The sequence below is a fragment of the Schistocerca gregaria genome, chromosome 8, assembly GCF_023897955.1.
Source record: "Schistocerca gregaria isolate iqSchGreg1 chromosome 8, iqSchGreg1.2, whole genome shotgun sequence".
In the NCBI taxonomy this organism is placed as follows: Eukaryota; Metazoa; Arthropoda; class Insecta; order Orthoptera; family Acrididae; genus Schistocerca; species Schistocerca gregaria.
In genome coordinates, this window is record NC_064927.1 from 246,539,121 (window position 1) to 246,611,209 (window position 72,089).

A 72,089-nucleotide genomic window follows, 5' to 3' on the forward strand; every position below is an offset into this window, starting at 1 on the left:
AGTGATTTGTGAAAGGTATAGATTAATGTTAGTCAGGGCCATTTTTTCGTAGGTATTTTTCAAAGTCAGATTGCGTTGCGCTAAAAAATATTGTGTGTCAGTTTAAGCACAATCTTGTATAATTGTTCAAAGGGGACGTTTCAACTTTCAGTTCCAAATGTGGTTTATAGTTCTTAGCGCAACCGAGGCCCGGTGCAAAAATGTCTGCAAATTCTTCACATAGACGAGAAACACTGAAGGCACCGTCTGGTTCACTGATAGGACTTCATTTACTATAAACAAGTTAAACCACTGAAATAAATCGAAAGGAAACAAGTTCACTGCAGAAGAAAAACGAAGGACGTAAAATGACAAGTTTTGTTTGTCCTTTGTATGTTCCAAGAAGGCTGCGCTGTCCTAACACAGGTATCTTTTGTCCTGAATAGCTAGTTAACATTTGCGGCACGCAACGAAAGTGTTCCCAGTTGTTTGTAAGTGTCTTGATTGATCAGTGAAACTGCAGCTCCTGTATCGAGCTGGAATGGTATCAAATAGCTCTGAGCACTATGGGACTTAACTGCTGAGGTCATCAGTCCCCTAGAACTTAGAATTACTTAAACCCAACTAACCTAAGGATATCACACACATCTATGCCCGAGGCAGGATTCGAACCTGCGACCGTAGCGGTCGCACGGTTCCAGACTGTAGCGCCTAGAACCGCTCGGCCACTCTGGCCGGCTGGAATGGTATCACTTTGCCGTTAATGTCTAAGTCCACAGAAAGTTTATTGTCCTGCTGACGACAAGAGCGCATGTCTCGTGCAACGTGAACTGACACTGGTACATAATCACTTGCGACTTGACGGGAGTTCCGGCGATGTCGACGCACACTATGTTTGGGACGAACACAGTCACTGTTAGAGAGAGTGGCACTACGCGGAGTGGAATGAACTACATGAATTTCCATGGGCGAGGTTTCGCGTGCCTGAGTATCCTTGCTTCGATTCCGATTCCGGCGCGAAGCAAAGGGCCTGGAACGGTTTTGAGCTTCCGATCTGAGCTTTTTCAGGCAAACACTCTGAACATGTCCTTTTTTATTACAATAAAAGCAAATAGCTTGGCGTGACGGGCAATTCTCACGCGAATGTTTATTAGCACACCGCGGGCATGATTTGATCACTGAAATTACGTGCCGGCGCGGCACACGTGGCTGAGAGCCCGGCGCAGCGGCGCGGCCGGGCGCGAGAGCTGTTTACTGCTCCGTGTAGCTCGCCCGGCGGGCCGGTTAACCTGACACACTGCTGGCGAAGTTTCAAATGATTCCTGAGCAAAGTCAAGCGTTACTGCCTATCCAATATGTCCATCACTTGTTGAAGGGAGGGATTTACTAGTTTCAAAATCTGTTTCCTTATACGAACATCAAACGTTCTGTGCAATTGCATCACTTACCATAGTATCTGAATAAGGGAGTCCACATTGACACTCAAAAGCATCGCCCAGTGTTTAGCTCCGTTAGTTTAATTACCTCAAAGAAATCTGAAGTGCTGGGCATTCGTTTTATCAGATTTATACTGTCTCCTTGTAAATGTAGGTTAACCATATTAAATTTAGTGATTAAAAGTGTTAAACAAGCACAGATTGGTTTCTACCTGATTAAATCTTATTTCGAAATTGGATGTTTAACATCCATAACCTCTAAAGCACTCTCTAAAATGGGAAAAAATATTGTCAGAATAAACCTTTTGAGGCCAGCTTTCTTCAGTGAGAAGAAGCAATCGATCAAAGTTCTTGTTATTTTCTTCACATAACTGCGCAAACAACCCAGGATTGGACACACTGCTTCCAATTTTGTTTACGGTGCTAATGAAAAACTGAAGAGATTTGTGTAATCTGTGAATCAGATCTTTAGCAACTAAATGTTTTCGATGGTTGACACATTCTATTGCACATACCCCAGGTACATTTTGTTTTAAATGCACTATAGTACCCAAATTTGAGAGGTCTTCCATCTCATGCCACCGATGTTATATAAGCGACTATCAAAAAGTTTCCGATTGACGGCGTTGCTGCAGCACATATGCAACGTAGCGCGACTCCGATGCGGGTCTACACCTACATGCAGGCAAGAGATCAGTGTGGAATTAGTTTCTTTCCGACGAGCATTCAGTAAATACGGGAACGTGGACTTCGGCGACGTTATTACCAAATGCTTCCAAAGAGGGCCATCATGCTGTGATTCGTTCCTCGTCTGCTGAAGGACTAACACCAGTACACATCCACTGGAGAACAAAGATCGTTTATGGGAGAGCATGTCTGTCGAAAACCACGATTTTTGAGCGGTGCACCAAATTCAGTTCGATACAAGACGCCGGTCGATCTGAGAGGCAGTCTCATCCATTACGTACTAATGGGAGACCCTCTCCGTGCGGTTACCACGCCTCTGATCCTTTGCAAAAAGCCTTAAAGAGTCGACAATTCCTGTCGGACGAGGATGGCAGGCACTTACGAACTCGTACGAATGCATGATGTCTGTTCTATCGGACACGTCCGAAATAACAGACACCACCCTTTCATATAACTGATTCGCGCAGATGGGCAATGGATCCATCTACTTGAGTGTGGACACTTAGTTGCATGAAAGACACATGCGTAGTTGTTTGGCCGACAATGATGGAATGAACTTCAAACAACCAAAAACCTACTGTGTACATTTCTTTCTAGATTCGGTCACATATAGTATTAGTTGTAACTGAACAAAAATTAAGTTATTGACGTAAATATCATAAGACGTACCAATCACAACCAACCTTCTTATCCTCAAGTCATGAGCGGTGCATTCCTACGCAATCGTAGCAACTACAAATAGAAAACATGATTTTTAAAAATTTACTCACTTTTCTCCGACACTCTCAAACAACACATCATCAATTCAGCGTAACTTGTATGGTACTTTACTATGTTCGCAAACTGATGAAAGAGTGTTCCCTTATTTTGGATCAGCAAAAGTGGGTAGAAGTCAGTCGATTTCTACCTATTCGTGTTTTGTCCGGCCGCTGCCAACTTCAGCTATGTAACTCAGAACCTTGCGTATGTAGCCATTGCGAAGTGATTGTTGTACCGTGTTGCTATATTTCGCAAATTAATACCTCTCTTAATCAGTGACGAAGTAGTTCTTGGCCTGTCACGGGCAATGCCAGATACTGTTTCGATTCCTCGGAGAAGGGCACGGGGTAGAATCTTACAGAGTGGACCTAGAAAAAATAATAACTAAAACGTTGCTCAATGTTGCGAGCAAGTGAGCGAAAATAGGGAGCTGTTCCACGCTCTCTCTTAGCCGAAGAGACGAATAATGAGATACACGGGAAAACGCTTCAGCTCTGCGAAAGTATTCGTAATTTTGGTTGCGGTCTGCCTAATTGGAATGGAAGTAGAATGGTGTGAAGCATTTAGTGATCAAAGCACAGTGGGGTTCCAGAAAGACAATGCAACCTTCATATGTGTGCTAATGGTGGGAGCGTAATGACAGAAATGACACGAACGTTCTTCAGTACAGGGAAGTGGTACTTCGGTAAGCCGAAATGGTATTTTAAATCTGTAGCGTAACCGTTGTACATCACAAGAAGCCGACCTGGACAGTCCCACACTTATTGGCAGTGATTACTAATGTTCGAAAGCCTCTGCACCAAACTTCCCTGCAATTATACTAACGAAAGTACCGTAAGTCAGTGCTGGCTAGGTGTGACCCCGCAATTACTGAGAACTCTAGGTCGCGTTTTCGGCAACCTGACCTTTCATAACGGACGCGACCTCTTCTCCAAATACGTAGGTCGTGGTGTGTAGAATCGTCAAGAACGAGGAACCAGTCGGCAACGGTATAGACAGCCCACGGCCGGTGCGTGTGACCTACAGGGCAGCAGACGCTTACCTAACTACGAGATAACGGACTCGTCTTCGTTTGGCATATGTGCGTGGAAAGAGCAAGGACTGCCCGTTCAAAATAACACCTAATGATATTATTCCAGGACGTAATAGGCTAATAAAGTCTGTCGAAAGAACAACTAAAGATATCGTTCCAGGATGTAATAGGCTAATAAAGTCTGCCCTGACAGCAGTCAGAAGTACCATAAGTACCATATGTCGAAGGAAAACAGGACAGATGGAGAGCAAAGGAAAGAAATAAAAGCTAGAGTTTAATGTTTCATCGACGGCAATGTCCTGTTAATGATGTCGAAATCCGGATAGGACAAAGATGAGCTAGGAAATCGACCGGGCCCGTTTCAAAGGAACCATTCCAACATTTACCACTTGCAAAAACCACGTGCTAAATCAGGTATTTATAAAAACAACGGTGGAACATACTCAAAATCTATGCAATCAGGACGGAAGGCCCTTCAATACCAGTTACACTACGTGATCAAAAGCACCTGGCTGAAAATGGCATACAAATTCGTGGCGCCTTCCATCGGTACTGCTGGAATTCAATATGGTGTTGGCCCACTCTTAGCCTTGATGACAGTTTCCACTCTCGCAGGCATACGTTCAGTCAGGTGCTGGAAGGTTTCTTGGGGAATGACAGCCCATTCTTCTCGGAGTGCTGCACTGAGGAGAGGTATCGATGTCGGTCGGTGAGACCTGGCACGAAGTCGGCGTTCAGAAACATTCCAAAGGTGTTCTGTAGGATACAGGTCAGGACTCTGTGCACGCCGGTCCTATACAGGGGTGTTATTGTAGTGTAACCACTCCGCCACAGGCCGTACATTATGAACAGGTGCTCGATCGTGTTGAAAGACGCAATCGCCATTCCCGAATTGCTCTTCAACAGTGGGAAGCAAGAAGGTGCTTAAAACATCAATGTAGGTTTGTGGTGTGATAGTGCCACACAAAACAACAAGGGATCCAAGCCCCCTCCATGAAAAGCACGACTACACCATAACACCACCGCCTCCGACTTTTACTGTTGGCGCTACACACGCTGGCAGATGACGTTCACCTGACATTCGCCATACCCACACTCTGCCATCGGATCACCACATTGTGTACCGCTATTCGTCACGCCACACAACGTTTTTCCGCTGTTCAATCATCCAATGTTTACGCTCCTTACACCAAGTAAGGTGTCGTTTGGCATTTACCGACGTGATGTGTGGCTTACGAGCAGTAGCTCGATCATGAAATCCAAGTTTTCTCACCTCCCGCCTAACTGTCAAATTACTTGCAGTTTGGAATTCCTTGTGTCATGGTCTGAATAGATGTCTGCCTATTACACATTACGACCCTCTTCAGCTTTTGGCGGGCTCTGTCAACTACGAGGTCAGCCTGTACGTTTTAGTGCTGCACGTATCCCTTCACGTTTCCACATCCCTATCACATCGGAAACAGTGCACCTAGGAATGTTTAGGAGTGTGGAAATCTCGTGTACAGACGTATGACACAAGTCACATACAGTCACGTGACCACGTTCGAAGTCCGTGAGTTCCGCGGAGCGCCCCATTGTGCTCTCTCACGATGTTTAACGACAACTGAGGTCGCTGATACGAAGTACCTGGCAGTAAGTGACTAAGTGACAGCACAATACATCTAATACGAAAAACGTATGTTTTTGGGGGTGCCAGGATAATTTTGATCACATAGTGTAGGTTCCTCACGGAGTATGCTGATGTAATAATTCATTATTTAGGAATCATATAAACTGCTAGCTGGACAAAAAGTCCATATCTAAAGAATGGAAAGCTTCGTAGGCCAGAGACGTAAACAAGAAAGGAAACAGAGGTAATCAAGTTAATTATAGTCTCATAACACTGATGTCAATTTTCAGTTGGATTTTGAAACGTGTATGGGCCGTACTGTGTTCCAACACTTTGAAATACATGGAAGAAAACGATTTGTTGACACATAGTACGTATTTAGAAAACAATGTTCTTGTTCAAAATTACTGTCTCTTCATTCACACGAAGTAATGAGTACTATTGACAGGGAACCTTCAGTACATTCCATAGTTTTAAGTTTCCAGAAGACTGAAAGTTTCTTAGGTATTTAAACTAGTGTTCGTAAGTGTTAAGTTGGTATCTGAGAAATGTGTAAAACTTATTTTTGATATCGAAATATGTAAATCTAAGAGCAGGGCAACAGCACTATGATAAAATTTATTTTTGAACCGAAATATGTGGAGCTCATGCTACACGATACGAATTCCAGACAAGCCGGAACACCAGACAATTCGTCTGAGAAAATATAAACGTTAATGAAACTCAATTTCTGATAAAACTGATATTAAACCTCTAAAATGATACTGATATTATTTTCACAAAAAGCGCTGCCAATCACTGTGCTTTACAATGGAAGTGAACTATGATGATAATTTAATTTATTGATCTACCTCTGCGCACGGAATACTCGTTGAGTTGAACCACGTACTGACACATGAGAGCCCGCCACTTTTCTTTGAACTTCCAATGCACATCTGGTGTCGGCGACGGAAGAGAAGAGAGCTAAAAACAGGAACTTGGAGAATGTTGTTGTTGTTGTTGTTGTTGTTGTTGTCTTCAGTCCTGAGACTGGTTTGATGCAGCTTTCCATGCTACTCTATCCTGTGTAAGCTTCTTCATCTCCCAGTACTTACTGCAACCTACATCCTTCTGAATCTGTTTAGTGTATTCATCTCTTGGTCTCCCTCTACGATTTTTACCCACCACGCTGCCCGCCAATGCTAAATTTGTGATCCCTTGATGCCTCACATGTCCTACCAACCGGTCCCTTCTACTAGTCAAGTTGTGCCACAAGCTCATCTTCTCCCCAATTCTAATCAATACCTCCTCATTAGCTACGTGATCTACCCCTCTAATCTTCAGCATTCTTCTGTAGCACCGTCCATAAAATTCACCATAGAGAAACAGAGGTACTGAATTAAAAATTAAATGTTCTTCGTCATATTGCAACGACGGATAAAAAGTAAAACGCGGTCGACAGCCCTCGCGTCATTCGCTAATACGGCCGGTAACTCAGAGGGTAAACACAAATGAGAACGTAAGTGATTAAGAAAAGGGCATTCCGTCAGTAAATGGCGCAGCCGTCAGAGGTTGAGGGCAATGAGCACAAAGTGGTGGGGAAGCACCACTTAATAAATGGCGATGGCTATAAAGACAGTGCCCGGTAAGCAACCTAGCTAAAATGATCTCACGGCGAGAGGGCCAAGAGGAGGTCGTCCAAGTCGCTGAGAGAGGCTTGATAACCCGGAGCTTGTTCCCGTGAAGGGAGGACCAGTGGTGAGACAAAGTGACACCACCTGCTGACAGACGGCAACCCAGAGATCGTCTGAGGGAATGGAAGAACCACCGGGCTGAGGTACGAGAACTGCAGCCTTGGCAGCAGCTTCAGCCTCCCCGCAGGGTGTGAATATATCTGATTTAGAGCACCCCGGGTAACGGGGTAACAGCCGGCTAATCCTTCCACTCCCGTGTTTCAAAATTTCCCGTATCAGGGCCAGCTTTGACTTTAGTCTCTGTCAATATAGCGAGCTTAAGCACCCAGAAGGAGGAACTTCTTAAGGAGCTGTGCCAGTGCAGTAGTTGAGACATGCTCTGCTTCCAGGAGACACATCGGGACTTTCAAGAGAGGCGATTCACGGTTCTTGGAATGACACTTGGCGCAGAGCGACCTCATAGTCAGTATGGCAGCGCCAGCTTTGCAAAATCCAGATTAGATATTAACTCTACTGGAATTACTGCAAAGAGTCATAACAGATGAGGTGCGTGGTGTCACGATAACACCAGTTTATAAACCTCCCACAGAAGCCTTCATTTTTCCAGAAACACCTAATTTCCATAGCCAGCCAGCTAAGTATGTAATAGGCGACTTCAACAGCTGTAACCAGTTGGGGTTATAGTGAAGATGACAATGGAGATGCAGTACTAAACTGGGCGGATTCTGGATCTATGACACTTACTACACGATACTAAGTTGCCACCAACCTTCAATTCTGTGCGTTGGAAGCGTGTATATAATCCTGATCTCATATTTGCTAGCTAGACCATCACACAGATGTTCAGAAAGACAGAATGCTCGCCGATCCCTAAATCTCAACAGAGACTAATCATGTGTCAGATCGTGCCTGCAATACGTTCACAGTCTGTTCCATTCCTCGCCGGTATAACTTTAAAAAAGCAAACTGGGAGAAGTTTACAACACTTCTTGATCAAGAGGTAACACATATCAACCCAAACTCTGAGCAGTACGGTCGTTTCGTAACGACTATGAACAAATCTTCTAGAATGTCCATCCCTCTTGGATGTCGAACTATATAAGTGCAAGTACTGTCCCCTGGGATACCATCAGATCTTGATCGCTACTACACAGCATTTGAGCAAGACCCTTTTGTCGAAGAAACAATATCTCGTGGATTTCAATTACTTAAATCGCTATCAGCCGCCAAGTTGGATCAGTGGATCAAGCTTATGCAGGAAAGTGACTTCAACAAGAACAGCCAGAAAGCCTGGAAAATTCTCAGACGCCTTAATAATGACCTTGCTGGAGCGACCTTCCATGCAAACATAACAGCCAATGATACTGCCAATCAACCATTATTAAATGGGAAATCAGATAACTGAAGCATCAAGCCACAGCCTAATAACATTCATACTTCTGTTACCGACTTGTCTTTCTGCTCGTAAGAGCTGCAGAGGGCGATTAGTATGTTAAAAAAGCAAAGGCTGCTAGGCTGGATGATCTTAGGAATTTTCAAGCAAAACGTTTTGGTCTTGCATCACTAAAATGGATTCTAGACCTTTTTAACAACTGCTTGTGCTCTGGTACGATCCCCAAAGTCTGGCGGAAAGCTCATGTCATCGCTATTCTTAAAGTCAGTAAAAAGAACAATGTTCTAAGAACTACCATCTCATATCTCTTCTTTGCCATTTGTGTAAAATCTCGGAAAGAATGATTGTGAACTGCCTGACAGAAGCAATTGACTTTGCGCTCATACCTCAACAGGCTGGCTTTAGACCAGGTAAAAGCTGCACATCACAGATCTTCACTCTCACCTAGCACACCGAAGACGGTCTTGAATCACGTATGGTAACCAGTGTGGCCTTTCTTGAACTGTCTGTTGCGTAAGACACTATGAACCATAAATTACCCCTGAAAAAATTTGATGACATCACTAATGACTCTACTTTAACCACCTTAATAGCCAACTTCCTTAGCAACAAGAGATTTTTCGTGGAATTTCAAGGACGGCGCAGTCGATGGATAGTACAGAGGAATGGGCAACCCCAGGGCAGTGTCCTGGCCCCTATACTCTTCAATATGTAAACGAATGGTCAATCACACCCGCTGTACACATTTTGAGTTTTCTGTATGTGGATGACCTAGTATTGGCCACCCAGGGAAAGGATTTCCATGACGTCGAAAACAGGCTGTCTGAAGCACTGCAAGAACTACGACGGTTCTACAAAAATAATAACTTAAGGCCTAACCCTACGAAAACGCAAGTCTGTGCTTTCCACCTAAAAAACAGACAGGTAAACCAACAACTAATATTGCATGGAATGGCACTGAACTTGAACATTAATTTTCCGGAAAGTATCTTTGGGTAACTTTAGATAGGACCCTAGCGTTCAAAACGCATTGTCAAAACACGAAAATGAAAGAGTGTGCAAGGAATAATACGATACGAAAACTAAGGGGATGTAAGTGCTGTGCACAGCCAGTCACTATGCGGACTTCGGCTTTGGCGCTGTGCTACTCTGCGGGCGAATACACAGCGCCTGTCTGGCACAACTCCTGCCATGCCAGGCACTTGGACTCCGCTGTGAATGAGACGGGCGCATGATCACTGGATGCCTGAGACCCACTAAAGTGGAGCAGCTGTACCATCTAGCAGGTATAGCTTCGCCCGACAACAGGCGTGAAGCAGCTGCTCAAGCAGCTTTATTTGGCCATTCATCAGCACCGTCTCACTTGAAGGCTAGAAAAAGTTTTGTATGGGTCTATGTAAACAATAACAAAACAAACCAAAGGCTAGACATGTCAGTTTTGTCCCTTAAGAACTCACACATTTGCTAGACATGTAGAGAAAAAGAGTAGAGTCTGCTCCTCTAGCCTGGAGACAACCTAAAGAAGAACTATCTCCCGGTGATAATGAGAGCTGGTGTACCTGGAAATCCCTCAACAGATTACGAACTGGTGTTGGGCGGTGAAAATAAACGCTTGAAAAATGGGGATACGCTAGAAGACCCTCAACTTGTGAGTGTGGAGAGGAGCAGACGATGTCTCACATACGTAACTGCCTTCTGTGCCCGTCATCATGCAGCGAAGAAGATTGATGCTGGCGAGTTCTAACGCCTTGGACGATGCCCGGTTCTGGGTGAAGACGGTTTATTTTAATGTCTGTTAGTCCATACTTAAGTGTATTCATGAATTTTCATTAATGTACAATTACTTCTAATTATATGCTAACTGTAATGCTTTGAACGTAGTTCACTTTTGGGCAAAATAATGTTAATTATACATTTCTTTGTCCTTTTTCATCTTTACATGTTAAAGTCCATTGTCTTCTTATATGTTTTATAACTGTTAATTTCGGTTAATTCCCTTGTAATTGAGGCCTTTGACACGAATAAATAAAAAGCAGCTTTAGTGGCCTCGGTTCCTGTCAGACCGACGAGACCAGGAACCCACATAAACACCACAGTGGCTCCGTCAAGAGTGAGCAAGTGACAGCTTTCCGGGACAGGTTACACTATTCGATGTACGGTGTACGGCACACAGAGGCTTCGAAGGACACTGAGTTAGTCGGAGCAGATGACGTAATTGAAATGCCTGTGTCGCCGGAAGTACTGCGTGGCCTGATACAGGGCGAAGAGCCCCACTCCCAGGAACTCTCACACCAGACGAGTGTAATCCCAATATTTGCGTGGTAGAGTAATTATGGTGTATGTGCACGTGAGAAAGTGGTTGCGTATCAATCGCCGACATAGTGTAACTGAGGAGGAATAAGGGGGAACCAGCCTGCATTCGTCAAGCATGATCGATAACCGCCTTAAAAACCATCCACAGACTGACTGGCACACCGGACCCCGACACTAATCCGCCCATGTGCGGGGACCGTCACTCCTTCTCGCCCGGCAAACAGTTCGTTAGACCGCACGGCTAACTGGGAGGGCCATTATAGGGTTAATGGCGATAGCAAAAAGGACGACACTCACAATAGAACCCTGAGGCACACAGTTTTTCTGGATAAAGGTGGCCAACAAGGCAAAACCCATACATTCTTTGATAACTCGGTCTTTTAGAAGTTCCCGAAGGAATCGGAGCATCATCCACGGAAGTCCCGTGTGTAGAAAATACAGAGGATACCAGTCCACCAACAGGTGTCATAGGCTTTCTCCAAATCGAAAAACACGGCCAAAGTGTAGTATTTCCACAGAAAATCATTCATGATTATATATTAATTCCTCAACTGCTGATGAGCGTTTATATATATCAACGGGGACAGGTGAAAGTATGTGCCCCGACCGGGACTCGAACCCGGGATCTCCTGCTTACATGGCAGACGCTCTATCCATCTGAGACACCGAGGACACATAGGACAGTGCGACTGCAGGGACTATCTCGCGCGCGCCTCCCGCGAGACCCACATTCTCACCTTATTATGTCCACACACTACATTCGTAGTGTTCGAAAGAACAGACACCATATCCATGTAAGTATATTCATGACATGAGTGGACAAAGTGACAAGATGATTATCTGCAGAGCAGAGCGCTCGAAATCCACACTGATCTGTGGTTAGTAAATTGCGAGACTCTAGCCACAATAGCAGCTGGGCATGAATCATATGGTCAGTTACCTTGCGTTCACAGCTGGTTAGAGAAATGGAGTGATAGCTAGAAGAAAGGTGTTTGTCCTTACCAGGGCTAGGTATGGGTATGACAGTGGCTTCACGCCATCGTCTGGGAAACGTACCCTCTGCACAGATGTGGTTGGATGTACAGAGGAGAAAGTTCTTGCCAGCAAGACAAAGTTGCTGCAGCATCTGAATGTGAACATCGTCTGGCCCTGGGGCGGAGGATCAGGATGAAGTGAGAGCATGATCTAGCTGTCCCATAGAAAAGGTGCGTTGTAGCACTCACCATTCTGAGAAGAGAAGGGTAACGCCCGAGGCTCCTCCGCTCGTTTCCGACGGAGGAAGGCAGGGTGATAGTGGGAGGACCTCACAGTCTCCGGAAAATGGCGACCCAAAATGGTGATAGATCTAGGGTCCCCTAGGACATAGTCTGCTACTATCAGGCTAGAAACTGGAGAATGTACCTTGGTCTCAGAGAGCGGTCAGAGGCTGGCCCACATGACGGAAGAGGGAATGGAACTGTTAAAGGAACTAGTAAATGAAATCCAGCTAGCTTTTTTGCTATTGCGAAGAACGCTACGAGACTGGGCACGCACCTGTTTGTAATTAATACAAAAATGGTTCAAATGGCTCTGAGCACTATGAGACTTAACTTCTGAGGTCATCTTAGAAATACTTAAACCTAACTGACCTAAGACATCACACACCTCCATGCCCGATGTAGGATTCGAACCTGTGACCGTAGCGGTCGCGCGGTTCCAAACTGTAGCGCCTACAACCGCTCGGCCACTCCGGCCGGCGTAATGAATGCAGTTTTCCATCGTAGGATGACGCTTAAAAACACGGAGAGCACTTCTCCGAGCGCAAGTGGCGTCGCGGCAAGCCTCAGTCCTCCAAGGGACCGGCACATGGCGTGGTAAATAAGAAGAGCGACGAATGCAACGTTCTGCAGCGATAATGTTTGTAAGACATTCACCTGGTCATCGCGGCTGGGGAAATGATGTTCGTTGAAGGTCGCCAGGAAGGAATAAAACCTACAGTCGGCCTTAGAAAGCTGTCGGCCGGCCGCTGTGACCGAGCGGTTCTAGGCGCTTCAGTCCAGAACCACGCTGCTGCTACGGTCGCAGGTTAGAATCCTGCCTCGGGCATGGATGTGTGTGATGTCCTTAGGTTAGTTAGGTTTAAGTAGTTCTGAGTCTAGGGGACTGATGACCTCAGAAGTCCCATAGTGCTTAGAGCCATTTGAACCATTTGAAAGATGTCGTTTGGATGTGCGCATGGATGAGGTAAGAGTCAGCAATTGGATGTCACACGGGAAATGGTCCCTCGAGTACGTGTCCGAGAGAGCGGACCAATCAAGATGATGGGCAAGTTGGGCAGTGCAGAAGGAGAGGTCCAAATGGGAATAGGTGTGTGTGGAGTCTGAAAGCATTGTGGGTGCTCGCGTGTTAAGGCAGATGAGGTTAAGGTGATCGAGAAGGTCAGGAAAAAGGGCACCTCCCTGACAGATTCTGGGCGAGGCCCAAAGGGGCTGGTGCGCATTAAAGTCACCAAGGAGTAGAAAGAGGTGAAGGAGTTGTCCAGTGAGCTGGAGGAAGTCTGTCTTGGTAACGACGAATGATGGGCGGATGAAAACGGTACAAAGGGAAAAGGCCAAGTGAGGAAGGAAAATGCAGACTGCAACAGCTTGGAGAGGATAGTCAGAGAGATCGGTTGATTATGAACATCATACTGGATGAGCAGTATGACTCCTCCATGAGATGGAATGCCGTCTTTTGGGGAGAAGGATGAAGCGGAACGAGAATAAAAACGAGAGCTCAACGCGGTCGTGATAGAGCAATTTTGTTTCCTGGAGGCAGAGTACAAGCGGATGTTACGATTCTAACAGCAGCCGTAAGTCCTCTTGGTTGGTTCGAAGGCTGCGAACGTTCCATTGGAGGAGAGACATGACGAGAAAAAAATAAAAAAATTGCCAGCCTTCAAAGCCTCACTGCTACAGGGGACACAGGCAGGAGAATTGATGTCCATGAGGTCTACAGAGGCGTCGGCATTCTCCTTCTGTTGGTCGCGGAGTCCAGGGCAGAATAACGGTTGGTGGTGCGCACCGGCGACACGGCAGAGGGTATCACGTGACGACATTGTCGAAGAGAAGACACCGTCGAAGACGATCTCCGAGTCGCGAAGTCAAAGTTGGTAAGTACAGTCTTTATTTTTTAAAATAACTCAACATTAACTTGCAACAATAATCACTTATCATCATGTATTATATGCAGCTGCCACGGCACTGCACCTTCTCCTGAGAAATATTCTGCGTATTTCATCACACACGGTAGACACTGATCTAGTGCAGCTACGACTCCATAAATTAATGTAGACGTTAGCTAAACCAGGCATTTGAATATTCTGTTTTCTCTAAGAACCTGGTATAGTGCAGCACGTATTAAGATCGTCAGTATCAAGGGAGCCTGTAGGTGTTTATGCTTCAATAGAACTCATTTTTAAGCAGTTATCTAATGCATATGCTGCCTTGACAATTCACTGAAATAATTCAAACGGCTACAGGTCGTTCGAAAACTCTGAATTCAGGAACCAAATCTCCGAATGCATTTTCAGCTACGCGACGAGCTCTTGAGAGACGGTAGTCGAAGACTTTTTGTTTTGTCGATAAATTAGTACATTTCCCGAATGGGTTTTAAATGTTTGTTCGTAAAGGAATAGTATTTTTTTGGAAAATTTAACCTGTTACTGAAATCTTATAACGCTGAGTTCAAAGACGATTTCCAGAAACGGGAGCGTCATTTGCCCGTCCATTTGTAGCTATCTCAAAATAGCGGAAAAGGTAATTTACTTCTCTGCTCCCATCAAAACACCGCTGCATGTACCTTTATAATTGAAATACTCTAATCCACCATGAGGGGAATTTCATATAACGATATGCTTTCCATTTGTAGTATTACCACAGTTGGGATAATTCCATCGGAAGTTGTATTCCTTTTGAATAGATTTCCATTCTTCTTCAGTTTGTGGCACCTATAACAAAAAAGTAACCTACTTCGCACAAATTTTTAACAATGAAATTGTTACACATGTCGTAAAGTGCGACTTGTCGCTGTCGCACACTTCCTCCTCGCAAAAACCATTTTTATGTTGAACGTTTTCACGATACAACTTTCAATGATCTTGTATCTCAACAAATTTGCTTTATCATTGGGAATTTACTGCAAGGTAAAGGAGCCGAATGCGAACTGTACGAAAATACACAAAAAACCACACCTGCATCTATTAAAACCGCAAATGCTGAAGCTCAGAAAGGAATGTGGGAAACACAGAATCTGCCAACTGGTCCATTCCAAAACAATAAACACCGAAAGATGCGTTTCGAACTCCTCAAAGTCGCAAACGGAAAATGGTTCATTATATAAGCGCCACGATTGATAAACTTGATGAATAGTGCAAAGGAGTAACCAAAATGATATTAAAAAGGAGTTTGATATACTTGCTAGATATGTTGCTGTGCAACTAAAGCAGGTGCCCCTTTACGATGCTATCATCTGCCAAGAATAAATCCAAACGGTATTGAGACAAAAACTATTGGAACTGATAACAAAACAGTGGCAGTACACAACTACATCACCAGTTTTCTCACCTTCTCCAAGTACTACTCCTTTACCAACGTGTTCAAACAGTGAGGATGGAATATATGGGTCATGCTCATTTGCAATTGATTCCGAGAACAAACAACAACGCGAAGAAGATGCGGAGCAGCCATCTGATGTTCTTGTTATTACAGTAAATAGTATTCTACAGTAAAAAATAAAATAAAATGTTATGAGGCACCTTAAATTAATGCTTCTGTAAAAACATATTGTACCTACTTCAATAAACTCTTGCGAAGTCTCATATATAACCGCACGAACTTCGTTAAAAAGTTTGAGATGGCGTTTTAAGTTGCATGGTATACGGAAGCAAGAGAAAATGGATCTCCTGTTGTTGAATGTCAACTGTTGCAGCTTTAGCGTTGGTGAAATAGCTTGTCGCATCACTGTGTCGCATTTCCATAGGCACCACGGAGTTTTCAGTAGCAGTTCCTCAAATTTTTCTTCTGACATTCTCAAATAATTTATCTATCCTTCGCTATCCTCTAAAGCTAGTTCCCTTAGCAATGTCTCCGAAGATTCCAATCGGTTTCTTCCCAAGATCTACTGTCTCGCCAGAAAACGACGCTTTCGACGATTGTTACTTCATAGAACTATTCGCAGTTCTTCTCGTAACATAGTTATTATGGTATCGACCACTTCGGGCACTGTTACTTTCAGAGCCATTTCACACTGAATTTATGTATTTCAATTGAAATGTATGAACGAAAACTGATTCATGTCTCATTCAACTTTTGCTGATCAAGTAAACTAGGACTCGTGAGAAAGAACAGATACATATATAAAATAAACTGTATTAGCTTTAAATCTGGCTTTTATCATTCTCCCATTAATATAGTATCTTTTGCTTAGTATCTTTCCTCAAAACATGTTATTACAAAATCGTTTTTAAATGATTCTGCCTCCACTACACAGCTGGCCTCTTTCCATCACTGTTAAACCAAGTACACTGCCAGACTGTCCAACACATTCTGCTACTGTTACCCTTTGGCATACTCTGACCTCTCCGACCAACATCTCTGCTCTCAAACACAGTCTTACCAAAGGATATGATTACATCGATATTACAGAGATTGTGTACATTTATCAAATTTGCTAATTCAGGCACATTTACGGCCAAAACTTCCTGAAAATCGTCATGACAAATAGGACAGCCCCCTTTCAACCTTTGACACTGTTCCTCAAAAGCGACTGCTAATGAAATTGGCTGCCTATGGAGTATTGTCTTAGCAGTGCTACTGGATTCGTGAGCTCCTGTCAGAAATGTGACAGCTGATAGTAACTTATGGAAATTCATCGAGTGAAATGAAAGTCATATGTGGCCTTCCCCATGTAAGTGTTACAGCCTTTCAGCTGTCCCTATTCTATATAAATGACTAGCAAATCCTCAAAAAACATCCAAGAAGCAAACCGCCGTGTTACCACGGCCGCCATTCAAGACCAACACAATGATAACTCCTCCCCCCCCCCCCCCCTCCCAGTGCTCCACGAACTCCTCTATCAGAAAATCCGAGCAAAGGTAACATGGCAGGGCACTCGTGACCCTAGACACCGCACAGAAACAAACCGAATAAAGCGTGAGCTAGAGAAACGAATGATGCGCTGAGGTGTGGGAGGACAAAATGGAGCTCTTCAAACTCCAAGAGAGGGACGAATGGCAGATATTAAAACGCCTCAAGGGTATTCAAACAGCAAATAGGGCTTTAGCAAGGAACCAGGACCTCTTGAAATCTTAGTGGTCAACTCCACATTACATGAGGGTGTCCCAATAGTTTCGGTCAGACAGAGTGTGTTGGAGGACGTTTTACGTCTCTCAACTCGCATTGGAACGTGGGCTCTCTGAATTTTACAAGACTATCCCGCGCTGCACGATGCATTTCTGGTGACTTTTCCCATCACTTATGTTGAACTTCAGGGTGACAATCTCTCTTTGATCAAAGGAATTAATCCCGGCGGAGGTTCGAGTCCTCCCTCGGGCATGGGTGTGTGTGTTTGTCCTTAGGGTAATTTAGGTTCAGTAGTGTGTCAGCTTAGGGACTGATGACCTTAGCAGTTAAGTCCCATAAGATTTCACACACACTTGAACATTTTTTTAACCAAAGGAATCCTTGACGAAGCTCTTTCTTTAATGCCCTGTATCTCCTGCATTAATCCTGCTGCGTAACGGTGTCAGAGAGTCAATAATTAGTCGGAAGGGTTTTTTGTAAGGGAGCTTTTTGTCTGTGATTTAAAGTTCTTTCATGTTCATCCAGTACTACTTCTACGCCGAACTAATACAACCATTCGACTTTTATTCACTCCAGGCAAATAATGCTGTACACATTCTGGTTGTGTTCGATAGTATATGAGCCGGCTGCTGCTATCGCTCCCAGAGACATCTCATGGATAGGGTTGGGATCGACAAGGAACCTCTCTGATCAACGGCTAAGTGAACAGTGCGCAGCGAGCTGGAATAAGCAGTCAGCTAAATGCCACCAAGGGATCAACAGTATGGAACGAGAAGATAGACGTTATTCCATGCTCTCCATATAGCACAGGCACTGACTAGCCTCTCTCTCTCTCTCTCTCTCTCTCTCTCTCCCTCTCTCTCTCTGTTGCGGCGTAAAGACAACGCCGGCATACCAGTCATGATCGACAGAGAAGTGATGACTATGAGGAGAGGTCAGCTAATCGCACACTGACTGACCTACCTCCAGGACGACAACGCGACGAAATAAGCAGCGCGCCCGATTGATGGAAGACTCTCCGATAGCAGCTTCAGCGTTAGCCACTTCGTTAGCCGATAAGTCATAGTCTCTCTATTATCAATCTCTAGCACAGTTAGAGATCAGCAGTAACTGCAGTTCAGTTGACAGACTGTTGTTAGTGGCGGTTACTAGAACCAGAAGTGTTACTTGTGTTTGTCTATTCTGAAGAAGGTTGATTATTCTGTATGTTGTCCTTTGCTTGCGACACATCTATATAATTGCACCTCTGGATGATAGTGTATAAAGGACTACAAGAAATCTCAGATCGAAGTTAAGTATTTGTACTTGTTGTAATAAAACTCATTAATATGAGTTGTTTGCCGGGCGGGGTGGCCGAGCGGTTCTAGGCGCTACAGTCTGGAACCGCGCGACCGCTACGATCGCAGGTTCGAATCCTGCCTCGGGAATGGATGTGCGTGATGTCCTTAGGTTAGTTAGGTTTAAGTAGTTCTAGGGGACTGATGACCTCAGAAGTTAAGTCCCATAATGCTCAGAGCCATTTGAACCATGAGTTGTTTGTTTGATTAGCGAACCAAGTATGTAGAATTCCTAGACGCAACACTCTCTCCTCTCCCACCCTCTCTCTCTCTCTCTCTCTCTCTCTCTCTCTCTCTCTTTCTCCATCCACCTATCTATCTAAATATCGACCTCTCTCTCTCCACCGCTGGAGTGTGTACTGAGGTCGGTGCGCTAGCGTGAAGTACGTCGGTGACATTCAGTATAGGGTCCACGAGAGATACGGGACCCGCATCGAAGATGCGCCGTCACAATAGGCGCCTCGTCCTTCTACTTCTACTTCTACTTCTACATGACTACTCTGCAATTCACATTTACGTGCTTGGCAAAGGGTTCATCGAACCACAATCATACTATCTCTCTACCATTCCACTCCTTAACAGCGCGCGGGAAAAACTAACACCTAAACTTTTCTGTTCGAGCTCTGATTTCTCGTATTTTATTTTGATGATCATTCCTACCTATGTAGTTTCGGCTCAACAAAATATTTTCGCATTCGGAAGACAAAGTTGGTGACTGAAATTTCGTAAAAAGATCTCGCCGCGACGAAAAACTTCTTTGCTGTAATGACTTCCATTCCAACTCGTGTATCATATCTGCCACACTCTCTCCCCTATTACGTGATAATACAAAACGAGCTGCCCTTTTTTGCACCCTTTCGATGTCCTCCGTCAATCCCACCTGGTAAGGATCCCACACCGCGCAGCGATATTCTAACAGAGGACGAACGAGTGTAGTGTAAGCTGTCTCTTTAGTGGACTTGTTGCATCTTCTAAGCGTCCTGTCAATGAAACGCAACCTTTGGCTCGCCTTCCCCACAATATTATCTATGTGGTCTTTCCAACTGAAGTTGTTCGTAATTTTAACACCCAGGTACTTAGTTGAATTGACAGCCTTGAGAATTGTACTATTTATCGAGTAATCGAATTCCAACGGATTTCTTTTGGAACCCATGTGGATCACCTCACACTTTTCGTTATTTAGCGTCAACTGCCACCTGCCACACCATACAGCAATCTTTTCTAAATCGCTTTGCAACTGATACTGGTCTTCGGATGACCTTACTGGACGGTAAATTACAGCATCATCTGCGAACAACCTAAGAGAACTGCTCAGATTGTCACCCAGGTCATTTATATAGATCAGGAACAGCAGAGGTCCCAGGACGCTTCTCTGGGGAACACCTGATATCACTTCAGTTTTACTCGATGATTTGCCGTCTATTACTACGAACTGCGACCTTCCCGACAGGAAATCAGGAATCCAGTCGCACAACTGAGACGATACCCCATAAGCCCGCAGCTTGATTAGAAGTCGCTTGTGAAGAACGGTGTCAAAAGCTTTCCGGAAATCTAGAAATACGGAATCATCTTGAGATCCCCTGTCGATAGCGGTCATTACTTCGTGCGAATAAAGAGCTAGCTGTGTTGCACAAGAGCAATGTTTTCTGAAACCATGCTGATTACGTTTCAATAGATCGTTTCCTTCGAGGTGATTCATAATGTTTGAATACAGTATATTCTCCAATACCCTACTGCAAACCGACATCAATGATATAGGTCTATAGTTCGATGGATTACTCCTACTACCCTTCTTAAACACTGGTGCGACCTGCGCAATTTTCCAATCTGTAGGTACAGATCTATCGGTGAGCGAGTGGTTGTATATGAGTGCTACGTAGGGAGCTATTGTATCAGCGTAATCTGAAAGGAACCCAATCGGTATACAATGTGGACCTGAAGACTTGCCCGTATCAAGCGATTTGAGTTGCTTCGCAACCCCTAAGGTATCTACTTCTAAGAAACTCATGCTAGCACCTGTTCGTGTTTCAAATTCTGGAATATTCCATTCGTCTTCCTTGGTGAAAGAATTTCGGAAAACTACGTTCAATAACTCCGCTTAGCGGCACAGTCGTCGGTAACAGTACCATCGGCACTGTGCAGCGAAGGTATTGACTGCGCCTTCCGCTTGTGTACTTTACATACGACCAGAATTTCTTCGGATTTTCTACCAAATTTTGAGACAATGTTTCATTGTGGAACCTATTAAAGGCATCTCGCATTGAAGTCCGTGCCAAATTTCGCGCGTCTGTAAATTTCAGCCAATCTTCGGGGTTTCGCGTTCTTCTGAACTTCGTATGCTTTTTCCGTTGCCTCTGCAACAGCGTTCGGATCTGTTTTGTGTACCACGGGGGATCCGTTCCATCTCTTACCAATTTATGAGGTATTAATCTCTCAATTGCTGTTGCTACTATATCTTTTAATTTGAGCTACATCTCGTCTACATTTGCATAGCCAGTTCGGAAGGAATGCAGATTGTCTCTTAGGAAGGCTTCTAGTGACACTTTATCCGCTTTTTTAAATAAAATTAGTTTGCGTTTGTTTCTGGTGGATTTGGAAGAAACAGTATTGAGCCTAGCTACAACGACCTTGTGATCACTAATCCCTGTATCAGTCATGATGCTCTCTATCAGCTCTGGATTGTTTGTGGCTAAGAGGTCAAGTATGTTTTCGCAACCATTTACAATTCGCGTGGGTTCGTGGACTAACTGCTCGAAATAATTTTCGGAGAAAGCATTTAGGACAATCTCGGAAGATGTTTTCTGCCTACCACCGGTTATGAACAAGTATTTTTGCCAACATATCGAGGGAAGGTTGAAGTCACCACCAACTATACAATTATTTGTTACGAGACTAAAATTTTCTCTGAACTGTTCTGCAACTATATCATCGGAGTCTGGGGGTCGGTAGGAGGAGCCAATTATTAACTTAGTTCGGTTGTTAAGTATAACCTCCACCCATGCCAATTCGCTCGGAGTATCTACTTCTACTTCACTACAAGATAAACCACTACTGACAGACACAAACACTCCACCACCAATTCTGCCTAATCTCTCTTTCCTGAACGCCGTCTGAGATTTCGTAAAAATTTCTGCAAAAATTATTTCAGGCTTTAGCCAGCTTTCTGTACCTATAACGATTTCAGCTTCTGTGCTTTCTATTAGCGCTTGAAGCTCCTCCATCCTTAGCTAACGTTTGGGTCCTTACAGGCCCCACAGAAAATCAATACGTCAATGAAAAGGTAACCACTAAAGGTCTTAACTTTGTCGGGTGCTGACGAAAGATTCCATGCATTTAAAATTGCGGTGAAGAATTATTAAACTCATCTGAAACAGTTACTTGCTCCACACCATAGACAGCTCGTAGCGTTTGTAAGACCTGCAGTGTCAAATGTGGAAGTAAAAGCCAGACACTAGCTAGAGTGTCAGTGGTTTGAAGGAGAAATAGACGCTAGTAGAGGCCAATGTGAAGTTTCTTGCAAGTGAATGGCTCTGCAGACTTTAAATCTCAGTAAAGACCGTTAAAAATGGTTTCCTTCCTGTAGTGTTGAGAGACAAGAATGTGTTGAAGCAGTATTTGAATGGTGTTGTTTTTCAGATATTTTGGTTTGGTCAAGACGTCGAGTTTATCTGCAGTTTAGACACGCGCTCCTTATTGTTTCATATGCTAATAGGTTGCATTCTAGAAAAGAATGTAGTCTTCCTGCTGTTTCAGATCATTGCATTTGTGACCAGTACAAGTTAATGGCTCCCCGATTGTCCAACAATAACGAGTTGTCCCTCCTCTGGTTGCTGACAATGCAGTGTTAACAGTAGCAGTGCTAATTCATTTTCCATACCATACATCACACATTACTAAGAGGGGAGCGGGTACATTATGCCTAACTTTTAAAAAAAGTTTTTAAAAATTCTTTGACCATTGTTGATTTACGTTAACACGATCCTTTTCAAAGAATTACTGTGTAATTAGGGTCAAGGAACTGAAAATATCTTTTACCACACACTCAGTAATACCAATTAATTTTCAAAGATGTGTACTACCAAGCTGGTAATGCTTTATAAACACCAAAAAAAATGAAAATTTTCTTCATTTTTGCTGATTTTTACTCCTAATGCAGAGAGATTTTAATGAGTAAGTAAGGTTCTGATTCTGAAAATATTGAGTGACATTCATTATGGAAAGTGGCATCTATTACTTACACTTAAATATGTGGGTTCAGTTTAACTGAAAAACTTAAAACATTTATAGGATCCGGTAAACAAATTCATTAAAAGCAATAACTGTTTTTCATTGTTTTAAAATATGAAGTAACTGACTAGATCACAATATTTTCAAAAGTTGCCACGAAGTATTCCCCACCCCCACTTGATAATGTAAGGATTAACACTTTTAATTCAATTGGTTATGTATGTTGATACCATATAAATTTTAGTATAAAATTTAATCGAGTGTATAGTTCTATTAAAGATGGTCACATATAATTGTGTCAAAGCATTCAGACCACAGTTGGCGCCCCATATTAACTGAAATTTTGACTTTTATTCGTGCTGTTTCAGAAAACAAGTTTCCTTTTTGTTTTAAAGTATGTAATTGAGGGATGTGTTATTCGGACTTAATTTCTGTGCATTGAACCCCATGTGGTTGGTGAATGTGTCTTGAACAACATGAATTGCGTTTGTCGTTCACGTATTTAATTATTCTGAATGGTTACCTTGTGCTACCTTAACTACCGTGAAGTGCGTCTTGAAGCAAGACTAAAACTCTAGATCTGGTTCTTATTAATAAATGTTTAAAGCATTATATGACAGTGCTTACTCCAGCACGTTCCAAAACCAATCCCCATGCTCACTACCATTTCAGTACAGTCGAACGATATCGAGTATTTTATTCTGCCTACGCTGAAAGTCAGAAATTAATCGTTCCATTTGGTCTTCTATGTGCTGATAATCTTCAAGTCTTTCTGCTTGTCGTAAAAACCTTCTAACGACCTCGCTTCTCTATACAGAACTGTATAGTTTGTGAAGAGCCTCAGAGTGGAACAGACGCCGTTCACCATCACTGTAGTAACTTAGTAACTTAACGTCTGAGATAATTAACAACCGATGAATTCTGTACTGCGCCATTAAAGTTTAAGTACATGTGTCATCATAAAGAAACTATCATAGCTACTTTATTCTGCATCGTTAGGCTCTCACGTCTAGAGTTGTAATTTCACACCTACCGGTACATATTTTATACGCTCGGTGAGTCTTTCCCAGAAGGTACAGGTATGAAGTTGAACGTCTACTGCAGCCATTAATAATCCCAAACACTGTCCGCATCTTATGAGTGCAATGTTTCTAATTAGGCATCTGTCTCACTGCGTACACAGCTCACAAGTTAGTGCAAATTTCCACGAGCATCGTGTATTTTTTTTATCATAACCGACTGATAAGTTTCACATAAAATCGAGAGATATCGATTACAGGCGTCTGAAAGAAAGCAGCGCTATTCTGAAAGAAGCTTTTCACATAATTCCAAGAATCATTTTTCAGTCCGAACCATAAAAAGTAATGTACCGTACATCTGAGCATAGCGACGCTGAAATTTGGATTTATTAGCGCTCGCACTGAAGGAGCTAAGCACCCAATTTTAGTCACGCTTCCTCTTCTGTGGAACTCAACGAGCAGCTGATGCACATTCAAAACCAAACTTCGTAAGACGGTTCAGAGTGAATTAGACCGCTAGTTACCAGATTCTTCATTAATTGATTAACTGGTGGCACAGCTTTTTCATTAACTGGATGTTCTATTGGTTCTTAATAGAATATTTCATACTTTTTGAGTGAAAAAACTACACGATGCTGGTGTACTCTGTAATAGTTATTATTCTACAAATTTGGTTTCACATTTTACACTATTTGAAAAAATGATCTTTTCTGATCGGGGAATAGTCAGCTGATAGAATGTGATCCTGTACAGAGAAGAAAATGAGAAGCGTTAGGGAAATGCGAAAGCATCCAATGTATGTTTCTCGATTGACTAGAGATTTATATTATACGCTGTTTAAGTGTGTATGTGCAGATGACAGTAAGTTTTTCAGTTATCTTCGAATGTTGAAATCCTCGTTTTATGGGTTTCTCGACTACTTACGCCAAGAATCAATAGAGATTTAAAGTGCTTACGTCAATCTTGGAGGATATAATTTATGTTCAGTTATTAACAGACAAACATGACACAATTGTTAGACTCTAAAGATTATCACTATCGAAATCTACAATTATTTTGGTTAATCCCTTGAGAAAGGGGCACTCAAACCATACAGTAGCCTACTGGATAGAGAACTGGTAAAACTTTCTACAGTATCGTAGCCTACCTATACTGCAGGAGCCGGCGCCTCGAAGAAACCTGCGTGCGCCATGAGCGGTGCTTTGAATGTCGCCACCAATGGAGGACCCTCAGGCGGCAACCTTCGCGCCAGTCTTCTAGTCAAGATTACTTCCATCTCGCTAGTTGGTGCCGACGTTACACCGAGTTGTTGATAGCTAGCCCTGCCGGAAAGAATTCAGTGAACATATCTTCACGCTCGTGTCGGGCCTCTGATAATAGCTAGTGACGGCTGTCACCAGTTCTCAGCAGTGTAGCAGTTTCCTTCTCAAAAGTTGAATAAACTATATTTATTTAAAGTGAACTTTTGTCAACTAATGTTTTGTCTGCATGTCTATATTCTGTTTGTCTATAAGATCCCTTTGGCCACATTCTACCCATTTATAATTAACAGCCAAGACATTAACATTCAGTTCTTCGGAGCATAACGGTCATCAACGTGCATCATAACACTTATATCAAACCGAAGGCTTGTTTAAACGCCACAGCGATGTAGTAGACACGATATTCTCAGAGTGCCGTGCTTCTTGCCTTCCTTTGAATTATCGAGCTTACTCACCCAGCCTGGGACGTAACGCCGGCTCAGAACGAGGGTACAACACGGCATCTTTCTCATTAACAAGTCGGGATACAAAGAAAGCACACAGCAGGGGGTAAATGCTCAGGACAGAGACTTCTCTGATGCACATTTGACGGTTTCTACTGGCTTTTGTAATTTAAATATTCCATTGAATGTCTCAAATTCCTTCACACAACGGCGTTCAAAACTTAAGGACGGGAGTAATTTTCACATGGCGTGTCACAGAATAACAACGTAACTTCATTAAACTTGCACTCAGTCTTCAGGCCACAAGTGGCCCGTCGCTACCATCCGACCGCCGTGTCGTGCTAAGCTGTGGATGCGGATAGAAGTGGCGTGTGGTCAGCACATCGCTCTGCCGGTCGTTATGATGGTTTTCTGTAACCGGAGCTGCTACTATTCGGTCGAGTAGCTCCTCAATTGGCCTCACGAGGTTGAGAGCACCCCGAAAAATGGCAACAGCGCATGGCGGCCCGGATGGTCACCCACCCACGTGCCGGCCACACCCGACAGTGCTTAACTTCGGTTATCTGACGGGAACCGGTGTATCCACTGCGGCAAGGCCGTTGCCCCCCCCCCCCCCCCCCCGCATTAAACTTGGACTATTCATAAAAAGAACTGCTACAAATTGCACAGAGGGTAACTGAAAGAAATATGCAGTGAGGTGAACAAAAATGGCAATACGGGCCTCCAAATTTTTGAACGTGGTACACTAGCCACACAACATTATTTTGAGACTGTACTCCTTCCTCATGTGTGTCTTGTCAAGGGTGTATTCGGCCCTCTCTTCATTTTTATGGATGACTTTGAGCGACCGCATCGAACAGCAGAGGCAGAGTATATCTTGGAACGAGAGGACATTTGGCAAATGGATTGGCCTGCGGGGTTCCCCCAACTTAAGTATCATCGAGCACGGGCGTGATACGTAGGGGGGACGTAGTGCGGCGTGTCCACAGGCACTGTGGACCATCCACCACCCGTAGAACACCCTGGCAGAAGAATGGAAGGCCCTACCATAAGAAACTCCTTTCCAACCTTGTGGCCGACATGGGAGCACGTTGCAGAGCATGAACTGCTGCCCGTGGTGATCACACACCCTATTCAAAACTATTCCCTCATTTTGTAATGTACAGGGACCATCACAAATCCCGGTGACTTCAGAGTTATTATAGTCTCTGAATAAAACTGTTGCTCTGTTCGTTTCATTGCTTATTTCGTTCAATCTCCTTCTGTATCGAACTGTAGCAGATCTTTGTAGGTATAGTCCAACTTTCATGTAGGTATGTTACTGATCAGTGACACATGATCCGAAAATTACTTTCGTCCTTAAGTTTTGCCCACTACTGTACGATTATCGAACACCTGCCAACAGCTAATAAATGTGAATAAATTATTTCTTTTCTCTTCTCTTATTACACCTGACTACAGTTACTTATTGTTGGTTTTATAATTGCAGCTAAGGCTGTATAGTTTGTGATTACGAGTGTTCACATGCTGCAACGCAGTAGATTACAGCTGAAACCTGTAATTGTAAAAACAAAAATTAATAATTGTCAAACAGTTTAATAAGAGAAGAAGAAAAAATCATATTTCAGTCACGAGCCCTCCAACTCGAAATTTTTATCGTGTTGCAGAGAACTAAGTTTGTTTCCACACATTAAGCAGACTCTGTTCCATTTTCCTGTGTAATATTATTTTGGAAGAAAGAAGTAACCGGGCAACGCCAGGTAATCTGATAGCTTTATGTGTTACGAGAAATGAGGTGACCTAAATTGACTCTATGTCACGTGTTGAAGTAAGGCCATAACAGGGCTGAGGAATCGACGTAATGCCCCATAGCGAAGGGGCTCCTGGTTCCTAAGAGAAAGAAGCGAAGAAAAATCAAGGAAAAATTAAAATGGGAAAGACTGGAAAGGTTATTAAAATTAAGTAACTAAATTAATTGCAAAAAATAGAAAAACGTCAACAAGACTACTACATGTTCAAATACAAATTTCATTTTAATTTTTTGGAAAATAAATTTTGCTAAAACGTTTCAAAAATAATTCAAAAACACACTCAATTTCCGCTACGATTTTCCGCCATATACTCGACTAAATAAGACAGCAATAGTGACATTCGCCACTTCCCTCTCCCAATAACAGTTTTTATTGCCCTCTCCCCCATATCCGTCTATTGTATTTGAACAGGCCCCAAGTATTATATTCCTAAATTGATTAACTACTAGACACATCTAACCAACCTCATCTGATTCCTTGCAACTCATCCACCCATCTGACATTGTGACAGACCCATAGGCTATATGCTTTTTTATTAGGTAAGGCTGTCCTATTTTGTACTGATTTGAATACAATGTCAAGATAAGGATCACCACCAGAAACAACTGCGCCCCCGTCCACAGCCAATGTCAGTATCCCAGAACATCCTCTCACTCTTCTTTTTTCCAAACTTCGGGATAAAAACCAGTTATAAATGTTTTCCGTCTGTCTGTGTTTCATGAACATAAAACCAAAGTGTAGGCCTAAGAAAACAAGTAATTCAGAAATAGAAAGTTGTTCATGGTTACAGTAGCCTTGATATCTCAAACCAAGTGCCTCGACAAATACACTCCTGGAAATGGAAAAAAAGAACACATTGATACCGGTGTGTCAGACCCACCATACTTGCTCCGGACACTGCGAGAGGGCTGTACAAGCAATGATCACACGCACGGCACAGCGGACACACCAGGAACCGCAGTGTTGGCCGTCGAATAGCGCTAGCTGCGCAGCATTTGTCGCACCGCCGCCGTCAGTGTCAGCCAGTTTGCCGTGGCATACGGAGCTCCATCGCAGTCTTTAACACTGGTAGCATGCCGCGACAGCGTGGACGTGAACCGTATGTGCAGTTGACGGACTTTGAGCGAGGGCGTATAGTGGGCATGCGGGAGGCCGGGTGGACGTACCGCCGAATTGCTCAACACGTGGGGCGTGAAGTCTCCACAGTACATCGATGTTGTCGCCAGTGGTCGCCGGAAGGTACACGTGCCCGTCGACCTGGGACCGGACAGCAGCGACGCAGAGATGCACGCCAAGACCGTAGGATCCTACGCAGTGCCGTAGGGGACCGCACCGCCACTTCCCAGCAAATTAGGGACACTGTTGCTCCTGGGGTCCTTGCTTCAGTGCCATGTCCATAGTTCTCCAATACATTTATTGGGAACCTTAGACTTCATTTCAATGCTACATGCACTCTATTTACACTGATTAGCAATTAGGTTCAATTTGCTCTTAAACTTAATGGTGCTGCTTGCATCCCTTAAGTCCATCCACCTATTTCACAAAACCGCTTCAACACTCGCACTTGAAAGTTATTCACCACATCATGCGCAGATCTTGGATTAACATAGGTTTCCACATTTTGTTACTGAAAGGACTAGAAAATGAGGGACTGATTATCAGACAACATTTTGTTTCTCATAAATATCAAAGATTAAGAAATTAGTTTCTCTCTGAATGAAAGAGATTCCGACAGAAAACAATGCTATAAAAAAGTATAGCTCAAAATACGCACTAGAACATGACGTCATAGCAGCCATTAACATAACTTTAGTGGTCAAAGCCGAATACCAGAATGCAACATTTCTCTGAACTCAACGTGTGTTTTAAGACACGAATGTGACACCCTCTACTTGTCTAACAGTGTCTGTTCTAGAGAGATTACAGAAATCGCTTTGCACGAAAACTTGGTAAAAGTGCAGTTACTGTATAATTTATAATATTACGAATTTCTTAAGATTTGTAAAATTCGTGTTTCTCCAGCATAAACTAACTCAGATCACTCCAGTGGCCAAGATCTGCATTTTCTTTAAATACACACGTCCCTGAGAATTTATGTCATGCATCTGCAGAAAGATGCACTCGATTTGACGCCTGTACTTTGACTGCCACGGATTGGTGGAGCTCAGATGGCTTACCTTCTACCTACTGCCGTTACTTCGTGCTCTGACTGCACTCCACGGTTTTCTTACAGCCTTTTTCTGAGCGGGGACGGACGCGTTCGCGTCGCTCGCAGAGCTCCGCGTCTCAGACTGGCGCTAAGCAACGTCGTGGCCCGCTACGGGGAACACTGCATTGTTGAGAACCGCAGCACGACGCTACATGTTTGTTGTTTACTCTAAGAGGATAAGCGGAAAATATAATGACCCAGTGGCGGATACAGATAAACCTGAAGGAGGGGGCGCTAAAAATATCTTGAGCTATTTTTACTTTTACCATAATAAAAAATAATCAAGTCACATGCAAAGCTTAAGGAAGTTTTATTTGTACTGATCATACACAAATGCAAGACAATGCCGTGTTATAATACAAAAAAGTTACAATTGCGGTTCTCTTCCTTAAATGATGAATTCTGTGGGCCTCTTCTTCCTGGCAAACTGGGTAACTGCATCGTCAGTGGGACAATCAATGTCAGAGTGAGTGTTGAACAGAGCTTACCGTTAAGTCGATCCTCCTTCATTGTCGACTTCCTATTCGGCGAGTAGTCCGTATTTATAACGTTGGTTGGTTGGTTTGTGGGAAGAGACCAAACAGCGAGGTCATCCTTCTCACCGGATTAGGGAAGGATGTCGGCCGTGCCCTCTTAGAGGAACCATCCCGGAATTTGCCTGAAGCGATTTAGAAAAATCACGGAAAACCTAAATCAGGATGGCCGGACGCGGGATTGAACCGTCGTCCTCCTGAATGCGAGTCTAGTGTGCTAACCACAGCGCCATCTCGCTTGGTTGTATTTATAACGCTAAGTATCGAAGGTTCTCTGTTCAAGAAAACAGTAGAACATTCGCGACGTTTCTCGAACAAATAACAGACAGAATAAGGTATCGAGATCATTAGAATGTCAGCGACTTCTCTGGTAAGTATGTGTTAATGATTTATGCGCCAGACAGACACGTATAAAATACGATGACGCGGACGAGCGTGCTACATAGGAAAGTACAACTACTCGATAACTCGATTCAGTCGAGTCGACTGCCGACTAGAGTGCGGGCCGACTGGCGGGGACGGCGGGGGTGGCAATGAGGGCGACCCTGCAAGGTGTAAACAATGATGGGTTGTTCTGATGGGTTCTGACAATGTTCTGACAATGATGGGTTGTTCTGAGAAATTATACACTAAAATTTCAACAAACTCTCGTAAGACATTTCAAGTGCGTGCAATCTGATTTTTTCATTCAGATAAGTCATTATTTTGGAACTACTCTGCCGGCCGGGGTGACCTTCCGGTTCTAGGCCCCACAGTCTGGAACCGCGCGACCGCTACGGCCGTAGGTTCGAATCCTGCCTCGGGCATGGATGTGTGTCATGTCCTTAGGTTAGTTAGGTTTAAGTAGGTCTAAGTTCTAGGAGACTGATGACATCAGAAGTTAAGTCCCATAGTGCTCAGAGCCATTTGAACCATTCTTTGAACTACTACATCTACATCTACATCTACACCCATACTCCGCAAGCCACCTGACGGTGGTTGGCGAAGGGTACCCTGAGTACCTCTATCGGTTCTCCCTTCTATTCCAGTTTCGTATTGTTCGTGGAAAGAAGGATTGTCGGTATGCTTCTGTGTGGGCTCTAATCTCTCTGATTTTATCCTCATGGTCTCTTCGCGAGATATACGTATGAGAGAGCAATATACTGCTTGACTCTTCGGTGACGGTATGTTCTCGAAACTTTAACAAAATCCCGTAACGAGCTACTGAGCGGCTTTCCTGCAGAGTCTTCTACTGGAGTTTGTCTATCATCCCCGTAACGCTTTCGCGATTACTAAATGATCCTGTAACGAAGTGCGCTGCTCTCCGTTGGATCTTCTCTATCTCTTCTATCAACCCTATCTGGTACGGATCCCACACTGATGAGCAGTATTCAAGCAGTGGGCGAACAAGCGTACTGTAACCTACTTCCTTTGTTTTCGGATTGCATTTCCTTAGGATTCTTCCAATGAATCTCAGTCTGGCATCTGCTTTACCGACGATCAACTTTATATGATCATTCGCTTTTAAATCACTCCTAATGCATACTCCCAGATAATTTATGGAATTAACTGCTTCCAGTTGCTGACCTGCTATTTTGTATTCTGTGTATTCGCAGCACATTACACTTGTCTACATTGAGATTCAATTGCCATTCCCTGCACCATGCGTCAGTTCGCTGCAGATCCTCCTGCCAGTCCAGTCACATTAATGTGAGCACCTGTCAAACGTATGAATAAATATCTTTTGCAGCATGAACCGCTGCGAGACGCGCAGGAAGAGAGTCAATGCGGTTCTGGAAGTTGCAGAAGGGTACGGGATATGGACCCAGTGCCGCTACGTTTCTCGGCTGAGGATCCATGGAGCGAACAGTCTGATCCAGGTGGTTCCACGGATTTTCGATTCAGTTTAAATCAGGGTGTAGCCAACGGCCTTGCCGCAGTGGTAACACAGGTTCCCGTCAGATCACCAAAGTTAAGCGTTGTCGGGCTGGGCTAGGACTTGGATGGGTGACCATCCGGTTCGCCGAGCGCTGTTGGTAAGTGGGGTGGACTCAGCCCTTGTAAGGCAATCTGAGGAGCTACTTGAGTGAGAAGTAGTGGCTCTGGTCTCGTAAACTGGCATACGGCCGGGAGAGCGGTGTGCTGATCACATGCTCCTCCATATCCGCATCTAGTGACGCCTGTGGGCTGAGGATAACGGGGATGGCCGGTGGGTACCGTTGGGCTTTCATGGTCTGTTCGGGAGGAGTTTTTTTTTTTTTAAATCAGGGTATTTTAGTGACCAGGGGAGTACGGTAAAGTCATCCTATAGCTCTTCGACGCACGTATGTATACTGCGAGCTGTGACACGCTGCAATTTTCTGCTCGTAGATGCCATCATGGCGAGGAAAGACATAGTGCATGTACTGATGGACATATTTTCCGAGGATAGATGCATATGTCTGTTGCTCGATTGTGCCTTTCAGAATGCCACGAGAACGTACCCCAGATCATAACGCTCCCTCCTCTGACTTGACCCTTCCGACGATTGTTGAAGGGTGTTCGCCTTCAGAAGTTCCACGCCGTGCGTGCAAACGCCCGTCTGTCGTCTGAAAAGACCACCAGTCGCCACTCAGTGGGCGTCCAGTTGTGATACTGGCGTGCAGATATTAGCCTTCGTTGCAGCCTTACTACGCAACCTTTCAAAACTACAAATTTAAAAATTCCAGATTGTTTCAGTTTTTGACACGAAGATTTTCATTAGCAATTGTTGCAATAATAAAATATAACAACCACAAAAATTATCAATAATTAAATATAACATGAAATTAATATTAGCAAGTTACAGCAGGTAAAAAACGTTAAGGAGATCCTTAACATCTCTATTATCTCCCTGTTACGTTAATTCACGAAAATTGTGATAAGAGACACAATATTGTTCACTCGTTTAAATAAATATTCACACTCACCTCATTAAGAAAATCTTGGGAATCGCATTTGCCTTTAGGAACATACTCAGATTCCTACAAATCGTCCCTGAAAAGCATTTTATTTGCACATGCGTTACTATAGTCCGATTAAAATTACTTGATGTTGTAGCTGCTTTCATCTATTCAGAGCGCTCGACGTCACTTCTGAATCGTTTGCTGTTGGCAAACTGCCACAACAATTAGTTCGCTTTCAGTAACTTGTCTGGCTCTCTTTCTTAATGTTTTGGATTACCGAATCCTGAGTCTTGTCCTTTTACTTAGTATTTCAGCACGCATTATAATCACACCAAAAATAAATACTTATACAACAACGTTAACGAAATACAAACATTTCATACGCAGCACTAATGAAACACTACCGAATCTTTTCGAACAAGACACGATTGAGCGTTACTTGTGGAGCTATTATAATCACAGAAATCGGCTTACATTAGATCATCTTTGTACGACATTGCGTGCAGTCGAATGTTTTTAAGGCTTTCAATTAATCGTTGTCACTGGGACACAACAGTCTTTCTGCAGTGTAATGGCAGAGTGAAGTGGCTAGCGTGTACACCTCACGTGCAGAAACTTGAAGATTTAAATTTCGTTAAATTCAGCAATTCCTAAGGTTTTACTAAATCTAACAAAAAGACTGATTATTGTGTTCATTCAATTAATTAATTTAAATATTTTTTAATTTTTTATACACACATCACAAAATATTTTTGCATCACCTCGCTTCCTGTACGGATAATTTGAATAGAGATAAACATAAACATCATTTCCCCCCTTTTCATTGCTCATGAAAACCACACATTGCATGTTGTACGACCCCCACACAACGAGACCTTCAGAGGTGGTGGTCCTGATTGCTGTACACACCGGTACCTATAATACCCAGCAGCACGTCCTCTTGCATTGCCCCACATTATACCACCCCAAAACAGCAGGGAACTTCCACCTCGCTTCACTCGCTGGACAGTGTGTCTAAGGCGTTCGGCCTGACCGTGTGACATCGAAGCACGTATCCGACTACTGTCTGCTTGAAGGTATGTGCGACACTCTTTGGCGAAGAGAACGTGATGCCAATCCTGGGCAGTCCATTCGGCGTGTTGTTGGGCTCTATACCGCGCTGCATGGAGTCGTGGTTGCAAAAACGGACCTCGCCATTGACGTCGGAAGTGAATTTGAGCATCATGCAGCCTATTTCGAACAGTTTGAGTGGTAACACGACGTCCTGTGGCTGCACAAAAAGCATTATTCAACATGGTGGCGTTGCTGTCAGGATTCCTCAGGACCATAATCCGTAGGTAGCGGTCGTCCACTGCAGTAGTAGCCCTTGGGTGGCCTGAGCGAGGCCTGTCATCGACAGTTCCTGTCTCTCTGTATCTCCTCCATGCCCGAACAACATCGCTTTGATTCACTCCGAGACGCCTGGACACTTCCGTGTTGAGACCCTTCCTGGCACAAAGTAGCAATGCGGACGCGAGCGAAACGCGGTATTGACGGCCTAGGCATGTTTGAACTACAGACTACATGAGCCGTGTACCTTCTTCCTGATGGAATGACTGGAACTAATCGGCTGTCAGACCCCCTACCTCTAATAGGCGCTGCTCATGCATGGTTGTTTATGTCTTTGGGCGGGTTTAATGACACCTATGAGGTGTCAAAGGGACTGTGTCCGCAGTCAACGTCTATCTTCAGAAGTTCTGGGAACCGGGGTGATGCAAAACCGTTACTGATGTGTCTGTTCTTATTTTTCTTCTTATCATTCGTTTCTCGTTTGGAGTTTGTCTTTGTCGACTATAAGTAGCAACCAAGTGCCAACCAGGATTGCTCATGGTTTCTAACGCAGCAACCAATGACAGGGAGAAATTAGTTTTCTTTTACCACTAATACTGAAATTTTGCTGGAGAAGGTAGCTGTGCAAACAAGCATATTATTAAATTTTTCCGTCTTATGTTTTTCGCATAGAGGGTGGCCTCAAACGCCGCGAAGAAAGCGATCGTGATTTTACTTCTGCCTCCAATTGTTAATCGTAGTTTTCTGGGATGCGTTGCCCATCACGAGGTTGTGGTTAGATTAGGACATGAGTTTAAATTCAGGGCTACAAAACACGCCGTTTGCCGCAGTTCAGTCATTAGTCACTTCAATCAGCTGTCTGACAGATTATCTCCCACTTCCGTCATATCTCGCAGCGGCCACTCCCATCATTCCTCTGCGTTGCATATTAACGGCGTCTCTGAAGTGACCCGCCGTCTTTCTGCGTCGCCTATAGTCGACTGGTAGCCGACAACCGGTGTGGTAATACTGTAGCGACAAGTGACAGACGTCAGCTACGAAGTAATTTTAATCGGACTACACTACTGTCAGTCCAGTCTTTGGCACTTACCACTGCTCACATGCACACATCCTCACGAAGGTCTCATTAGTGATAATCAGACATAGAGCTGCCATTATTCTATTTACCGTCGAACTATCAATTAATATGGATAAAACACGTCATTTTCCAAGTTTTACATGCAGTAACTGTCATTGATTGTCCCTTACCGTAGCTTACAACCGAAGTCATCTTACCTCCACATGGTTAAGGAAACTGTCCATCGATATTAAGTGGAGGTATAACTAGGTTGGCACGATCATGACATTGTTCCCTCAGCATACATATCTCAGCAAAAATTAAAACGGGAAGGAAAGGTCGAAAAGTTAGTAAAACAGATCACTCAAGAGAAGTCTTTTTCTGTGTTAAAAATGAAATATTAATTTGTAAATCCTTCTAACGTACGGTTATGCGAATCGTTTATCTCCAGCACCTAGGTGAAAGATCAGTCTGCATTAGGATATTAACATCACTTAACTCAAAGTAAAAAAATGAAATGGACTAGATGCGAGGAAGTGTTTCGACCAAGGGTATGACCGAACACCCTCCTATGAACCATGGACCTTGGGTGCCTCAGTGACACAGATAGCCATAGTGAAGGTGAAACCACAACAGAGGGGTATACGATGAGAGGCCAGACAAACATGTGGTTCCTGAAGAGGGGCAGCAGCCATTACACTAGCTGCAGGAGCATCAGTCTGGATGACTGAATAATCTAGCCTTCTAAAATCAACTAAAAGGGATTTGCTGTGCTGGTACTGCAAACGGCTGTACATTTTCCCGAGGGCATGCAGATACGGCTCTACTGTAAGCTTAAACGATGATGGTATCCTGTGGGGTAACATATTTCGGAGACAAAATAGCCCCCATTCGGGCCTCCAGGCAGGGACTACTCAGGAGAATATCATGGCCAGGAGAAACGAAACAGGTGTTCTACAGATCGGAGGATGGAATGTTAAATGCCTTAATTGAGCAGGTAAGTACGAAAATTTAAAAGGGGAACGGATAGGTGTAAGTTAGATATAGTAGGAATTAGTGAAGTAAGGTAGCAGGTGGAGCACGACTTCTGGTCATTTGAGTTTAGAGTTATAAATAAAAAAATCAAATGGCGGTTATGCAGGAGTAGGTTTAATGATGAATAAGAGAATATGAATATGGGTAAGCTACATGAACAGAACAATGAATGAGTTGTTGCACCAAGATAGACACTAAGCGCACATCCAACACAACAGCAAAAGTTTATCTGCCAGCTAGCTCCGCATATGGTGAAGAGACTGAAGAAATCTATAATAAGAGAAAATTGTTCATATTGTTAAGAGAGACGAAAATTTAATAGTGGTGGTGTACTGGAAGTGGGCACTAGGAAAAGGGTGAGAAGGAAGATAGTAGTTGAATAAGGATATCGGGGAAGGAATGAAAGAGGAAGCCATCTCGTAGAATTTTTGGACAGAGCATAATTTAATAATCGCTAACACTTGGTATAACAATCATGAAAGAAAACTGTACACGTGAAAGAGACTGAAGACACCGGAAGGTTTCCGATTGATTATATAAGGGTCAGACAGCGATTTCGGAATCAGATTTAAAAATTTTAAGACATTTCCAGGGGCAGATGTCAACTCTGACCACAATGTATTGGTTATGAACTCAAGATTAAGACTGAAGAAATAGCAAACTCGTAGGAAATTAAGGATATGGGACCCGAATAAGTTGCAAGAACTACAAGTTGTTGAGAGTTTCAGAGGAAACATTAGGCAGCGATTGACAAGAACAAGGAAAAGGAATACAGTAGAAGACGGATGGACAGCTTTGAGAGATGAAATAATGAAATCAGTAGAGGATCAAATAGCTAAAAAGAAAGCCTAGTAGAAATCCTTGGATAAAGCAGGAGATATTGAATTTAATCAATGAGACGAGAAAATATAAAAATGTAGTAAAGGAAGCAAACAAAAGGGAATACAAACGTTTAAAAAAATTAGATTGTCAGGAAGCGCAAAACAGCTAAGCAGAAATGGCTAGTGGATAAATGTGAGGATGAAGAAGTACGACGGCCGCAGTGGCCAAAGGGCTCTAGGCGCTACAGTCTGAAACCGCGCGACCGCTACGGTCGCAGGTTCGAATCCTGCCTCGGGCATATGTGTGTGTGACGACCTTAGGTTAGTTAGGTTTAAGTAGTTCTAAGTTCTAGGGGACTGATGCCCTCAGAAGTGCTCAGAGCCAAGAAGTACATTTCAGGAGGGGAAATATAGATACCGCCTACAGAAAAATTAATATAGTCTTTAGAGAAAAGTATGTAGAAATGTATTAATATAATCTTAATATTATAGAAATGGAAGAGGACGCTGATGAAGATGGATTGGGAGATATGATACTACGAGAAGAATTTGACAGAGCACTGAAAGAACTAACTCGAAACAAGGTCCTGGGAGTAGACAACATTCCGTCAGAACCAGCCTTGACATAACTCTTCCATCGGGTGAGCAAGATGCATGAGACAGGGGAAATACCCTCAGACTTTAAGAAGAATGTAATAATTCTAGAATGAAATTTTCACTCTACAGCGGAGTGTGCTCTGATGTGAAACTTTCCGGCGGATTAAAACTGTGTGTCGGACCGAGACTCGAACTCGGGACCTTTGCCTTTCGCAGGCAAGTGCTCTACCAACTGAACTACCCGAACACGACTCACGCTGCGTCCTCACAGCTTTACTTCTGCCAGTACCTCGTCTCCTACCTTCCAAACTTCACAGAAGCTCTCCTGCGAACCTTGCAGAACTAGCACTCCTGGAAGAAAGGATATTGCGGAGACATAGCTTAGCCACAGCCTGGCGGATGTTTCTAGAATGAAATTTTCACTCTACAGCGGAGTGTGCTTTGATGTGAAACTTTCCGGCGGATTAAAACTGTGTGTCGGACCGAGACTCGAACTCGGGACCTTTGCCTTTCGCAGGCAAGTGCTCTACCAACTGAACTACCCGAACACGACTCACGCTGCGTCCTCACAGCTTTACTTCTGCCAGTACCTCGTCTCCTACCTTCCAAACTTCACAGAAGCTCTCCTGCGAACCTTGCAGAACTAGCACTCCTGGAAGAAAGGATATTGCGGAGACATAGCTTAGCCACAGCCTGGCGGATGTTTCTAGAATGAAATTTTCACTCTACAGCGGAGTGTGCGCTGATATGAAACTTTCCGCCGGATTAAAACTGTGTGTCGGACCGAGATTCGAACTCGGGACCTTTGCCTTTCGCAGGCAAGTGCTCTACCAACTGAGCAACCCAAGCACGACTCACGCTCCGTCCTCACAGCTTTACTTCTGCCAGGACCTCACCTCCTACCTTCCAAATTTCACAGAAGCTCTCCTGCGAACCTTGCAGAACTAGCACTCCTGGAAGAAAGGATATTGCGGAGGCATGGCTTAGCCACAGACTGGGGGATGTTTCTAGAATGAAATTCTCACTCTACAGCGCAGTGTGCGCTGATATGAATCTTTCTGGCAGATTAAAACTGTGTGTCGGACCGAGACTCGAACTCGGGACCTTTGCCTTTCGCAGGCAAGTGCTCTACCAACTGAGCAACCCAAGCACGACTCACGCCCCGTCCTCACAGCTTTACTTCTGCGAGGACCTCACCTCCTACCTTCCAAATTTCACAGACGCTCTCCTGCGAACCTTGCAGAACTAGCACTCCTGGAAGAAAGGATATTGCGGAGGCATGGCTTAGCCACAGACTGGGGGATGTTTCTAGAATGAAATTCTCACTCTACAGCGCAGTGTGCGCTGATATGAAACTTTCTGGCAGATTAAAACTGTGTGCCGGACCGAGACTCGAACTCGGGACCTTTGCCTTTCGCAGGCAAGTGCTCTACCAACTGAGCAACCCAAGCACGACTCACGCTCCGTCCTCACAGCTTTACTTCTGCCAGGACCTCACCTCCTACCTTCCAAATTTCACAGAAGCTCTCCTGCGAACCTTGCAGAACTAGCACTCCTGGAAGAAAGGATATTGCGGAGGCATGGCTTAGCCACAGACTGGGGGATGTTTCTAGAATGAAATTCTCACTCTACAGCGCAGTGTGCGCTGATATGAATCTTTCTGGCAGATTAAAACTGTGTGTCGGTCCGAGACTCGAACTCGGGACCTTTGCCTTTCGCAGGCAAGTGCTCTACCAACTGAGCAACCCAAGCACGACTCACGCCCCGTCCTCACAGCTTTACTTCTGCGAGGACCTCACCTCCTACCTTCCAAATTTCACAGACGCTCTCCTGCGAACCTTGCAGAACTAGCACTCCTGGAAGAAAGGATATTGCGGAGGCATGGCTTAGCCACAGACTGGGGGATGTTTCTAGAATGAAATTCTCACTCTACAGCGCAGTGTGCGCTGATATGAAACTTTCTGGCAGATTAAAACTGTGTGCCGGACCGAGACTCGAACTCGGGACCTTTGCCTTTCGCAGGCAAGTGCTCTACCAACTGAGCAACCCAAGCACGACTCACGCTCCGTCCTCACAGCTTTACTTCTGCCAGGACCTCACCTCCTAACTCTTTAAAGTTAGGTAGGAGCTACCTGTTTAAGTAAGTAAAGAGCCCTGTTAATACTTGTGTGCAGTAGTCATGTTTTAGTAAGTAAATAAAACGTTTTATTAAATGTTTTCTAGCTATGTATTCGTAAACTGTATTCTCCCGCTCGCTTCTTTTTGTATGTCCGAGCTAGTCTGAGGAACTACTGTAGAGATTTTGAAACCGACTTAAAATTCTCAAGTCCAATAACTTGACGGTATCGATAAACAGCCAAAAATCATTGAGACTTTCGATTCCCATATGTAAGTTTGCGCGGAACCACCAGTGCGCAAGTCCTACCCGCACTTGACCATTTTTTTCCACCGATCTCTTCTTCAGCCGGTTTTTGCTGTCGCCAAACTGTGCCTATTTCACTAGGTTCCTTCAGCTTTGCTCGTTGTTTCTTTCCATGACAAATCTTCTTTGAAATTAATAAAAATTCACTTTTGTTCTTCTTAAACCAAAAAATTCTCCTTCTTATACGTTATTTATTTCTTATTTCAGAACATTTTAGAGAATATAAAATTATATTTTCCTCCTTGATAGGGATATAAGTAACTAAAACAATTTTTTCCATATGACATTTTCTCTCTCTTTCTGTTTTGCAAAACGCCTTTCTCGCAGCATTCTCAGCAGGTGCTTTTTCCTTGTTCTGGGTTCTGCCATGGCCTTCACTGCTACGATAGTGGCCATGGGACGTTCGTAGTCACTACCTTACTTCTCCCAGGCAGGAATGCCTACTTGTGGTTGACAACTAATTGTATGCATCCTCCGATTCTGAATATGCTGGCAACACTTCATTACGACAATATTTATAAGAAAAATAAAAGTTAAGAATAATGAGAAAAAAAGAAAATTTTTAAATAAAAATTAAACTTTTTTCCTTCGAAACTTAATTATTTTGAATTGTCTGATTAAGTTTTTCCTTTTACGTTACGGCTTATTAACATTAATTCGTTATATTTGTCTGATTGTTGTTAACCTATGCCCATTCTTTCGAAAACCGTTTTTCGTGGTCTGAGTACTTAACAATTCTGTCAAATCAGCACGTATATACAGGATGTCCGACCCAGCTTTACCATCTCTCATATTTTCGAAATGAAACAAAATATGGAAAATGCATTTAGCTTGGGATGTACCTATGACAAGAATGCACAGCCCCTACAAGTAAAAGATCACATTCATCAAAAAGTTACAGTTTTTTATGGCCCATGTAAGTTTATTTCTACTAAAATGAAAACTAGAGCACAATTAGTGATTGCAGGTTTGGTACCATTGCTGTAAACTTTATACTTTCTGGACTGCTTGGACTTTACCCTTTTTATGGTTAAAATTTATTTTCCATGTATTTAAAAAATTGAAGGTAAAAAACTGGCTTCTTTTGTGACAAATAATACCCATTCATTGGTAAAGTGGCTCACATGTGTCCCACGAACTGTATTAGATCCATGGTTTCATGTAAACCTAGGATTTTCAGAGTGAAATTTTTAATTTTTTAATGATTTTATCAGGATGCCAGTTATGGAAGAGAGTATAACAGATCAGTGGCAAATTTATTCTCCTGACAATGAAAAACACGAAAATAGCTCACGAGTTTTCAACACAAAATTTAAAGCTGAGTCTGACAAGCCACACACCAATATTTTCTACACCATATGAAATTTTCTAGAGAAAGTATGTCTCATTCTATACAAATTATGTACAAACCAGATGAATAGTAATATTTTAAAATAATATCTATGATATACAAGAAAACAGTATTAGTTAAACCAGACATTCTTGGATTGAAGAAGATGCCTATTTGGTCTAATTTTCTTGGAACAGACCCACTGAAAAGTCACGTCGACGCACTTGGCCTCTCACAGCCTTCTCAATATCTGCCCCATGGTCCATAGTATTTTTTCTCTAAGTTTCGGAAGCATCTCACTACATGCTAGCACTAGGCAGATATGTGACACAGACATCCCAACCTTATTGCTTTACTGGGACGTATGTATCCCGTCGACCGTGAAAGGGTTAAAATAATGGAAATGGTGCCACAATTCGTGCAGTAATGCTGTATTGCAGTGATACGGTTTGTCTGCCTTGTCCTGAAGTCAGCTATAGGCAACCCTTGCTCTGAACAATACGGCAAAAGCTTGACGCAGTTGCCATCCTTTAAAAGACTACGTATTTGAGAAGGCATGATGTTTAGAAGAGTGAAAACAAGTTTGCCGTCATAACTGTAACACTGATTTTCGTTTCCGTGAAAAAGCATAGACGTGCAATTTAGAAAAAACGTAACTTTTGGTTGAAAGTGATGATTGTTGACATTTACCGATTGTGCATTTGTGTCAATTGTGTGAACCATTGACACAGGTGCATTCCTGGCCAATTACATTTCTCACATTTTATTTCATTTCTGAAATATATGAGTTGACAGTTAGGTGGAACATCCTGAATATGGCGACTTCATTTGTGATATCATTTCTCAAGTGATTAATGAAGTAGCTATTAACCAAGAGAGATATTGTTTCTTTGTTTTAGGACGGTACAGAGTCTGCGGAGTATTGCTGATTAAAAAAATTATCTATGGTGGATCTTGTAGGAAAAGTTAATTGGTGTCTGAGCCGCTTCCAGTTTCGTATACTGCCAGCGTATGTTAATCTCTATCGACGAGATTACAAGTCAGACAAAAGTTTTTTTTTGCTGACCCCGACGGCACCCAGCCTTTCGTTTGAATCCTGACTATGTTTCTTACCATACCACACCATACGACAGTGAATCATACGACACATTGCTATGTCATACCATGCACACGTTGATATTGTTCCATACAGTATCCCATTAAACATTTAGATATTTCCTTTCTATTTTGTTTCTCCATTCATGTTTCGTTCTGTGCAACGTAAGTTCTCTGGCCATTATGTGTTGCAAAGTAGCTATTGTTGCTGGGTGTTGTGTAGATAGTTCCGCGTAGTCAGCGCGTACACAACTTTCCCACTAGAGCGCGCCCCGCTAAGCACAACAGCGCAGGCGCAGCGCTCGTCCGTCTCCGCACTACGAGATGGCGCTGTCATAGAGACGGACCAAATTCTGCTTCCACCGATCCGCGTAATAATATGTAACGCAGCCAATGATATTGCTGCTAACGTAGAACCTTTTCTCCTCACGGATCACATTCGCGCAGTGATATCTGAACGCTCGAAGTATTATAACGAGTGTACAGACCTCCGATTAGTCAGTCTGCATTAGTCTGTACCAGTCTATAGTCAAGTTTCAGTCTGCGCCTAATAAGATTATCATATTACTGTACATAGCCATGAAGAGAAATGTATAGACACTTTGTCAAGTATCAGAGATATGTGAGAATAAGATTAACGTACCAAGACCAAAGGAACTTCAGATTGTCAATTGTAAATAGCATCCAGAACCAAGTTAAGTTATTTTTATGCTTGTTATTATTTTAATAAATGTGTGTGAAAATTAATCAAGTTCTGTTTAAAATTGGTCACCGTCAATCTGCTACTCTAAGCGTGCAAGTGGCAGTTCTATCGTCTGACCTAACGGCAGAAGATAAACACGCCATGGTAAGACCACGAGACATATTGCTGACAGTCGCCTACTTCGCTAGAGCGACAAGTCAAATAATCTGATGGTGTGTGTACCGAAGGTCTTACAGTACGCACACCACACTGGGGTAACTTCTTTCATTTCTTCACATGGGGGAAGACATGATTTATTTTTTACGCCTATGCCTGAGTTTGAAAACTTTCTGGACAGACAGTTTCAAATAATTTAGAAATAATACTGTCTGAATTTGTTTGGAGTAGCAGCGGCCCTTTTTATATTAAGTGTATAGGCCTTGTTTGTATCTCGACTAAACACAAACATCCATTTTTGGGCTCTAGGGTGGCAGTTCTTGTGTTCACTCTGTTCTCCTTTTCACGGGTAGTTGTCAACGGTTGACATAATACCACGGTGCAATTTACAGTACCTAAATACGAAATACACACATCAGGAAAGTGTTGCAAGTGACACTTTTTAGTGAAAAACAGAATTCTACGTCTCCAAAAGTATCCTACCGTCACAATATGAGTGAGACAACAGAATGTCGCCTCACACTGTCTTCGCAGAGCCTTAAGTGTTTCCTTGGCATTACAAGTAATTCTCAAGTTTTCCCTTTCTCCTTGCCCGAGCCACAGAAATGCCTGTAAGGCACACTACGGATCGTTACCTGGAGAGATACTGCTCCTTCGGAATGCGGCAGCTGTGTTTTTAACTCCAAGGCTGCGTGCGAATCCCAAAGGCCTCTGCGACATGTTGCTAGTCGAACCAAGTAGCAGTCACACATTTGCCTGTAGTTAACAGGTAGCTGTTTACAAAACAGCATTTGCCTTTGTGATTTCTCGCTTTCTTTGAGCAACTGGCGAGAACAATAGTCCCAAATGGAGTTATAAACGTACACTGAAGCTTCAGTAACAACTGAGAACTGAGGCGCCCAGTGGAATGTAAAATACGTCTTAAATGAAGGCATTAGTGTTTTAAAAGTTCGACGCCGAGGTGATTCAGGATGAACCATTAGATCGAATGGCAATGGTCGTGGAAAGACCAACCACTTTGTTCATAGAAATCTTAACGATCATACTCTGAAGCTTTGTTTGAACTATGCTCCTCCGGAAAACGTGTCTGTTTCCATATCTCTCGGTGAGTTCAGTTGGTCTAAGGAAAAAATTGTTATTTAGGTAATTATTTGCCTGTTTCACGCGTTATATTTGCCATATTGACGACAGGTCTATACGATGTGGAATCTATAAATACATTTAAAAATAACTTAAAGTTTCCAGATGGAAAATATGTATACTTGATCATCACTTTCATAACTAAATTTTTACTTTCAACTCGATGCAACAATGAAATGTAATAAATGCAGCCCAAATATATACTCATATAATCTATTTTTAAATTCATTTACGAACTAGGAGCATTTGTTTTTTCTCCCAGCGCCATACAATCATAGTGGCGGCAGAGAAATCGTTACAGCATGGAAGCGCTGTAACAAAAACGTGCAGGATCGCGGTTTGTGGGGGAGAGGAGGAGTCTTGCCACTCGGTACCTATTTGAGCTACTTACGTGGTGTAAAAAGTGTTTGTTTTAGCCCCGACCAGTAGCCAATTGTACAACCTTTCGAACATTTGTCGTTCTGTACATAAGTTACAGTACATTAAGCATGTTTTGAACGACGAACGGGAGCTGACGCCCAGGCAAATTGTGCGTTCCACTAATTAATTCTGCAAAAGATTTTAATTGAGTTAAAATTAATGGTCAGCTAACAAAACCATTAGCATCTGCAACGTTCGGATTTTACGTGAAGAAACAGTCATCCTGAAATAAGTCACAAGCTAAGAAAATGCCTCTGAGCACTATGGGACTTAACTTCTGAGGTCATCAGTCCCCTAGAACTTAGAACTACTTAAACCTAACTAACCTAAGGACATCACACACATCCATGCCTGAGGCAGGATTCGAACCTGCGACCGTAGCGGTCGCGCGGTTCCAGACTGCAGCGCCTAAAACCGCTCGACCACTCCGGCCGGCGTCGCAAGCTACATTTATGGTTTAAATGTGGTCCATCGGTGTATCGGACCTTGATCTAATGCAAGTTTCAACCGTTTGAAAAAAATTAGCTTCTTTCTGATTTACGGACAAAAAACACGATTTCTTGGAGGCTTCTGAAGCGCGCCTATTATATACTTTAAACTAGTACGAAAAGGTTCAAACTTTGCAAGAAAGTAAATACATGGATGAACTAGCAATGAAATTTTTGTATTCAATAATCTCTATCAGTTTTCGAGATAAGATGGTTTAAAGCCGAATTAAATATAGCACGTAAAATGTGGATGAACTGAATGGGTGAAAACGGTATAAAGTGAATCCAATAAATAAAAAATGCATTCTAACCAAAAAATTGAAAATTCGCTTTTAAGAATCTAACTTCATTCGGATTTTACGTGAAAAAGCACGTGCTTTTTCTGTATTTATTTATATATATTTTACGCGCGCCTCTCGATCATTTAAACTCGTGCGAATCGGTTGAAATTTTGCATGACGGTAGACAAATACTTGCAATTACCTGCCAGCTGCAAAGACATTTAAATCAAAACATCTTGTCACATTCGCGTTTCTTTACGAATTAATCTACTGCCTCAGCTCAGTGAGCTCTTCTAGCTGCAAGGTGTTGGCAATTCTGCACCTTGCAATTTATGGGCTAAAATCCCTTATCCTATGCCCAAAATGCAGAAGATTCGCAAGCCATAGTAAACGTGATATGATGGCATGTGTCATGTTATACGACATGACGTCATACACACATGAAACAAAGTTTTGCATCACCTCGGTTCCGAGCCTTCCCGAGCCCGTACAGGAAATTGGAATAGAGATCAACACAAACATCATTTCCATCCTTCCCAATGCCCATGAAAACCACACATTTCATGTTGAATCACCATACAGCGTGACCTTCACAGGTGGGGGTCCAGATTGTTGTACACACCGATACCTCCTTTACCGCCGGCCAGAGTGGCCGAGCGGTTCTAGGCGCTACAAAAAAAAATGTTCAAATGTGTGTGAAATCTTATGGGACTTAACTGCTAAGGTCATCAGTCCCTAATCTTACACACTACGTAACCTAAATTATCCTAAGGGCAAACACACACACCAATGCCCGAGGGAGGAGTCGAACCTCCATCGGGACCAGATGCACAGTCCATGACTGCAGCGCCTAAGACCGCTCGGCTAATCCCGTCTAGGCGCTACAGTCTGCTACCGCGCAACCCCTACGGTCGCAGGTGCGAATCCTGCATCGGGCATGGATTTGTTTGATGTCCTTAGGTTAGTTAGGTTTAAGTAGTTCGAAGTTCTAGGGGACTGATGACCTCAGAACTTAAGTCCCATAGTGCTCAGAGCCTTTTTTTTTTTACCTCTGTTACCAAATAGTAATTCCTCTTGCATTGATGCATGCCTCTATTCGTCGTGGCATACTATCCACAAGTTCATCAAGGCACTGTTGGTCCAGATCGTCCCAGTCCTCAACGGCGATTTGGCGTGGATCTCTCATAGTGGATGGTGGGTCACGTCGTCCATAAACACGCCTTTTCAATTTATTCCAGGCATATTCGATATAGTTCATGTATGGAGAACGTGCTAGCCACTCTAGTCGAGCGACGTCGTTATCCTGAAGGATGTCATTCACAAGATGTGCAATATAGGGGCGCGAATTGTCGTCCATGAAGACGAATGGGTCACCAATATGCTGCCAATATGATTGCAATATCGGTCTGAGGATGGCATTCACGTATCGTACAACCATTATGGCGCCTTCCATGACAGCAGCGGCATATGTCGGCCCCACATTATGCCACCCCAAATCACCAGGGAACTTCCACCTTGCTGCACTTGCTGAATTGTGTGTCTAAGGCGTTCAGCCTGACCAGGTTGCCTCCAAACACATCTACGGCGAGTGTTGGTTGAAGGCATAGGCGACACTAATCGGTCGAGAGAACGTGATGCCAATCCTGAGCTGTTCATTCGCCATGTTCTTGGGCCCATCTGTTCGCGCTAAATAGTGTCGTGGTTGCAAAGATGGACCTCGCCATGGACGTCGGGAGTGAAGTTGCCCATCATGCAGTTTGTGCCGTGGCTGTACGAAAAGGATTATTCGACACGGTGGAGTTGCTGTCAGGGTTCCTCCGAGCCATCGTCTGTAGGTAGCAGTCATCCACTGCAGTAGTAGCCCTTGGGCGGCCTGAGTGATGTATGTCATCTACGGTTCTTGTCTTTCTGTATCTGCTCCATGTCCGAACAACATCGCTTTGGTTCACTGCGAGACGCCTCGACACTTCCCTTGTTGAGAGCCCTTCCTGGCACAAATTAACAATCCGGACGCGATCGAACCACGGTATTGACCGTCTAGGCATGGTTCAACTACAAACAACGCGAGCCTTGTACCTCCTTCCCTTGTTGAGAGCCCTTCCTGGCACAAATTAACAATCCGGACGCGATCGAACCGCGGTATTGACCGTCTAGGCATGGTTGAACTAAACAACAACGCGAGCCTTGTACCTCCTTCGGGTGGAATGACTGGAACTGATCTGCTATCGGGCCCCATCCGTCTAATAGGGGCTGCTCATGCATGGTTGTTTACATCTTTGCATGGGTTTAGCCACATCTCTCAAGAGTCAAAGGGACTGCGTCTGTGATACGATATCCACAGTCAACGTCTATCTTCGGGAGTTTTCTTACGTAAAATCCGAATGAAGTTAGATTCTGAAAAGCGAGTTTTCAATTTTATGATAAGAATGCATTTTTATTGATTTGATTCACTTTAAATCGCTTTCGCCCATTCAGTTCACCCAAGAACAAATTTTACGTGCTATTTTTAACTCGGTTTTAAACTATCTTATCTCGAAAACGGATAAAGATTATTGGATACAAAAGTTTCTTTGCTAGTTTTTCATTTATCTACCTTCATGCAAAGTTTGAACCTATTCGTACAATTTTAAAGTATATAAGAGGCGCACTTCAAAAGCCCCCGAGAAAAACACGTTTTTTGCATGCAAATACGGACGAAGCAATATTTTTTCAAACGGTTAAAACTTATTTTATATCAAGGTCTGATACACCGATGGACCACATTTAAACCATAAATGTAGGATGACTGTTTCTTCACGTAAAATCCGAACGGTGCAGATACTAATGGTTCCGTTAGGTGAGCAATAATTTCAACTCAATTAAAATCTTTTGCAGAATGAATTAATAGTTTCGCACAATTTGCCTGGGCGCCAGTTCCCGTTCGTCGTTCAATACTTGCTTAATATACTGCACGTCTAGGGGACTGATGACCTTAGATGTTACGTCCCATTGTGCTTAGAGCCATCGGACCATTTGAAATGGCTCTGAGCACTATGGAACTTTACTTCTGAGGTCATCAGTCCCCTAGAACGTAGAACTACCTAAACCTAACTAATCTAAGGACATTACACACATCCATAACCGAGGCAGGATTCGAATCTGCGACAGTAGCGTTCGCGCAGTTCCAGACAGAAGCGCCTTGACCCATTTGACATCTGCGTTATTTTTCTCAGGTAGAGTTACCACGGTTCCATAATGAGGGTGAAAAAGTGCTACAATATTTTGATTGACATAATTGTATGAAAGACTTGCTTTCGATTAATTAAACTAAATAGGTCACAGTTACACGGTATGTCTGCGTCTGTCAGTATGTTGATATTTTGTACCAGATAAAAATTACATTGTTTCTTTAGCGTGCCAAAAATAATTAAATTATACAGAAAACCTGTTATGTTTGTTACCTGTGTTATTGAGATACGCGAAATATAAAAGCAAATCGTATGCAGTGGCCTGCACCGCCATTTAAATGCGGCGTGTTGGCAGCTTTCCCCTCTCCCCCCCCCCCCCCCCCCCATTTTTGCCCAGACATCGGGGCGTGGCAGTGCAGAAAGTGTGCTAGCCGGGATTAGCGCTACATCACTCGTCCCAGGGCACTGCTCGCGAGCCGAATTCTCGACCGCGCTAGCACAGACAGACGTAGATTGGCTAGGTGGATTTCACTAAGCGCAATGGACTGGGTGTCGCTATTAGATTGTTATACCCTTTTTCCAAAGACATTAATGAGTTATTGAAACAAAGTAAGGCCACGAGATTCAAATAACGCTTCGATTTGCATGAATACTCCGACCATGAACGAGATTCCCTACTTGACAATTTGGTTCAATATTCTCCTGAAGAGAGACGATAAAATTCAGTACACTATTGACTCTCTTCGAATATTTCGTCCAACTGAGTGTTCGTCATGGACAACATCTGTAGGCTCCACTTTAATGGTTGCAATAGCAAGCAAGCTTAAAACTTATCGCCTAGCCGAGAGGTGCTTAACTATGCGTTGTGTTATTTCTCAGAGATTGTGTTTGTTCTCGTATCGATCAAGATGCAGCAACTGTAAACATTCTGAATGTACTCCTGTCGAAGAATCTTAAAAATTAAGTGGATAGATTAGTAAAAAAAGAAATATCAAAAAGAATATGTGAAGGGAGGGGGTCTATGAAAGGCTCTTAGCTTATCAGATCCTTATTTTTTCTTCTTCTACAAGTCCGCGGCTCATTGTCTAGTGGTTGGTTGCTACCTCTGTGGACCTAGCGAGGTGACGCAGTGGTTAGCACAATGGAATCCCGCCTCCAGCCATCCTGATTTAGGTTTCCCGTTAGTTCCCTAAATCGCTTCCTTCTTTGACAGGGCACGGCCGACTTTCTTCCCTAATCCGATGAGACCGATGACCTCGCTGTTTGGTGTTTGGTCTCTTCCCCCCAAATCAAGCCAACCTCCCCCCTCCCCCCTTGCTTCTGTGTCATTGGGTCCTGTGTTCAATTCCCAAACAGGCCAGAGATTTTACCCAATCTGGGCTAAATGTTGTGTACTCTTTATCATTTCATCATCATTACCAACACGCAATTCACCGAAGTAATTTTAAATAGAAAGACTTCTTCTAGAACGCCGAATAGCCTCAGATGCCGTCTCCCGGCCAACAATGCCGTACGATCACTTCACTGTGAGGTGAGTGGTCAACCAGATGTAATGTCATACCTAACGGCCCAGGTTCTATCCCCGGCTGGGTCGGAGACTTTCTTTGTTCAGAGACTGGGTGTTGTGTTGTCCTTATCATAATTTCATCCCCATCGATACGAAAGTCGCCAAAGTGTCGTCAACTCGAATGACTTGCACCAGGCGAACGGTGTACCCGACGAGAGGCCCTACACACACCATTTCCATTTCCATCACTTCACTTCACGTTTTAACTTGTGGAAGGATCGGTTAGCGCAATACCTGTACGGTATCCACAATAGTTAATTTGGTGTTGGGTGGAGCAACAGATAGGAGTATTGCCGGTAACAAAAACTAGAATACGGGAAACAGGTTATACAGAATGTTCGATGTATTAGTTTGGTGCATCAGCTCGTAGTATTTTTTCATCTGTTTCATAAACACAATGAATACACTTAACAGAGACTTTAGTCATCAGAAATACATTCTCCTTCACTATTTACAGCAGTCTGCCAACGTTGGGGTAACTTTTCAGTTCAGTGGCTGTGTAAATCACGTGGTTTTAAGGCGAAGAACTCGTCAAGCTATGGTCGGAGCGCATTTTCATCTCGAATGGAAGTTCCTTGAAGGCTGCTCGATAGAGAGCGGAAAAAGTAAAAGCCTGAGGGCACAAGATGAGATGAGAAAGGCGGGTGTGGAATGACTTCACGGCTCAACTCCTGTGCAATGTTTCTTGTCAGTCTAACAGAATTCGGACAGGCGTTATGGCAGAGTAGCACCACTTCATGCAGTCTTCCTGGTCGTTGTTCTTGGACGGAGTCTGCAAGACATTTCAGTTCTTGACAGTAAATATCAGTAGTTATGGTGCACCTTGGGGAAGTAATTCGTAGCACGCCACATCATTGTTGTCTCACCAGATGCATAACATTATTCCTAGTTGCTGGGTTGCTGCTTTGTTTGGGCTCACCCATCCCTAGCTTTTCCTTGTGTTAGCATAGAGACACAATTTCTCGTCGCCAGTAACGATACAGGAATGCAATGGACGGTGTTGTTCACGAGCCAATTGATGACAAGCAAGAAAAGACGAACATATAGCCACCCTCTGAGTTTTGGGATTCTGCCTAATACCCTAACCTCCAGATGTCATACACTCAGACCGGTACCAAATGTTGTGTGTCGATAGAGTATCAACCAAAACATCGATTTCGTTCGTGCTGGGTGCTGTCGTCCAGTTGGATACGTAAAGGTATTGAAAAGTAACGAGAACCGTGATTGTTGCCTATAAATGTAGTTAGTGTGTCAGATCGTGGTTCAAAAGATCCCGAGTTCGAAACCAGTCGATGGTTATTTTTTAACACTTTACGCGTGAAACTGTTATATTGGAGAACAATTTTCTGACATGTAAAAGGACGTTTCGGCGTTTGTTGCAATGTGCTTTTGGCAGTCTGCTTTCGCTTCATTGGTTGAAACTAGTAAACCTATAGAGAACATTTTTATAGATAGGTACAGTGGTATCTATACAAATGTACGGTATACATCTGCTCCTTGCAACTAACGAAGCGAAAGCAGACCGCCAAAAGAACACTGTTACAAACTCCGAAAAGCCCTTGTCAAAAAAAATGTTCTCCCGTTTAAAAATTCCACGCGTGAATTGTTAAAAAAATCGCCATCAGTCGGCTTGGAACTCGGGACCTTGCGTACAACCAGTTAGGGCTCTAGCAACTCACTTAACAGTGAACTTCATAGTCGAGCCTCACACAAACGGTTTCGGAATACTCCGTAGTTCTGGTGCCACTTTACCATTTACACACCCTCTACTGGACGATAGCACACACCAAGAACTAAATCATTATTAAAAATGAAACTCCTCCATCTGTGCTTAAGATTTCATATTTATTTGGCTACTAGTTTCGATGTTGCGTCAACACGATCCTAAGGCCCGTACACTTTGATGATATCAGTTGTGTGTGGCTGAGTACTAGAAGTCCACCGTGAGACAATGCGTGCTCCACATGGATGGCGGGCCATTCATGTGGAGCTCGCATTGGTCTCACAGCTGACTTCTAGCACTCAGCCACACACAATTGACGCAACGTCGAAACTAGTAGCTAAGTAAGTATGAAATCTTAAGCACAGCTGGAGGAGTTACATTTTTAATAAAAATTATGCCAGCTGATGTCCCACCATCGTCCAAGTTAAATATGGATGGACGAAAGGAACTAAATCGGTGTTTTGGTTGATACTCTATCGTTACGCAACGCTTGGTACCTATTTGAGTGTCTTGACATCTGGTGGTATAGTGTAAGAAATGCGGTACCCATACACCCGATTTTTCACCTTCCCCACTGCATGCTTAAGTCGCATGATGTTGGAACGAGATGGTGGGCTGATCACAGTTCATCACATTTTCCAGTTCTCGACTACACCGACATGAATCATTGTAGATTAATGCATTTAAACGATCACCAACTGAGCTACCCAAGCACGATGCACGACCCTTCCTCAGAGCTTTAATTCCGCCAGTACCTCGTCTCCTACCTTCCTAACTTCACAGTAGCCCTTCTGCATTAGCACTTCTGGAAGAAAGGATATTGCAGAGACATGGCTTAGTCACAGCCTAGGGGATGTTTCCAGGATGAAGTTTTCACCGTGCAGTGGAGTGTGCGCTCATATGAAACTTCCTGGCAGATTAAAACTATGTGCCGGACCGCGACTCGAACGCGAGACCTTTGCCTTCCACGAGCAAGTGTTCTATCAAATGGGCTACCCAAACACGACTCACGACCTGTCCTCACAGCTTTATGCAGAAGAGCTTCTGTGAAGTTTGGACGGTGGGAGACGAGGTACTGGCAAATTAGAGCTGTGAGGACAGTTCGTGAGTCTTTTTGACTTCGTTTGTAGACGGACTATTCGTAAATTTCAACTGCTCTTAGTTGGAACTGCATTACAGAAAAAAAAACCGTTGTGCTTACGGAGGTTCTATCACGTCTTTATATAGCTTCTACGAGAGAGATTTGCGTTATCCACGTACATATAATAAAACTGATATAAATTTCAGGACGAAACTTATTCAACATTTATTTTAACATGATGAAGGTTTCAACAGAAACATAATACGCTTTCTCGCTGTTGATTTAAAATAAAATCCCCTACATGCTGTTTATTCAGACAGCAATAGGAAAGAGAGATAAAGAAGTCCACCTGTTTTCTATTCCTGGAACCGTCATCTCGCTGTGTGAGAAACAATAGCGGAATGTGTGACGTGTTGCCTCCTATAGCCTTAACTTTTTATGAGGCCGTCCTTTCGCGTACCCGTTGCAATAACAAGTGTTCCGCTGACGCAGCAGTAGATGGGCTTTGTCTTAAAGCGAAGTAGTACAAGCGGTCGTGTGTCATGTCAACTGATTGGCACAAATCCTTGACGTCTGAATGCGTGAAGCCAGTCCTCCGGAAGTATACCAATCACCATTTACCTCCAGATGCTAAATGCGCAGTCCTTCCTTCCTCTAAATTTCCTTGAACCTAAGCAGAGGTTGACAGCAGTAATGTTCCGTCGTTGAAGGTCTTAACTTATTCTCTTACCGAAGGTATCTACCTTAAACATCGACGAGAACTTAGCGTTAGTGTCAGCGGCTGTCATCCTCAAATGTGTAATTCATGTTGTCTATAGTACTGCCTGCACATTCACTAAGTGCTAAAGAGGTTTCGTTGTTAAGCTTTCTTCCTAAATAGCTTAGATCACAGGCGTCATCTATGAGGCTGCATTCCAGATGAAAATATCTTCTACCTGGAACTCACAAGCCACGGTTCTACACCAGTTCCGACATTCACTTTGTAACAGTTTTTTCGTGGCTGCTTGCTCATCAGGAGACACGAATGTAACTGCGATTACTGTGGCGTACTTCACGTACACTCAATGCGTAACGGTGGCGTCTTCTGCTGTTGTGTGACAAAGAAAAATCTATGCGTTATCTGTGACTTGAAAGTACTAAAATAATAGTAAAAAAGGAAAAGCAATGTAAAATGATATAATTGACCAGAACCGACTACCAACAATTTTACCTCTGTCACTTTCGTCTATTAACCAAAAGAATCAGAGTTGTCATAAAAATTTAAATAATGTGTCAATATAAATATGAGAAACAATATTTTCTTCAAGAATGGTTAGTCTCAGAAAGACATTTAAAAAACAGATTTTCAGAAACGTTGAAAGACTAAGCAAAGGTAACCTCTCGGAAAACGTATCAATGACACTCACAAAAAATAATAAATATATAAATATTATGTGTAGCCTTTCAAGAGAGTATGTAATTACAGCCTCTACAGCTAACTCATTTTTGAAGCTCATGGATTTCAAATTGAATAACTATTGACTTTTCAACTATATTTATTGAAACGGCCTTCCAAAGAGAACGGCACATTTCTCTCGTTTCTGTTGATTTAATAACAGCCTACGAAACTGTATTGTTAGATGGCCTACTCCTCAAGTTCAAACGAACCGTATACGAAGAACAAATACTATATAACTACAGGAGGCTGCACTTAATAGTGTCTCTTTCAGAGTCAGTGAAGAAAAATTTTGAAGTAAACCATACACTGACGGAAAAAATCGAAAAATAATTAACGTAGAGTAATTAAATTTCTGGAATATATTTGTCTAGGAGACATATGTAAACGATTAGCATTGCGAGATGGCAGATTAATGCAAGCGCGAGATAAGCTGCTATAAATGTGAAATGTATTACATTAGTAATCGGTGTAAAACGAGAATGTTGAATGTAAGCATGGAGAATTTTACGCATTGTCCTGTACAGGTGCCGGATGTCAGTTTGTGGGATGGAGTTTTCATTATATACGAACACAGATAAATGCTCCAGAAGAGACGGTTGTTCGTTTGGATGAAGCTGTAGCCATTATTCGTGAAAAACCTGGTTACACTGAGCGTGTTAGACCATCATCAACAGACAGATAGCAGCAATACATGAACCCTCTCACGCTTAAAATTTATTTTGAATGTGCTTGAAAAATAAAAAGTCAAAAACTCTCTTCCTTTAGGATACTTAATACAGTTTCACTACCAAAAAAATTTTAGCTGAAATGGGAGATATGTGTCCCACAAACCTAACTCGAACCACGTTTTCATGTGAAATTAGGATTTTCAAAGTTAAATTTTTGTTTGTAGAATGATTTTATTAGGATGACAAATATGGAAAAACTATAACAAATCAGTATCAAAGCACATTTACTCTAGCGACAATGAAAAATATGAAATACCTCACATAATTTTTCAACATAAAAGATAAAGATGTCTTTGACTTACCACATATCAATGTTTCCTACATTCTATGACGCTTTCTGGGCCATATACGTCCCACTAAATACAAATTATGTAGAAACCAGCTGAATTACTAAGGGGTGTTATAATGTTTCAAAACATTGTATAAGGATGTAAAAAAATAAAAAACAGCTACGTTGCACATACTTGGAATGGAAAAGGCCGTGATTTTTGTGAAACAGACACACGCCGCTCCATTTAATCATACACAGCATTCTATACATCTACTCTATGGTCCGCAGAATTTTTCTCCAGGTTCTGAAAGCATTTCGCTATATGCTAGCAGATATGAGGTATAGACCTCCAACCGCTCAAAACAGCGCATTACATTAGTGGGACATAGTGTCCCATCAACCACGAGAATGTTAATATAGATGAACGATATTTACATCAACGTCTAAAAATTAATATTCATCACACCGGAGGCTTAACACTGTCTCTGAACAACACTAGCATCAAAACCTTCATGAAACCCTTGCGTGGAAACGTGCACATGTGACCTTATCATCATATTAAAAAGTATTTACTTTTATCTCCTCTAAACGCTCAAATATTTTACATGTATAATTTTTTTACAACTTGTAAATTATAAACAGTATCCACTCTGTCTCAGGCTCATTAAAACCAATGTATGCATATTCACAAACTCGCTCTCATAAAATATAATATCTATATCTGCCAGACCCTGCAGTCTCAATATAGAGGCGTAATAATTAATCTCTCTCTAACATTTGGAAAACATCCCGAAATAACCAGACAAAATAGATATAACAATATCATCGTAAAGCTGCTGAGCAGAACACATACTTCATGTACAGCAGGATAATCGACTGTGTACCCTGTTTCAGAATACTGCTCTTCTGTTAGTGCTAAGGGGGAAAATGAGAACTGCTGACACGCTGAAATCACAGCCGTTTCCCCAGTTTCACTACGGTCGCAGGTTCGAATCCTGCATCGGGCATGGATGTGTGTGATGTCCTTAGGTTAGTTAGGTTTAAGTAGTTCTATGTTCTAGGGGTCTGATGACCTCAGAAGTTAAGACACATAGTGCTCTGAGCCATTTTTTTGGAAGTTCTCCACTGCCCGCTCGGGGCTTGGCAACATCAGTCAGTCACAAGAGCTTCTGCTCAGTAGTTTGAATTTATGTAAGTTTCCAGTCTAGCTGAAGCCCTAATGTCTTCTTTTATAGCTTGATACTGTCTTAGCATGTGTGGTGAATTTTATTCAATATCATGAGTGTTGAATACTTTGAAACTTAGATGATTTACTCGGCTATTGTTTGTTTCGACTGGTTGCTTAAATTTTTGGAAATGTGTTGAAATTGGTAACGATTCAGTTCAGTCAACTTCTCATTTTTCTAACTACGAGATCGTGTGCATTATATGTTACCACAGTCATTCTGTCACTGATTTTCAGTCCTTTTTATCACGTAGCTTCCACCGTTCGTTACTTGCATTTATTCAATATCACCGTGTAAGCGCCCACGTTTAAGAGCCTTAAGGTCTGACATAGTGTTACATTTGTGATGAATTCAGTGCAACTCCAGTCAGCTTATCCTGAAATTTCTACTTGTCGGCACTTAACTATGTTCGATACCATCACGTACTCATGTTCTGGCTTAAGAGCTTTTCGTGCTATAGCTTCTTCCTCTTATACAGTGTACTGAAATTAAATGTGATTTTTAGTTCATGTTTTCATTTTCGTTTGTGTATTACAACGGCGATTTTACATATCCATTCCGCGTGTTAAATTCGCGGCAGCAGTATCATTTTTGCTAGTCACATGTGATCATGGTTAATGAGCTTTGTTCTTTCTTTTCTCCTCTGAGTCAGCCTCATCATCTGCATGTGGATGTTAAATGTGTGTAGTTAACACATACTAGATTGTTCCCATTCCACAAACCACGAATTAAGTATAGGATTCAGAAAATGTTTAAGACCTATCAAGTAAGGAACTTAATTTACAGGGTGCAACGGGTATAAGTGCGGATATTTCTATTGGTCACTGAGGAGGGTGTACTGAACATTACATCATGATTTACGTCATTTGAAGACTAATAATTATAGCTATTACAAGTCATATGTTTTTAAGCTGGGTAGTGCAAGAGCAAGCCATTAATGCGTACCTTCCCCTGGGCTGCAGCTTAGGTGTTGAAGTGCTGAACGTGGATTCAAAATGGTTAGTCTGTAGTGTGGTACAGTTACGACTGTGCAGAAAACATCAGGTCGTAAAAACTTTTACGTCTTTGAGGGGAACGCTATTTGATGCAGGGGAGAAACAAGCAACACACGGATGGGTGTTCATTTTAAGATAACACTTCAGCGCGGAGTCGGCCTTGTTACTATGGATTTCGCGGTGTTAGTTTCAGATGGTGGCCAGATGCTCTTAATGTCCTCACCCCACACACCCTGGGACGGAATTAGTGTACCCCAGCTCTCTACCTCTAGTATAAGCCATGGAATAGTGCGAATCGTGTAACTGAGGTGGGACTTGGGAACCAGCCCGGTATTACGTAGAGGGATGTGAAAGAAAACCTAAAAACCACATTCCGGGTGGCCGGAACACTGGCCATCGATGGTAATCTGCCGGGCGGATCCGACCCGGAGCCGGCGCACCTACCCCAGTCCAGGAAGCAGCGCATTAGCGCTTTCGGATAACCTGGCGGGTCTACTACGTATAAAGATATCTGCCCTTATACCGTTACTCCTTATATATCACACCAGACAATCGTCACATTTTATTATGTTCACAAGTGTTTTAATTATTGTATCGAAGTCAATAAATGTTCATGTTATCAGTAACTGTATTGAGTCTATCAATAAATCAAATTCATCCCACGCTCTAGCCACTCTGGTCTAGGGCGCATCCCATAGCATTTCCGGGCGCAATAACTGAATACAGGTTATTTATTTTAGCCCAAGGTTAGCTGGGTTGCATTTTAGAATCTTAAATGCACGGTCTCCAACTACCAGACCAGAGCCAAGACTATTCACGCTGCAGCAGCAATCTTTAAGTGAGCAAATTCCCGCAAAGTACGCGAGACAGCGGTAACAACTGCGACCACTCTGTTTCTCTATTCAGTATTGTAACGTTTTACATCTGACGTAGCAGCCTTTTACTTTATCCAAGCTTACATCCACATCTACATCAATACTCAGCAAGCCAGCTGACCACGTATAGCATAGCCTACTTCTGGTGCCATTAACTAATGCCCCTCTCCTGTTACACTTGCGAATGGCGCCTGGGAAAATCGATTATCGGTAAGCCTATCAACTCCAGTTTCTCAAATTTTCCTTCCGTAGTCATTTCGCGAGATGTATGTATAAGTAATTCGTTGCCCGATGCTTTCCGGAAGGTACTGTTTCGAAACTTCATTAACAAACCTCTCTGTGATGCATAAGGCCCCTCCTGTTGTCTGCAACCGCAGTTTGTTGAGCATCTCTGTAACGCTCCCGCGCCGTCCAGGCGATGCCGTGACGGAATGCGCCACTTGTCATTGGATCTTCTCCGTGTCCTCTATCACTCCTACTTAGTAAGGGTTCATAATTGATGAGCAATATTCAAGATTAGGTCGAACAAACTCTTTGTAAGTACTTCTTTCGTGAATGGGGTACGTTTCCTGAAGATTCTTCTTGTGAATCTCAGTCGGGCATATGCTTTTCCTATATTTGTTTTATCTGGTAGTGCTACTTAAGATGACTCTGGACAGAGACTCCTAGATATTTCACGGTAGAATGGGAGAAAGAAATACAGTAGAAGAAGAATGGGTAGCTTTGAGAGATGAAGTAGAGAAGGCAGCAGAGGATCGCGTAGGTAAAAAGACGAGGGCTAATAGAAATCTTTGGGTATCAGAAGAGATATTGAAATTAATTGATGAAAGGAGAAAATATAAAATTGCAGGAAATGAAGCAGGCAAAAAGGAATACAAAGGTCTCAAAAATGAGGTCGACAGAAAGTGCAAAACGGCTACGGAGGGATGGCTCGAGAACAAATGTAAGGATGTAGAGGCGCATGTCGCTAGGGGTAAGACAGATACTGCCTACAGAAAAATTAAAGACACTTTTGGAGGAAAGAGAACCATTTCCATGAGTATCAGAAACTAAGATGGAAACCCAGTTCCAAGCAAAGAAGGGAAAGCAGAAAGGTGGAAGGAGTATATAGAGGGTCTATACAAGGCCAATGTTCTTGAGGACATATTATGGAATTGGAAGAGGATGTATATGGAGATGAAATAGGAGATATGATACTGCGTGAAGAGTTTGACAGAACACTGAAAGACCTAAGTCGAAACAAGGCCCCGGGAGTAGACAACTTTCCATTAGAACAACTGACAGCCGCGCCTAACACAACTCTACCATCTAGTGGGCAAGATGTTTGAGACAGGCGAAAAACGCTCAGACTTCAAGAATAAAATAATAATTCAAATCCCAAAGAAAGCAGGAGTTAACAGATGTAAAAATTACCAAACTATCAGTTTAATAAGCCATAGCTGTAAAATATTAACACGAATACTTTACAGACGAATAGAAAAACTGGTAGAAGCCGATCTCGGGGAAGATCAGTCTGGATTCCGTAGAAATGTTGGAACACGTGAGCCAATACTTACCCTACGACTTATCTTAGAAAATAGATTAACTAAAGTCAAACATACGTTTCTAGCATTTGTAGACTCAGAGAAAGTTTTTGACCATGTTTCAAATTCTGAAGTTGTCAGGGGTAAAATACAAGAAGCGAAAGGCTATTCACAATTTGTACAGAAACCAGATGGCAGTTATAAGAGTCGAGGGGCATGAAAGGGAAGCAGTGGTTACGAAGGGAGTGAGACAGGGTTGTAGCCTCTCCCCGATTCCCCGATGTTATTCAATGTGTATATTGAGCCAGCAGTAAAGGAAACAATAGAAAAATTCGGAGTAGGAATTAAAATCCAAGGAGAAGAAATAAAAACTTTGCGGTTCACCGATGACATTGTAATTCTGTCAGAGACAGCAAAGGACATGGAAGAGCAGTTGAAGGGAATGGACGACAGTGTCTTGAAAGGAGGATATAACATGAACATCAACAAAAGCAAAACAAGGATAACGGAATGTAGTCGAATTAAATCAGGTGACGCTGAGGGTATTAGATTAGGAAATGAGACACTTAAAGTAGTAAAGGAGTTTTGCTAGTTGGGGAGCAACCATTAATCAATCCTCTGTAGGTCACTGCGCAAATCAGTACCGTCTTCTGGCGTCGCTACTTTCTTACAGACAAGCACATCGTTTCTGAACAGTCTTCAAGAGCTTTCGACACTATCTACAAGCTCATTTACATCTGTTGTAAACAGTAACTACATAGGGCATAATTATGTGGATCTGTCCTACGATCCTTTTTGAAAACGGTAATGACTCGGGCTTTTTTTCCAAAGTTGATAGATGCCCTCGTTGCCCCAGAGAACCACGATAAACTACTGGGAGCATCTCATCTGCTACTACTGCCTTTCCACTATTAAGCGGTTGTAGCTGCTTTTCTATTCCGCAGTCGGTTATCTCAGTGTCTGCTATCTCCACGTTTGTACGATGGTTGAAAGGAGGGACCGTATTCCGATCCTCCGCGGTAAAACAGGCCGGATTCGGTATTTCGGACTTCTCTCTTTCGCTTTGGCGGCAGTATGGTCAATTAGTAAAGAGTAACTTTCGGACCCCTTTCTGAATCTACGTACTATCAAATCCCCTTACAGTTTTTAGTCACATCGGTTGACAAACTTTCGAAGCCACAGAACGCTCGGTTATGACTTCTCTTGAATGTTTTATGACGCTCTCTTTGTTTACGTAGCAGTTTTCTAAAACGTCTATTAATCACAGTGGGTCTTTCCCATCCCCTAAGAGCTTGCTTGGAACATACGTGTGAGCGCGTACTGAACGACGCTTTAAATTTTTTTTTTTCCATTGGCGTTCCACTTTTTCGTCCTAAGTACTGAATATTTGATGCAGATTGCACAGATACTTTGCAACTTGCATCCTGTCAATCTTTCTAAGCAAAACTATTTTAGCCATAGTTTCTATCACAACTTTATGATCACTGATACCTTCTTCTACTTAAGGTAATTCGATAAGTTTAGATCTGTTTGTTCCTATGACGTCTAAGACGATACCTTCACAAGGTGGTTCTCTACTTTTCTACTCAAAGCAATTTTCTGACAAAACATTCAAAATACCTGTCTCTGGCATCCGTTTCGATAACATGACTGTCCCAGTATATGCTGGGAAGATGAAGTGACCCACTATTACAGCAGTATGACCAGAAATGTTGTTGACAATATGCTCCAAGTCTCCTCTGAAGCGATCTACCACTACAGCTCCAGACCCAGGCGTGCTACAAAAGCATCCGATTACCATTTTTGACAGTTCTTCGATGCTTATCCTTACTCAGATTAATTCACACTCAGAACCTGGGATTATCTCGATAGATATTGTCGAATTCTTTACCGTAATAAATACGCCGCTAACATTGGCGACTAACCTATCCTTATGATAAATATTCCAAGCTGAATTTAAGATTTCATTGTTATCCACTTCTGGTTTCAACCAACTTTCTGTTTCTCATACTGTCTGGGCATTATAATATTCGACAAGCAGCACCAGTTCTGGGACTTTTCCTTGAATGCTCTCGCTGTTTACTAATATCATATTAACCTTTTCTGTATTCGATCTGCAAGATGAGCATTCGCTGAGAACCTTCTGGTTGATGCATCTACGATTTTGCCAGGCAATTCGTCTCTGGTCCTCTGACCTAATAAAAAGAACGTGCCTCACACGTATTCCAGTACCTTAGTAGCTGCTTCCTGCACGTCTGACCCGTTAAGGGGAACCCTACAAATACTCCACCCAATAGCGGAGGTCGAAATACTCGCAGCCAATACATTCGCAGAATCGTCCGAGCCTCTGGTATAAACCTTCCACTCTGTTTCAAGAACGAGGACCACGAACGACCAACGTACGATGCTACAAATGGTCAGCTTAGCCTTCACCCCGCGTCCGATGCTACAGTTGCCATCACTAAATCGACCATCCGTCGAAAGATTACTCCTCAGAACACAAGCGACAGACGTCATTCGTGTCGATAGACGACACTATTGCAACTGGCAGCACCCAATGCCCTCGACAGGGCAGTGCCTCGTCCGTGTCTGAGACGTGACCCTCTGGCAAACATACCGAGAGTACTCCGGCATTGTTTCCCGCCCTCCTGCTATTTCCGTAAGGAGCTTATTTTTGTGTACAGTCTCGACATCAATAACAGCATCTTAGTTACTTTCAGGTATGGTAGCACCGTTTTTTGCCATTTCTCTACTTGTTCCTGTTATGAGATAAGAAAGGAAGGTTTACGGTTCGTTGGGTTGAGTTCAAGACGAAATTTTCGTCTGGAATAATGCCGTTTAATATTGTGTGTTTCATTACATATGAAGCATGCTGGTATTGCTTCATGGATGTAACGTATGCTTGATAGCTCCCAGTTCTCATAACTGCCGGGAATGGTTATTAAACCCCATTTTTGTAGATTTTATTCCAATTGGAATGGGGAAACGGGCAGAAATCTGGCCAGATGTCTTTCCGTATTGCATGATCGTTTCCCTAAGTCCGCAATTCCTCTGGAACTTCCGCGGGAATATTAAAGTCAGCCTGGCTTGGATTGGACTAATGGTTAACTTCGACAGAGCACCTACTGTATATTCTTATATAAATAACATCAGTTGCTGTCTCTGCAGAAAATGTTAAAAACCTGCAGTTAATATTAACTCAAAGCTCCCAGCACTCTCAAAGATTACTCCTTTGTACACCAAGTTAGAGCAAGATTTAAAGTAGTAAGCTGACTAGTGAGTATTAGGTTACACACTGTCTACTTGATATCTTGTTTATTTAATTTTGGGAGTACCCAATTTTGAATTTCGAGAGCTGTTGGCTGTTCGTTGTCCTTGGAGAATTCCAGTTTCAAGGTAGTCTTCCGGAAGATGTTTTCGTAACTGATTGCACTGTTTCATACATTTGAGAAGGTGTAAAGACTATACTATCTTTCACTTAACACAGTAGTGTAAGAAACGCTACGTGAAACGGTACGAGTAAGACGTAATCTGTAAACATAGATCAGCGCTTACAAGGGGAGAAAGCGCGTCTCGGGGTCCTGCTTTACTTCTGCCACTACCTCGATTTTTTGCTCCAGTAGTGCTCATCTTACAATTTATGCAACATAGCTTCTGTATGGTTTGGAAGGTAGGAGAAGAGGTAGTGGCGGAAGTGGAGCTGTGAAGGCGGATCTTGAGTCGTGGTTGGATAGCTCAGTCGGTTTATGTGTGCTCGCTGTAATGTAGAAGACACGATACATCATAGCCTGACACGCTGCAGAGAACCTTAAACTTGGCAGTGGACGAGATAAATACTTGCATTCATAACGCATACACATACAGATCATAAGCCATTCTTAGCCGATTACATACCGAAAGGGCATCTCAGCCATTTTGCCAGTGACTTTCCGGGAAACTTCGCTCAGTGGAAGAGGGGTCAAAATAAGTGAACACGAGTCTCGGCTTGACTCTTTCTCAGGAAACGACAGTCAAACTCTCTAACGTACATTTATGTGCCACTCAGCACTTCAGTTGAAGATTTGGCGAGGTGGATACCGTCACAGCATAACACTATTGCGCCCTGTGTTCGAAACCCGAATATTGCTTGTATTTTCTTCCTTTATTTATTTATTTATTTTCTTCTACCTACCCATGCCCGCAGAACATTACTACACGGTTGTCTAAAACAATAAATTAATGAGAAAATTTGAAATTGTCTTCGGTTAAATTCCCATTGAGTCGCTTGTCAATAATACTAGTGGTGTTGCGAACTTGTTCCGAAGAAGTGGGTTTTCGTCGTCCACCAAGTACACTCGTTTATTCCTGCAGCCTTCAAGGACAGTCTGTTATTCAATCGGTTCTGTCCTGCTCGTTTTGTCCTCTTGAAGGAGTCATTCAGGGAAACACATCATTCCTGGATTGGTTGTCAAAGCGAACAGACAGTAATGGGCCATATGACCATAAATTATATACACATCAAAAGAAGGTTTGCATCACCTAGGTTCCGAGACTTCCGGAACCTGTACAGAAAATTGGAACAGAGATTAACATAAACGTCATTTCCGCCCTTTTCATTGCTCATGAAAACCATATATTGCATGTTGTACCACCATACAGCGAGACGTTTAGAGGTGGTGGTCCATATTTCTGCACACACCGATACCTCTAATACGCAGTAGCATGCCTGTATTCATCGTGGCATACTATCCAAAAGTTCATCAAGGCACTGTTAGTCCAGATTGTTCCACTCCTCAACGGCGATTCGACGTAGATCCCTCAGAATGGTTGGTGAGTCACGTCGTCCATAAACAGCCCTTTTCAATCTATCATAGGCATATTCGACAGGTTCATGTCTGAAGAACATCGTGGCCACTCTAGTCGAGCGATGTCATTATCCTGAAGGAAGTAATTCACAAGATGTGCTCAATGGGGGCGCGCATTTTCGTCCATGAAGACGAATGACTCGCTAATATACTGCCGATATGATTGCACTATCGGTCGGAGGGTGGCATTCACATATCGTACAGCCGTTACGGCGCCTTCCATAACCACCAGCGGCGTACGTCGGCCCACCCCAAAACAGCAGGGAACCTCCACCTTGTTGCACGCGCTGGACAGTGTGTCTTAAGGCGTTCAGCCGTCTCCGACGATTGCCTGGTTGAAGACATATGTGACACTCATCTGTGAAGAGTACGTGATGCCAATCCTGAGAGGTACATTCGGCTTGTTGTTGGGCCCATCTGTACCGCGCTGCATGGTGCCCTGGTTGCAAAGATGGACGTCGGGAGTGTAGTTGCGCATCATACAGCCTATTGCGCACAGTTTGAGTTGTAACAAGAATGGCTGTGGCTGCACGAAAAGCATTACTCGACGTGGTGGCGTTGCTGTCAGGGTTCCTGCGAGCCATAATCCTTAGTTAGCGGTCGTCCACTGAAGTAGTAACCATTAGGCAGCCTGAGCGAGGTATGTCATCGATAGTTCCTGTCTCTGCACCTCCTCTGTGTCCGAAGAACATCGCTTCGGTTCACTCCTTTGCGCCTGGACACTTCCCTAGTTGAGAGCCCTTTCTGGCACAAGATAACAAAGCGGACGCGATCGCGCCGCGGTATAGACCGTCTGGGCATAATCAAACTACAGACAACACGAGACGTGTACGTTCTTCCTGGTGGGGTGATTGGAACTGATCAGCTGTCGGACACCTTCCATCTAATAGGCGATCCTCAGCCATGGTTGTTTACATCTTTGGGTGGGTTTAGTGACATCTCTGAATAGTCAAGGAGACTGTGACTGTGTTACAATATCCACAGCCTTCGTCTATCTTCAGGAGTTCTGGAAACCGAGGTGATGCAAAACGTGTTTTGATGTGTTTATAATTAATGTATGACTCTTTAGAGTATTTTTGTTCTGTCGTTGCAGCTACAAAAATGTGTGATTTTTTCACCAGGCGCGTTTCGCTTTTCTGAGGTAGGGTATTATCGGTGGTCGTAATTTTCGCTTGCTTCCTCCCTTACATCCGGAAATGGCGTCAGCTAGCACATCGTTGTTTTTCTGCGTTAAGCACTGATAATTTTGGTCTAATTTTTAATTGTTCTGCAACACTATACACTTCTTATGTTTTTCACATCAAACATTTACGCACACTACTGTATTCTGTTTGTTTTTGTGCTTCTAAGTATGTATGTACTTCCAAGTATGTATGTCTCTTTAGAGGTGCAAAAACAAACAGAATTCAGTAGGGTGCATAAAAGAGTATTGCGAAAAATATGAGAAATCCATACCGCTGCAGAACAACTGAAAGTTAGACCAAAATTATCAGCGTCTAATTCAGAAAAACAACTATGTGCTAGCAGACGGCATTTCCGAATGTAAGCGAAAAATCAACGAAAATCACCACCACTGATGGTGCTTTACCTCATTAAAGCGAAACGCGCCTAGTGAAAAAGATCACGCATTTTTGTAGCTGCGACGATAGAACAAAAATACCCTCGAGAATTGTAAGGCAATTACGGACACTATGGCCACACAAATGAAGAAATTAAATTTATGACACCTACTGTGAAACCCAGTTGTAATTTTACAATTAATATAAAGTCCTTGTATCCCCTAATTTGATAGAAACATTCATTGCAATCTACTTCGGACATGAGTAGATAAATGAGAAAGAAAAAATGAAATGAGAACAATAATTGGGTTTGTAACACGAAGTGCCACCACTAATTGTGCTATTCCTTCCGTTAAATTTATCATCCATTAAAAGGTGTCTAGATTGCATCGAAAACGATGACCGTTGGTCCCTCGGAAACGATGAAGAACACTCCTGGAAATGGAAAAAAGAACACATTGACAGCGGTGTGTCAGACCCACCCTACTTGCTCCGGACACTGCGAGAGTGCTGTACAAGCTATGATCACACGCACGGCACAGTGGACACACCAGGAACCGCGACAGCGTGGACGTGAACCGTATGTGCAGTTGACGGACTTTGAGCGAGGGCGTATAGTGGGCATGCGGGAGGCCGGGAGGACGTACCGCCGAATTGCTCAACACGTGGGGCGTGAGGTCTCCACAGTACATCGATGTTGTCGCCAGTGGTCGGCGGAAGGTGCACGTGCCCGTCGACCTGGGACCGGACCGCAGCGACGCACGAATGCACGCCAAGACCGTAGGATCCTACGCAGTGCCGTAGGGGACCGCACCGCCACTTCCCAGCAAATTAGGGACACTGTTGCTCCTGGGGTATCGGCGAGGACCATTCGCAACCGTCTCAATGAAGCTGGGCTACGGTCCCGCACACCGTTAGGCCGTCTTCCGCTCACGCCCCAACATCGTGCAGCCCGCCTCCAGTGGTGTCGCGACAGGCGTGAATGGAGGGACGAATGGAGACGTGTCGTCTTCAGCGATGAGAGTCGCTTATGCCTTGGTGCCAATGATGGTCGTATGCGTGTTTGGCGCCGTGCAGGTGAGCGCCACAATCAAGACTGCATACGACCGAGGCACACAGGGCCAACACCCGGCATCATGGTGTGAGGAGCGATCTCCTACACTGGCCGTACACCTCTGGTGATCGTCGAGGGGACACTGAATAGTGCACGGTACATCCAAACCGTCATCGAACCCATCGTTCTACCATTCCTAGACCGGCAAGGGAACTTGCTGTTCCAACAGGACAATGCACGTCCGCATGTATCCCGTGCCACCCAACGTGCTCTAGAAGGTGTAAGTCAACTACCCTGGCCAGCAAGATCTCCGGATCTGTCCCCCATTGAGCATGTTTGGGACTGGATGAAGCGTCGTCTCACGCGGTCTGCACGTCCAGCACGAACGCTAGTCCAACTGAGGCGCCAGGTGGAAATGGCATGGCAAGCCGTTCCACAGGACTACATCCAGCATCTCTACGATCGTCTCCATGGGAGAATAACAGCCTGTATTGCTGCGAAAGGTGGATATACACTGTACTAGTGCCGACATTGTGCATGCTCTGTTGCCTGTGTCTATGTGCCTGTGATTCTGTCAGTGTGATCATGTGATGTATCTGACCCCAGGAATGTGTCAATAAAGTTTCCCCTTCCTGGGACAATGAATTCACAGTGTTATTATTTCAATTTCCAGGAGTGTATTTACGGATAAGCCGAGACACACCTTTGCTTATTTTAGCCCCTCTTCCAATGAGCGACGTTTCTGCAAAATCGGGTTATGTCACTTGCCGAGTTCTCCTTGTTAGTTGTGGCCGACCAATAACTGAAGAATGGCCATCTATCGGCTTCACCAGGTGGTTATGTAAGATATGGACACTGCAGGCAAAAGTCTGTATCCCTAAACTCTTAGTTTACATGCCTGAGAATCATGATACTCGAATCCGGTGGAAGACCGCTTTCGTATTACGTCTGCTATTTGGAACCTACGGAAGTTGCAGGCAAATTGCGATGGGTGTGTCCCGTGCGAGTTCTTACACTGTGTGTTCTATGCTTAAGTTGACCCCAATGTTGCTAAGAGGCGTTTACCAGTCGTTACATTCGTAGTTTTGTTTATTTTCGAGCCCATTTCTGTCTGTTGCTCTTGTGTTTTACGGGTAATTCATGAATAGTCTGAGTTGTGCCTCAACATGAAGGCAGTTTCAGTTTTCCTGTCTTAATTGAAACTGTGTAGCTAATATTGTTGAAATTATGTTTATACACTTTTATATGAATTTTTGGAAAATCAAATTATGTACATATCTTAGGGTTCTGTCTTTTAATGGTAAAAATAATCTCTGTTGTGTTGGAGCCCGATTTGTAATTTAGAAGTATTGCTTCGGCTGGTCTGGTTAGGTAGGGTTAACGCTAGAACACGAATTTGAGGGAAGGAAATGTTTTGTAGTTGCTAGACCACCACAAATTTTACTTCTCCATAGTTTATTCAAACAAAGTCATATTTTATATTTTTGCACTAGTTAACTACAAATATTAGGTATCTGAATGTATGTCACATACAAGTGCAAAATCTACGGTTTTATGCCCTATAGTGACAGCTATATTCATAAATTTTTACAAGGGTTTAGTAATATCGGGTTAAAAATATTATTGTTAGTTGAAGCCAGTTGGGCGTTGCTTCTTAAATTTATTTTTAAATCTTTGTCGTTGCCCATTTGTTTTACAGTTTTCCTTAATAGTGGCTCATTGCTTGCTCTGAGCTGATAATTAAATTTCCATTAATGTTAATTTATTAGTACATGGGGTGAAGCTTAATAGTTTTCTGTCTTCAATTTAATTGTCCAATTCCTAATTCTATAAGTGTATTGTTCATTTGACTACGTTTTGAGGCTCTTAGTGGTTTGCTATCTACAGTTAAATTCTTCAGTTTCTATTTCTAGAAGTGTGCTGTTCATTTGTTTGTATTTATAGAAATTTCTCGGAATTACGTAAGATGTGTTACGAAATACATAAATATTTCCTGAAAAATTTTGATTAACAAATTGTTTTTTCTGTTTCAAAGATTATTTTTTAGAACCTGGCGTCTTACCATTCCCAGCTTCTCGCTAATGATGTCATTTCACATTCTATTCCTAGACAAGTTCTTTTGTCAAAATATGAAAAACAACACATTTCTCAGGTTCCTTGCCAATTATACCTACTACTGAATTAGGAAAAAAATCGAACTCAGTCTCTAATAGTACTGATCTTACCTGACAGTTGAGGGCAACAGACTGCTGTAATACATGAAATACAACGATAACTTGGCTGGATTTTTTACCATTGTACCACCAAACTGGCCTGCGCTGTGGAGCAGAATAGTATTGGTGGTACAATACTCGGAAAGAGTGTAACTCGATAGTGCTCAGGGTGAACGTACACTAAATGCGCGTCTGTGTCCACCACTATCTGTACAAGAAAATTTAAAAGAGGAGCCCTGTTGGTTTTAAAAGAGGAGTCTTGCAGTTTGAAAATAAGGGTCTTGGTTATCCTAGAAAAGGAGTCTTGTACGCTCATGGTACAGAAGAAATACATGTTGAACTTACAAGGGGACCGTACCTACACGTCATCACCGATTTCGTTCAAGTTTATTGTATACGGAGCGCTTGCACAGAAATGGAAGCGACAGTAGTGGAAGCTCCAGCCGGCGAATGGTTTGGAAGAAAAAAATCATTTTCGGCGCGGGTAGGGACAGACATCGGCGCATGAACGTCATAGTGGTTTCAGTCAGCGTTTGGCGTAGGGTAAGGATCACAGAACACTATTCCGAAGGTCGTGGCGTCCAGTGCGTATCAGGAAACATTTTTTATACTTTTAATTTTAAATTTACTTAGAATGCCAATAAAGGGAAATAATGCTCAATACATTTTATTTATTATTTGTTTCACAAGAAGCATGAAAAAGAATGAGAAAGGAAATTCTGGGATTTTTCTAAATAAATAAGTGTACTTAAAGCTTCCACCTGTACTCTGCAAATAACATTTAAATAAGAGATTGCGATTGAAGCTTCCTGGTCTTTTTATTGCGTCACTTTCATTTGCACTTTGGAGAAGACTGCATCAAAATATACTCTGTTCTACATCACCAGATATCCTCGTCAATATTTGGCGAAATTTTTTGCGTTTTGAGTGGTTTACTGACGATTTCTGCGAGGAGAGAGAACCTTTTATGAATGCAAACCAGGTCTCTTTCCTATGTTGTTGTTGTGGTCTTCAATCCAAAGACTGGTTTGATGCAGTTCTCCATGCTACTCTGCCTTGTGCAAGCCTCCTCGTCTCCAAGTAACCACTACAAAGTACATCTTTCCCAAGCTGCTCACTGTACTCATCTCTTGGCGTCCCTCTACGGTTTCTATCCCCCATGCTTCTCTCCAGTAATAAATTCGTGATCCCTTGGTGCCTCAGAATGTGTCCTACCAACAGATACCTTCTTCTACTCTGGTTGTGCCATAGAATTCTCTTCTCCCCAATTCTTTTCAGTACCGCCTTATTAGTTACGTGACCTTCCCATCTAATCTTCAGCGTTCTTCTGTAGCACCACATCCTAAGGGTTCTATTCTCCTCTTGTCTAAACAATTTATTGCCCATGTTTCACTTCCATAAAACGCTCGATACGAATACTTTCAGAAAGCACTTCGTGACACTTAAATGTATACTCGATTCAATCCTACCTCGGGCATGAACGCGTGTGATGTCCTTAGGTTAGTTAGGTTTAACTAGTTCTAAGTTCTAGGGTACAGATGACCACAGATGTTAAGTCCCATAGTGCTCATAGCCATTTGAACCATTTTCTACGTCTTATATTGCCCCTAATTCGGCCATCGTCAGTTATTTTTCTTCCCAGATAACAAAACTCATCTATTACTTGAATGGTCTCGTTTCCTAATCTAATTCCCTCAGTATCACACGGTTTAATTCGACTACATTCCATTATCCTCGTTTTGCTTTTGTTGATATTCATCTTAAATCCTCTTTTCAAGACACTGTCAATTCCGTTCAACTACTCTTTCAAGTCGTTTGCTGTCTCTCGCAGATTTACAATGTCACCAGGAAAGCTCCAATATTTTATTTCCTCTCCCTGGGCTTTAATTCCTACTCCAGATTTTTCTTTTGTTTCCTTTACTGCTTGCTCAATATACAGATTGAATAACATCGGGGAGAGGCTACAACCCTTTCTCATTCCCTTCCCAACCACTGCTTCCCTTTC

At 43.0% G+C, this 72,089-nt stretch overlaps 2 pseudogenes; one reads left to right on the top strand and one right to left on the bottom strand.

Annotated features, from left to right (window-relative positions):
• Positions 1–25,976: 25,976 nt before the first annotated feature.
• LOC126285575 (5S ribosomal RNA) lies at positions 25,977–26,094 on the bottom strand (annotated as a pseudogene).
• A 5,849-nt stretch (positions 26,095–31,943) lies between these two features.
• On the top strand, positions 31,944–32,061 carry LOC126285682 (5S ribosomal RNA; annotated as a pseudogene).
• The last annotated feature ends 40,028 nt before the right edge of the window (positions 32,062–72,089 follow it).